Here is a 72,089-nt window from a genome sequence, read left to right as displayed (position 1 = left end):
TACAATAATTATACGAGTTTAAGAATACATAATTAATATTAGCAACTTAAGTTTTAAAAAGGTTTAGTTTTGCGATAAATTACTTAAAATAGAATATTTTAAATTTAACGAAATTACTCTGGTAATGCCTATATGGTGCGAAACAACATAAAAATAGTATGCGTTAAGCTGTGTTTTTCAAAAGCGTATGCAATTATTGAACTCTTTTCCATTCCATTTTGTCTGTTGTCATCTATGACTCAATCTTACCATGGATAGATTTTACTAAAATTTAGCATTTGGCCCAAAACTTCTCAGATTTCTGTATTTTGGTAGCAATCGTTTACATGACAAAATTAAGCGAATGAGACTATACAAACAACACGTTACAATAAATTAAGCTGTGTTTTTAGTTGCTGTGGCAACGATGACATCATTAGAATGTTATTAACACATCTTATGATGATTGCCTTTAATATCTCTTCCGTTCTTTTTTTTTTAATCTTAATCTTTCCTTAAGTGCTCCAGGCCTGATAAAGCTACATTAATTAGCTTCTAGTTTCTCTACATTAAGTTTTTTTTCCTCCTGAATTTCCAGCTTCTTTCTTAATTAAGAGGTCGCATAGCTTCTGAATAACTCACTTCATCTAAGTTGAGCAGTAAATAAAACGTATTTTGCAGGCGGTTGGCATATTCAAGTCGTAAACTATTATAATGCAAAACATTGGGAAGGAGTGACTAGCATATTTCGTCTTTGACAACGTATATTACTCTTCAATGCTACCTGCGAAACAAACAAATGAATCACTGTGCCATGGAGACATTAAGCAAAACGTCAAAGAAATGAAATATGTTATCGTTGAAGGAGATGTTAAGAATATACCTAAGTACACTTTGTAACAATTTTTGAGCAAGTGCATAAAACGTTGCAATAATTTTAAATTACATAACTGCAACTATGTTTGTGCATTATGAGAAGAATTTGTCTATAAAGACCTCGAGAAATGAGTGCTTGCTCATCCATCCCCATCTGCAGTGTTTCCTATTGCGATTATGGTAACGCCTTCATTACGATTAGTCGAAATAAAATTTCGAAGCATTTGTAAACGTACAATATTCTCTTCAGTATTTATAATTTGTGCTCAGTTCACCAGAATGCAAGAGAAAAATAAACCGGAAATGAAAAATTTCGAGAACAATAGAAATACCGAGACTGATAGAATAGTCAGTTATTTTTGGGGAGCGAAAATTTGTATTCGAGTCAGATGCTTAAAATATATTTTTTTAAATCTACTGTTCATTCGTAATACTAGAAATGCTTATAGCAACTATATTTGAGGAGGTATTACTGATATTTGGTTGGATAAAGCACCGAGTTCGATTCTCTTTTTTTGATAACACGAGAAAACAAAGATCTAGACCTGAATAGTGGCTAGAAAATGAAACTCTACGAGAAGAAAGTAAACAAACTTAATAGAAAAACAGAGAAATCTAAAAAATAGGAAATATAATACATAAGCCTTTTCTATTTTCACCCACGACTTACTCGCAGAAGCTTTAATACAAAAATTTTATTTTGTGTGGCAGATGTTGTGCGAATATTCAATAAAATTAACCATGCTTATCTCTTCAGAGACGAGATGCGATTACTTTTGACAAGGCTGTGTGTCTAAACCTCATCATAATAAACTGAACTTGTTCAATGCAAATTAAATGGCCAACCTAAGTATAAACAAAAGTCATGTTTCCGATAGCCAGAGATGATTACACTAAACTGTACTGTGGGAAGGACACGAATATCTGATAAGTTATTACGCTTACATTGGCCGAGTGACATGATGATTAATGTTAGATAATAAATGAAGGGACAAATTGCAATTAAGTCTCTTGTAAGTTCAGAGTTTAATATGTATGTAAATCAGACATACCATTTAATGTGGAATGTAATCTGTTCATGTTTTGAAATATTGACTATTCTGAATGCTATCGTAAAATATGTTGAGATTTACATTTATTAATTAAACAACAAAGTTCTTATCCACATGGAAACCCATGCAGAGATTTTAATGTAAATTACATACTTAATTGGCATTTTTGTAGGATTAATAGTACAATTGGCCCGGATGCCAAATAACAAATGATTTTTTTTTATTAACTGGTAATTTCCCAAATATTTTATGTTGTTATATATGATTAATGATTCTAAATATACAATTTTGACTCGCAGCTGAAGTCTCGTAATGTTATGTTTTTTTAAAGATGTTTCGCTCAAAAACAGTATCTTTGCGTAAGAAAAAAAACAAAACACAATAGTGACTTGGACAATAATCTGGTCTAACCATTTTAGTATTATATAACACTGAGAGGCATCCTGGGCATCAACGTACACGTGCTTCTGAATGTTCTTCCAAGCTGCACTTGTAGTCTGATGAGAAGGCAACATGCATCTGGTACAGTTTCGAAATAAATTATGAAAAATACACGATGGTTTTTCTTCTTTTTTTACTTATACTCTGATATGAATAAAAAAAAGCAATACAGGGTGTTCGGGATAAATTTGACATATTTATAATTAATTATATTTTTCCGTAAGTTACATGTATTAACACACACTTCTCTTCATTTAAAAGTTTGGACCATTCTTCATTCATATACAATATGTCAGAAAGGATGGATAGCTGGAACCCACCTGAATCATGGAAGAGAATAACTTGTATCATGATGATTCGTGCCCGCCATCAAAATAAGGATATTACGACTGCTGCCCAATGCTCCCTGAATACAGTAAAAACAATCAGGCATGAACTAGAGACTTGCAATGGTGACTACGAGGATGTAGCAAGAAGAAAGATCCCTAGCAGACGATCTGATTGCGTTCGTACAGCAGAATTCCTCGCAAATCTGCAGGAACAGGTGTTGAAGAACCCTGGCATTGGAATTCGGGCTTTGTTCGTGGAGTTGCTAACTGTAGTCAAGCCCTGGATAACAAGGGTAGCCAATGGTAGGCCGTATGTATGGCAGCAGGATTCGGCCCCTTGCCACACCTCTGGGAAAAGTCAAAAATGGTTGTCTGAAAATTTCTACGACTTCACCAGTCCAAATGTTTGGCCTCCAAACTCCCCAGACCTTAACCCCATGGATTATTTTGTATGGGGCGCAGTTGAAAAAGACACCAATCGCACTTCCAGTAATACAAAAGCCCAGTTAATGGATAAAATTAAAACAGTTTTTGCGGCCCTTCCCAGGGAGACTGTAGCATCAGCTTGTTCGAGGTTCCGAAGCAGAATTGAAGCTGTGATCGATGCTAATGGTGGTTATTTTGAGTAAATCTTGTTGATAGTATTGTAATTAACTCTGCCTGTAATCTTTTTTTGTCAATTCATTAAATTTAATAGATACAAAGAAGATTTTCTTTTTCCTTACGAAACTGTCAAATTTATCCCGTACACCCTGTATAATCGAAGATTATATATTATTTTTTAAATATGTAAAAAAATTTAATCGAAAATTATATATATTTTTTCTTTTTTCAAAATCAAACCTGGGAAAAAATTGTAGCAGAAACATTGTTTCAGTAGCGAAAGTCCAAAAAAGAAATAAATAATAAAACATTTTATCTCTTTAGGACCAAAGCTTACAAGTTCATTTTTGATATAGTTTAAGTTTTTAACCGAAGTTTACTTGATTGCCAAGAATGCCTTCAAGACTCATTATCATCATTTTTTATTGCAAAAGTCATTTCTATCATCTCCAACGAATATCTAACTATAAACGTATTGTCAATTTTCAGAGGAACTACACTAAATAATCTGTAGGAGTATATGCTGCAAGTAGTAGGGGTGGATCTTCTGACAAGATAAGGAATCGTGACGTGATTATTTGATGACGTCAGTGTGTGTGACGTCATGGGTCTGGAATTTCCCTGTGGGTATATGTGTCAATGGCTTCAGTTGTTGTGTTTTGGTTCGCGTATGGCATTATGGGTGATGATAGAGATAAGGATTCGTGTTATGATTGGTGGGACACTTTGAACCAGATGAAGATCAAGATAAGATAAGGGATCGTGACGTGCATTTTTGTTGTTATAGAGAATGGAATGTTAGGAATTTCCCTAGGGGTATATGTGTCAATGGCTTCAGTTCTTGTGTTTTGGTTCGCGTATGTTATTATGGGGTGATGTTTCAGATAAGGATTCGTGTTGAGATTGGTGGTGCACTTCTGACAAGATCAAGATAAGATAAGGAATTGGGACGTGAATGTTTGTTGTTATGAGATGTAGATAAGTGAACGTCATTTGTTAGTTGTATTGAATGAAAATGGAGATATATTAGTGGATAAGGAATCGTGTCATGATTAGTGGGACACTTTTGACAAGATCAAGATAAGATAAGGAATCGTGACGTGAATGTTTGTTGTTATTGAGTTTAGAATGTTTGGAATTTCGCTAGAGCCCTCATCTGTCGGGGACATCACATGGTGTGTTTGGTGATATTTAGAGATAAGAATCGTGACGTTATGTATTTGGAAATTTCTGGGGAACATATGTCTCTCTGTGATATCACATGGTGTTTTGGTTTGGCTATGGAATCGTGGGCGATGTTCTTGAGATAAGATATCTTGCAATTTTCCAGGGTGACACACATCTGTCATGTTCTGTTGTCTAAGGATGAATGTACTAATTTCCAATACATTATGGGGTTTTCTTTCTTTCCTGTTAAAGGTGGGAATTCTTACAGTACAGTACAGTTGTGATGGCGTTCGTGTTTAGATTTTCTGAATAATTTAATTATATATACTAATGTCACTCGAACATACAGTTTTTTTTTTCTTCTATAGATGATTGTACTAATTTTCCAATACATCTTGGGGTATTTCTTTCCTGTTAAAGGATGGGAATTCTTAGAGTAAGTCGTGATAGCAACAGCCTTTCGAGCTTTGCTGAATAATTAAATATATACTTATGTCACTCAAACACACACTTTTTTTCCTCCGAAGTTTTCATTATCCGTTGCAGCTGACAACATCTTTTTCGAATTAACGTTAGCTTGTTTACAATGTTTGAGTATTGGTGTTTTTTAGTTTATATGAAGAGAAAAAACCAAACGGTATTTTAAAAATAAACGGAGACGTAAAAGGTTACAATAAAACTTTTTTGTATGTAGTATAGAAATTCTAATGATAATTTAAATTTACTTACAGTTTCCCAGAATGGCTCTTCTAAATACGAATATTCCAAAATAGTTGAATTTTATATCCACAGCACAAACACAAAAACCACAAAGAATGAAATTTCTGTAAATACTGTAACCTGAACTAGTTAAGTACTTCGTCCTTTAGATTACAGACCATAGATGCTGTGGTTTCATCATGTGCAATATCCCCCAGTGAGCTGTTTTCTTCAAAGGGGTCTTTCATGAAGATGACCTGAGTCACATCCATAAATTGCGGTATTGTTTAAAAGGTAGCATTTCCTCAAGTTCGGATATTTCTCAAATACTTACATATGACTATGTTTAGTATTCACATGTTTGGATGACACACATCCTAAATTATTCATTCTTCGTTACCGTTGGCATTTATTGGTGTAGTAAATTAATGCTTACATTTAGTTTTAAAACCAATATTGACTATTAATTTTACCTGCGATTCCTTGTGCTCTTAACCTATTTCTGTAACTGAAATTTATTTATTTTTTCTTTAGCATTATTAAATTTAAGTAACGGATATTTGCGAGAAACAAGGTCTTTGAACTAGCCCTTGCGTTTTCTTTAGAAATTTCTTATGCCACAACAAATAAATAGTTATTTCTTATTATTTCAAATGAATATTAGATCTGTAATATATAACTTGTTAATTTCTATGTTACCTTTTATTTGACTGTAATATTATTAACAAATGGCTCTGGAAAATAGTCAAATTCTTACAGTATTGTAACTTTTCAGATGAAATCTTCTCCACTAAATTCTGTCTATTAATTTAATACTTGATTATTCCTTTTGCTTCCAAGATTTGAATATTTCAAATGAATGTTAACTCTGTAATATATATATATATATATATATATATATATATATATATATATATATATATATATATATATATATATACTTTGCTAATTTCTATGTTACCTTTTATTTGACTATAATATTATTTACAAATGGGTCTGTAAAATAAAATAGACCAATTCTTACAGTATTGTAAGAATTTGGTATCCAGGAAAGTAAAGTAAAATAATGGGTCAGCCACAAAAGTCATTGAAATTTTCTTTCTTCAGGAAAATAGCACGAGACAAAACTCTTCACCTAGCTCTAAAAGGATGGAAACCGATTATTATTTTAGAAGACACATACATTGTGATGTATTTATCCCGGACCACTTGGGAAAAATTACGCAGGAAGTGGTCTGATATCCTCGGCAACTTGCAAAGAAGAGTTGACTACGAAATGGACCTCGGTGAGTGTTATATTCTGAAATCCCAAGATTGGGAACTAATACTTGATGATATAGGAGCTGATGGAAGTAAAGTTTTTTGTATTAGTTGTGAAGAAGCTGAGAGATTTTCACCAAAAATGTACGACATTGATAATCATTTACTATTTTTGGAAACTGAATTACCATCTGTTCGTATAATGGGGAAAATTATCGCTAATCATTTAAATTCATCAATGGTAAAATTAGACTTTCAAGATTTTATCCAATTCGATAAAGATTCTTTATTTTGGGACATTTACGAACATTTTACAAAAACTGTTTGTGTATATTTGCTGACAAAAGAATACACATGGTGTCATTTCCAGACTGACACAATATCAAACGTATGGAAGTGTGGTTACCATGGTATCTGATTTAAAAATTCTTTTGCATGACCAGCTATTTTGATGTAATGTAACCAAGAAACAGTGAGTAACAAAAATTTTATTAATTGAACTCTTTGGAAAATGTTAAGAGTCTAAACTAAATATTGTGAAATATTTTTAGGTAATTACATGTTTCGAATTTTTCTCAGTGAATATACTTGTAAATAGTATTTCAGCAAAATAAAATGTGTATTTGTAAACTTAAATGAACAAGGATGTGTATTTTTGTTGTTGTGTTTTTCCACAGTGAATTTTTACTCACTTATTCTGATTAGATCTTGATGTTTAAATCCACAAATTTATATCTTAATGCAATTATGCTTAATTATTTTAAAAAATCACAACTGTGAAATTAATATCCATCTATTGATTATTTTAGAAATTGTCTAATGCTCCCTATTGACATTATTTGAGTTATCTGAAAACAAATCGTTCACATAATCGAAAATCCGAACTTTTAGAATTTGGTTATTTTACAGAGAGAGAGAAGCACCTAATTAACCCAACAAAACGTGACTTTAACTCTTCTTTAAAGTTTGGCATAGAAAAAAATGTTTGTACTCTCCAGATAACACATATACAAATTTTACCTTTCCCTACACAAAGTAAGATAAAAACACACCAACAGTATATCCAACAGCATGTGAAAACATGTCGTTGAGTCATCTGCACAAAAGGTTCATTTTTGAAGGAACGGTCAGGGTAGGGCATGGTAAGTGTAAACATTACTATAAGAAAATACCATAGAGTCGAGTGACTTTGGACTTAAGGTAATCATTCATCCACTGCAGCTGCTGGTTTGTGATTTGTGTTTAGTAATGTAAAAATAATGGGCGAGCCACAAATTCTTTGAAAGTTTCTTTGTGAAAAGTTCTAATTGTTTAGAAATTTGTAAACGAAAGCTACCATAAAGTATATGATCAGAGCTAATAATCGGTGAAATAATAATAAATAACTATTTATTTGTGGTGCCATATGAAGTAATCGAAGAAGATGAATGAAGGAAAACGATTATGAAAAATCGACAATGGGTGAAAAATACGAATTTTCAGTTATCATTGGGATATTTGACTGCCAATTTCTTTTGAATAAGAGTTCAAATTTATTTCCTAAAGAAATTTGTATTGCTGATGGAATTATTGTAAGATATGCATTGACAAAATCACCTTGTAGTTGGAAAGAATTACCTGAAAGAGTTAAAAAACAGAATTCTTGGTTAATAAAATATATCCATCAGCTGAAGTGGGAAATTGGTTCACTATCTTTGGACAAACTAAGAAATTGGATGATAGAATCAACATGCAAATGTCATATATTAATTGCCAAAGGAAGAGAAAAATCAAAAACATTAAAGAAGTTAATAGGGAGGCCTGTTCTTGATTTAAATGGAATTGGATGCCCAAAACGTGAAAACATAACGTGTACTTTTAAATGCTTTTGGAAACATAACGAAAGATTCTGTGCTTTTAATAATTCTCTGAAGTATACGTATTGGATTCAAAGAAATAAATACACAACCCTTAATTTTACTACAGTAATAAATTCCCAACGAACAACAAATGAAAAATTAACTTTCTGATGAGAGTCACATTGTCAGAAACCATATGATGGCAATTCCACAAGCACGGGAAGAAGCTGTATTTTTCAGTTTATTTATTTTCTGTATTGTTAGATTCAGTAAATACAATTTGTATATAATATTTCATTCAAATAAAATGTGTAAATTTAAATGAACAAATTGGGTGTCGATGTGTTATACAAATTTAAGAAAGACGATAACATTTTTTTTGACTCACTGAATTAAAAGTCTTATTTGTTCATGCAAGCCCTCAAATATTTCAAGAAACTGTCAACTCCTGGAAGCAATAGGAATAATCGGGAATTAAATTAATAGCCAGAATTTTAGTGTAGAAGTTTTCGCCTGAAAAGTTACAATACTGTAAGAATTTGGCTATTTTATTTTACAGATTCATTTGTTAATAACATTACAGTCAAATAAAAGGTAACATAGAAATTAGCAAAGTATATATATATATTACAGAGCTAACATTCATTTGAAATATTCAAATCTTGGAAGCAAAAGGAATAATCAAGTAGTAAATTAATAGACAGAATTTAGTGGAGAAGATTTCATCTGAAAAGTTACAATACTGTAAGAATTTGACTATTTTACAGAGCCATTTGTTAATAATATTACAGTCAAATAAAAGGTAACATAGAAATTAACAAGTTATATATTACAGATCTAATATTCATTTGAAATAATAAGAAATAACTATTTATTTGTTGTGGTGGCATAAGAAATTTCTAAAGAAAACGCAAGGGCTAGTTCAAAGACCTTGTTTCTCGCAAATATCCGTTACTTAAATTTAATAATGCTAAAGAAAAAATAAATAAATTTCAGTTACAGAAATAGGTTAAGAGCACAAGGAATCGCAGGTAAAATTAATAGTCAATATTGGTTTTAAAATTAAATGTAAGCATTAATTTACTACACCAATAAATGCCAACGGTAACGAAGAATGAATAATTTAGGATGTGTGTCATCCAAACATGTGAATACTAATCCCTTAGTCATATGTAAGTATTTGAGAAATATCCAAACTTGAGGAAATGCTACCTTTTAAACAATACCGCAGTTTACGGATGTGACTCAGGTCATCTTCATGAAAGACCCCTTTGAAGAAAACAGCTCGCTGGAGGATATTGCACATGATGAAACCACAGCATCTATGGTCTGTAATCTAAAGGACGAAGTACTTAACTAGTTCAGGTTACAGTATTTACAGAAATTTCATTCTTTGTGGTTTTTGTGTTGTGTTGTGGATATAAAATTGAACTATTTTGGAATATTCGTATTTAGAAGAGCCATTCTGGGAAACTAAGTAAATTTAAATTATCATTAGAATTTCTATAATACATACGAAAAAGTTATTGTAACCTTTTAAGTCTCCGTTTATTTTTAAAATACTGTTTGGTTTTTTCTCTTCATGTAAACTAAAAAACACCAATACCCAAACATTGTAAACAAGATAACGTTAATTCGAAAAAGATGTTGTCATCTGGCAATAATCATTTAGTAATGTCAGCTGCAACTGATAATGAAAACTTCGGAGAAAAAAAAATGTGTGTGTTTGAGTGACACCAGTATATATTTAATTATTCAGCAAAGCTCGAAAGGCTGTCGATATCACGACTTACTCTAAGAATTCCCACCCTTTAACAGGAAAGAAATACCCCAAGATGTATTGGAAAATTAGTACAATCATCTACAGAAGAAAAAAAAAACTGTATGTTTGAGTTACATTAGTATATATAATTAGTATATAATAATATATAAATTAGTATATATATATATATAATTAAATTATTCAGAAAATCTAAACACGAACGCCATCACAACTCCACTGTACTCTAAGAATTCCTACCTTGAACAGGAAAGAAAGTAATACCCCATAATGTATTAGAAATTAGTACATCCATCCTTAGACAACCAAACAAAACATGACGGATGTGTGTCACCCTGGGAAAATTCCAAGATATCTTATCTCAAGGACATCGCCCACAATTCCATAGCCAAACCAAAACACCATGTGATATCACAGAGAGACATATGTTCCCCAGAAATTTCCAAACACATTACTTCACGATTCTTATCTCTAAATATCACCAAACACACCATGTGATGTCCCCGACAGACCAGGGCCCCAGCGAAATTCTAACTCAATAACAACAAACATTCACGTCACAATTCCTTATCTTATCTTGATCTGGTCAGAAGTGTCCACCAATCACGACACGTTCCTTATCCACTAATATATCTCCCTTTTCCATTTAATACAATAACATCACTTATTTACAACTAACAAATGACGTTCACTTATCTACATCTCATAATAACAAACATTCACGTCCCAATTCCTTATCTTATCTTGATCTTCTCAGAAGTGCCACCCCTACTACTTGCCGCATTTCAGATGATGTGTGGTTAAGAGGATATTAAATAAAGATTTACAGGAAATGATTTTTTAAAAAAAAAAACATAACTGGACACTCCATTATTTTCTCTATACATTTCTTTTTCAATGGATAAAATAATAAATTTATTGAATTACACTGCAAATTAATATCGCGCATGTTATTACTAACTCCACCAAGGGATCCTTAGGGGTCTCGTGCAAGTCCCAAGCCGGGATAAAGGAGGAGGGTCGGTCAGATAGTGTCAATGCTCTGACCATAAAGAAAAAACACGATTGTTATCTGATGCTTATACAATCAACAGCTACAATATGCCGGCTCGGGCGTCGGCCGGATAAACAAGTCCCACGATACCAATCGAGCGATCGGGGTTGGATCGAAACGTGGGATACAGAAATGAAACTAACAGAACTGTTATCAGAAGGAACGTGGAATGTGCGGACACTCTGGATGTCAAGAAAATTAGAACTACTTGGTGAGGAAATGAAGAGATATCGGTGGGATATACTAGGATTGGTAGAGATGAGATGGAAATCATCTGGAGAGATCAATGCATGCGAAGTAATATGGTCAGGACATGAACCATGCACGAGTTGGGTTTCTTCTTAGCAAAAGAGCTCGGGAGGCACTGTTAAGCTACAAACCAGTCAATGAACGAATCATAGTAGCAAGATTTCAGGCAAAACCATTCAACATATCAACAGTCCAGATATATGCACCCACATCTGACAGCAAAGATGAGGATATTGACTTATTCTACAAAGATCTGACCGAGATAATAGAAACAATACCAAAGCAAGATGTACTAATTATTGAAGGAGATTGGAACAGATAATGATGGTTTGGAAAGAGTCATGGGAAAATATGGTTTCGGAGAAAGAAATGAAAAATTGTTAGAATTTGCTGTGGACAACAAGATTTCAGCAAAAGGAGTGTAGAAAATGGACGTGGCGATCAAATGATGGGAAAACCAAAAACATGATTGATAATAACAGTAAGCAATTTCGAACTTTGCAAGGAGCGGATATAGACTCGGACCATAGTTTAGTGATTGCAAACACCAAGTTGAAATTAAAAAAGAAATATAAACCCCGACATCAGAATAGAAGAGATACAGCACAAATAAGTGAAGCAGAAATAGGAAGAAGATACAGAACAGAAACTTTAAAGTGTGAAGAAAGAAAAAAACTCAAATGTAAGAGTGAAAAGGGTAATGAAGGCGATAGAAGATGCAGTTGAAGAATCAGTACCAGAAGAAGAGAAGATCCAGAAGAACTGATTGCGAAGGGAAGAACTAATCTGAAGGCCATGGATAACATCTGGAAAAGTAAAGTGATCAGCCTGCAAACAAAACTAAGAGTACTGGAAACATGAATCTTCAGCGGTGTACTGTACGGATCTGAAACGTGGGTAATAAAATAAAGAATCAAGAAAAAGAATTTTGGCATTTGAAAGAACTTTTTGCAGGAAGATTCTAAGAATATGATGGGGTACAGAAAATCACCAATGAAGAGCTCTATCAGAAGATACAACGAAAACAGAATCTAATGCAGAAGATTATAAAACGGAAGCTGCAATTATTTGGACACCCCTGTAGAATGAGTGAGGACTGGAAGATAAAGACACCTATATTTGGTATTTCGGACGGTTTAAACAGAAGAGGTAGACCATACAGAGAATGGATACACGATATAAAAGACTGGTGTGGAAATGGTGTACAGAAACTGCGACACTGTGCACTGGACAAAGAAAGGTGGAAGATGATAAGCACGCATCGGACATCAACGGACAGCGAGCCCATGGCTCGCGATAACGATGTTATTACTGAGCTAATAAAAGCGGAACCTATTGTTGCCATGGAAACATTGCAAACTCGTCTAAGGTAGAAAATGAAACTATTTCACAGAGTTTATTCTCGGTGTGGGAATATTTTCTCTCTCACACTTTTTCTTCTCTGACCAGTCCATAATAATAAAGTCAGTAATGTTTTTTGGCCAGTGTTAGGATCTCCTCTAGAATTTTTTTAATCGGATTTTCTTCCCGATAACAAAAATCGGACCGAGTATACATACACATTATTAAGAGACGACACTTTGGTCACACAACGTTCGTAGTTGTGGCCATAATTTTAACAAATCCGTTCCGCCTGTCTACATTTTATTTCGGTCATTACTTTCAATCTCTGACATTCGCATTCCGTGAAAAATCTACAGTTCTATTCAGTTGTCAATAGTTTAGAGTTTTTGACAATTAACAATTTACGTGTAAGAACTCACTCCAACTAAAGACGAAGGAACAGAAATGAATACCTCCCTCACTAACAAATGTCTTTCCATCAGAGGCCATCTCGAGAAAAGCGATTAAAGTTTAATTACAAAAAGAACATTTGGGAATATCATTAATCGTCTTCCTGTAAAGAAAAGTAACAGAAAAAATCCCCTGGTGTAGGATGATGCATTTAATTATAACTTTTCTTTTTAATCGCAAAGCCTACCGAATTGTATAAATTATTACTTTTTGTTCGACTTTGTCTATTTTTTCTTATTATTTCCCTGAGCATTTTCGAGTGACCCAAGTTGCTCCATTATTTAAGGTAATTATCCCTAGTTGCAGCTTTAAGGCCTGCCGTTATTTTATGTTAGATGTGTGTGTGCGAACGCGCGTGTTTAATGCAGTACTGCTGGTGAGCTAACCAATACTTTTTCTAGTAATGTTTCTTCTCTAACTGTTGTCAATTTTTATAAGTCGAGTTTCTTTAGATATCCTTTATTTTTGCGGGGCTACTTAAAAGACGAAGGAAGCGTTAGGTTTCTTGAAAGTATCATAGCAGACGTTGTGAAGCAAATTAGTCACGCAGTTCATTACAAATTCTTCTTTAAGAAACAAATACTATAGGTTTATAACTTTTCTTGTGTGGGAGATACAAACATAAAAAATTGTTTTTATGTTTGTATCTCCCACACAAGAAAGTTTAAAAAATTTGTTTTTACCCTCCCTCTCTTCAATTCTAAAAAGACACAGGTTCAAATAATCAAAGGTAAACTATTCTCATAATTTATTTTATATTTTTCATGATATTGTTACATGATGAAATTATATCTACAGTTTTATTATTTAACGTAAGAAGGCGTTTTAGCCTAACAATACTAAGTATTGTTGCTGCACCAATTGCAATATTACTTTATTTTTATTGTGCTGATGACAATATTATATTTCAGTTATGTACTTTCCTGAAACAAATACCTTTTAGTTATTAACTTTTGTATTATTTTCCTGCATATGTGAAATCCTAGTGTTCTTAACCACTTCTTCCTTCCTTCTATTGAACTGAACAAACAGATAAAAGTAATTCTGACGTATCATCCTCTTACCTTGAAAGAAAGCACTATTAATGACCGAACCCGTCAATCCTGTTTGTTTTAATATTGTTGGCCTGATTATAAATGCATACTTAGCAGTATGTTTTTTTGGTGATTAAAAAGAACCGATTTTATTTAATATGTGCACTGAACATTCTCAAGTTAATGTAGTCTTTAAACATTTCTTTTACAACAGGAAAAGATGCAGAGTGCTCCAAAATTATCGATGTGGGAATTGGTGGTCAACACAATCGATCCAACGTTAAAGAGAAAGTGGTTGTAAAACCACCAAAGGTAGAGATTTATTGCTCTTAAACACTTCCTGCATAAAATAACAGCTCCTCCAGGAACTTGGAGCATTCTGTTTTTGTGGCCCGAAGAGCTGGAAGAATGTGTTGGTTAAGTTGTAAATTTCCTTAGAAACTCTGCCTCCCGACACGACTTCTCTGCTCGCATTAATCTTCATACTTTCCTTTTTCTGGTGACCCATAAAAAAAGGAATTTAAGTGGTGTTTTTGCTAATGAATGTATTTAAGAGCACTTCCTTAGCGATCCAGTGTGCTCATTTGTGGCTACATTCAGATGAATCGTATTTGATTGTGGAGGAGTTTTTATGGTATTAGTTCGTATGTATATATCGAAGAAATTTTTCTTTTAACCGAGGTCTTTATCCATGTTCTTGATTATTATTGACAATTCTATCATTAAAAATTCATCATGCATTTCTGAATTTCACTGTTCTCAAAAAGTACAGAAAGAAATGCTGTATTCGGAAAAATTGTTTACGTGTAAAGGAACATAAAAAATACTGACAAAGAAAATTGTATAACTAATTATTTTTACGGCCATTTCGCCTGCTTCTATTTTATTGTCATTGGCTTTTTACTCAAGAATTCTTAAGGCAGTGTAGATGTGTTTCTAGAGACAATTATATGTAGCATAGTAGAAAAAAATCCGTGCATACATTTTCTTGGATATTGTTGCCTGCCTTCTTTCTGCGGTATAGAAAGGGGAGTGTGTGTAGGAGGGGGGGGGGGATTAGGCAATGTGGGAGAATTAAATTGAAAAAAAAAAACCCGGGTTTTTTGTATAATATATACATATATTATTATTAAGGGTGGGCAAGGATGAAAAGGGGAGGTTGAAAACAGCAATCGTTTTTTAGGGGAAGGGATTACGGGAAAAGGGGACCCCGCTTTTCATCCTTTCCCACCCTTAAAAATAATATATGTATATATTATACAAAAAACCCGGCGTTTTTTTTTTCAATTTAATTCTCCCACATTGCCTACCCCCCACTCCCCTTTCTATACCAAAACAGAAGAGTATGTACACCGCAGAAAGAAGACAGGCAACAACATCCAAGAAAAGGTATGTACGGATTTTTTCTACTATGCAACATATAATTATCTCTAGAAATACATCTATAATTCCCTAAGAATTCTTGAGTAAAAAGCCAATGATATTAAAACAGGGGCACTCCTAAACAGAAGCAGGCAAAATAGCCGTAAAAATAATAGTTTTTAAAGAGGAGTAACATGGGATTTTCCCCAGAAATAATACCTATTCTTGTATAACTAATTTTTCGATTTTACAGGTCTCTAGATAACACATTTCACGATTAATAATAAATCATTTAAATTTACTGATTGGGAGTTACTTTAAAATAAATAGGATACAGACTAGGTGATTAAAATGTAAAAAAAGTAATATATATATTAAAAGTACGAAAGAAAATGCTAAGCTATTTATGGCAGTGAAGCCTTTTGTAACGACTCGACTTAAAAGTTAAACTAAAATAATAATATTAAATGAATGACATTAATTTACATACCTGTGTAAAAGTACTGAAGGCAAAGATGATAAAAACCTGACAAAAGTCCTGATTAGAGCGAAGACGGCATGCATTTAAAAGTGGTGAGATCAAAATAGTTACAAATGAGTGCAGATAAACAAGACGTAAAAACAAATTAACAGCGGATAGTTGAATTACGAAAATTTTGGATTTGAAAGAACTGAGAATAAAAACTCTGTAATATACACAATACATCAATATCAAACATGAAGGGTGTTGGCCATTTCTTTGAAGCGTCATCAGATGAGAAAACCCGAAAACTAAGCTAGCCGCATGTTTGTAAAACCTGTTAGGAGGAGTTTGGTTGAGTCGGATGTATCCGAAAATGGGGCTGGTTTGAGAGTACAGAGAACTTACATCGCCATGAGGGTACAGTAGATCTTTTTCTTCCCTTTTTATGACACATTGAGTGGTTGTTATTGCTAGCGATGTACGACAATGTAATTTCGATTCATTTTCTTTGAAATTGATAATGATGACATGTTCGATTTCTGGATCATGTTTACACATATCTGTATGAAGGCAAGTATATTTCAGTAGTGAGATTTTTGTTATTTCTGGTGGAAAGTAAATAGTCAGGTATGGAAATATTATGATTTCAATAATCATAATAGCTCCTCTTCTAGAATCCCTATTAAATTTAACTTTTAAACCCTAGTCATTGCAAAGGACCTACTTCATCGCCATGATAATTTTTTTTCTCCTACTTGAAAAAACTACAGGAGCACCATCTAATGTGCATTCCTAAATTGCACAAACCCGCATATTACGCTACAAAATCATGTACTAGTCCTTATAAAGACTGGCTTAAAGGGGCAAAGGAAGAATGTTTTTCATCTTCCCCGTTATCTGTAGAGGACAGTGTAGGGATAAGGTGTTATTGAGCAATTAAAGCTCTGATCATGGCAGGAGGGTAACAGCAATAGCCGAGCCTCACTTAGAACTTCATTGCCATCCATTACCCTACAAGGGTATTGGATTGAATAAATCAATCACCGCATCTCATCTCACGGTCGATTGATTCATCACTCACCATCCTTTTAATTATAGTCCTTATAAGGACTGGCTTAAAGGGGCGAATCAAGAATGCTTTTCATCTTCCCCGTTATCTGTAGAGGACAGTGTAGGGATAAGGTGTTATTGAGCTATTAAAGCTCTGGTCATGGCAGGAGGGTAACAGCAATAGCCGAGCCTCAGTTAGAACTTCATTAGCTACAGCATTGCCATCCATTACCCTCCAAGGGTATTCATCCTTTTAATATTAATATAGTGAAATAAAATAATGGTGCATGTTGTATTTTTAGAATTTACAAAAATTATTTAAATTATTTGTAATTTTGAATACTGAGTTATAAATAAAATATAAGTTCCGTCATTATTTATGAGAGAAATAAAATAAAAATTAAAGGTGCAAACGTTGGTTGAAGACGAGTGAGATTCCATATGTACACTATCGAACATATTTTTCTAAATATGCAATGAAAACTTCAGGATATCAAACATAAATGGCAATCTCTAGTAGGTTGCTCATATACTACCACGTGATTTCACAACGAACAATTATATTATGGCATTTAAGAAAATGAAGCAGGAAAATAAATTGCACATAATTACAATTCCATAGAGACCACTTAATTTCTCATTATTCACATTATGTAATACTCCATATGGGCCAGTCGATTACTCATCCAAATTACACAGCAATCCACGTAGGACAATTAATCTCTCATCGTGACAAAAGTTTCTTCAGATGAGGACGCTGTTTCGTTATTTGGCGAAACGCCTACCTCCAGCATTATCTGTTACGTGATTTTGGTTCTAATTGTTACAGGTCTTTCTCGAAAACTTTCCGATGACGAAGGCGAAACTCTAATTGCTGTCGAACATCAAACCGGAAGAAATAAGGCGTGTTGGGTATTCAACCGTGCTAAATTGGAGGAATACGAGTTTAGAATGGTCCATATATGGCAGAATGCATGCCTTTATTTTCTATTATTATGGCAAGTTTATCAGTATGAATTTTTTCGTCTATTACCGGTAGATACTTCAACTCACTGAATTAAAATATTCTGCTAAACGTAAAGTAAAATTATCAAGTGAGTAAATCATAACCTTACTTCCGCGTACAATAACTAAGTATACATTTTTCTTTCTTGTCATAATAACGGATAATTTTCTACAGCGGGTTGCGTGAACTTTGGAATTTCTAGCATATTTTATCTCATCTAGGAGGTAATTTAATGGACCAAAGGGCAAGTGGTTCGACCTTCAGTATATGAACATACCAGCAGTAACGACAGCTAATTAATTTCTTCGTTATGTCTGGTAAGAGAAGACGCGAACCACCACGGTATTGTTCCTTGTTATCTGCAGCGTTTGTAGTTTTCGCAGGTAAAATATTTTGCACACGTAGCCACCACAACCGCGTTCATTAATCTTCGTAAAGCGATGGTAGTCTTAAAGAAAACTTCGGCCTATCGGTGGTTCATAATTACAAGCTTGGAAGTAAAGATTAAATATCGTAGTCGTGTGTGTATTTCGGATGTTGAATGATTATCTCACTATCCTCTCATACGTTTCTATGCAAAAAAAAAAAAGCAATAAGGAACGGAGAATTAGAATGGTGAGCTGATGATCTGTATTATGCTCCATAATCTACTTACTCTGGTTAAGTATTACTATAGGGATATGAAAAAATTCTTAGGAAATTTTTCGCGTCAAACTGCTGGAGGTGTAAAAAAAAAGAAAGAGAATAGATTCAAGTTAAAAACTTAAAATGCATTTTTACTGTTATGATTTATGCAGACTTAGTTATTTACCATCATACTCGTTTCCCATTTCACGTCCTCTCATTCCAATTCAGGAAAGTGTTAACGGCATTGAGACGATTCATGTGCATTCTATGAAAAAAAAAAAAAAAATCCAAGACTGTATCGTCTGAACAAAATCTTTCTTTTGATAAATGTTACCTGATCTGCATTCAGCTGTATGTCTAAAATCCCTTAAGAGTATGATCGAATTTATTTGTTGTAAAAATTCCCTTAATATAATGAATATTGAAAACAAAATCTTCAAAATCTACCCAAAGATATTGTGTGGAGAAAAACTGAAAGCGAATTATGAAACGCTCGATTCAATTGACGACTGCTCTAAGAGAAGCTGCGCATACGAAATAATTAAAACTGCCTTATAAAATATTGCTTGTGAATGGATGTCTTCCTGTCTCTATTCCATTATTTATTACTCAAAAAAGATTAAAATCATAAATCTGTATTATTAGCTTTTATTTAAATTATTACAGAAATTTAAATTATATCTAATTCTGTTATGTTGAATTTTTTCTTGACAATTATTCGTAAGACTATTACACTTTTTTATATAATCTTTGGTTATAACTGATGGTTCTAACATCAGTTATAACCTAGTCTGTAACCTTCATTTTAGCTTACTAGTTTGTATTCCCTGAGGATGCCAATAGAAAAATTGGCGAAACATGTAGGAGGATAAAATAAAGCTACTTGACAAAGATTATATATAAAAAAAGTGTGATAGTCTTATATTTAATTCTATCTTATTTTAAAGAAAATATTTTAAAAAAGCCTGATAACTGCTTTACGTGATACTATTTTGACAGGATTATTTTTAAAAAAGGAATTATGCTGATTACGACTTTTGAAGTTTCTTCCCTAAAAATCTGAACTAAGCTACACTGCAAAGATGATTAAACTTACCTCCATTCCTATAATGTATACGAACTGCATTTAACCATATTGGCGCTTATTTTTCTATACTCAAGGATCACTGCTAGCCCCGATCCTGTTCAACATCTATATGGCAGATATCCCTCAAAATCCTCTCACATCCACCATCGCCCTTTATGCAGATGACACGGCTCTACCAGCCAGACCTAGCCAACCACATCTCGTAACCAAAAAACTACAAGACACCATCCTGAATCTAGAAAAATGGTTTACAGCCTGGCGACTACAATTAAACCCCCAGAAAAGCACAACGATACTCTTCACAAGAAGACGAGCATCCCCCAAAGGAGACATCACCCTATTCAACTCTAAACTTCCCTGGAAAACTGAAGCAAAATACCTCGAAATACTTCTCGATAAACGATTATGCTTCAACAGCCACATCAAGAGCACATGCACCAAAGCTTCAAAGTTATCGCCCAGCTCCCTTGATCAACACACACACAGCAAACTAAGCTCAAGAAACAAAATTCTACTCTACAAGACAGTGATCCGTCCCACAATTATATACGCCTCCACAGCCTGGAGCCATACCTCCAAGACAAACATCCTCAAGCTACAAAGACTACAGAACAAGTGCCTGCGAATGATACTGGACGCCCCGTGGTTCATCAGGAATGCCGAGATCCACCGGGACATAAATATCCCCTACATCTCTCCACTACTATGCTCCCTAGCAGAAAAAGTCTTTATGAAGACATCTACGCATCCAAACCAACTAATACAACAAGCCGGAAACTATGACGGTAATGACCACTGGAAACATAAAAGACCGAAAGCCATCCTAACACCCAACGACAACACATAACCACTTCTGCCCACTCAGGGTGAGCTAAAATAGCTCACAAATCTCTCCCATCACTGCTCCCGAAACAGACAACATGGAATATAAAAAGTGTCAAGCTTCGCCCTCTGGGCCATATATGTCCTGCGTCCTAAAATTTAATTTCAGGGGGAATCGACAGTGAGATTCGGTGATTAAGATTAATACCCTTGGAGGGTAATGGTGTGGCCAATGAAGTTCTAATGAGGCTCGGCTATTGCTGTTACCCTCTTGCCATGATCAGCGTTTTAATAGCTCAATTACATCTTATCCCTACACTGTCCTCTACAGATAACGGGGAAGATGAAATGCATTCTTGCTTCGCCCCTTTAAGCCAGTCCTTATATATATTTTTCTGTACTGGAATGCCTTTTGAATCATGTTTGTAAAGCGGAGACTAAATCTCATTAGACCGGTTGGGGCGTGTGCATCAACCCTTACTATTCTTATCGATGGAGTCCCTAGAATAAAGATGTGACATTCGACTTGAAATGATCGAGAAAGCGTGTGTGGTTACCACCATTGTTGATTCCCTCTTGTTATGAAGCGTTTATCGGCCCCGGCAACGCCTGCCGCAAGAATTTCACACTCTTTAGATATCTTGAAATTCGCGTGCGTGAACATGTAATCAAGAAAAGACCATAGAACTGAAAAAGTAATTCTGCAGAAAAATTATCTTTCTTTATTCCTTTTCCCACCTTTGTTTTCTCTATTTTCCATATTTCTTCTATTAGTTTCATAATAATTAGTTAGGAAAACTGATATACACAAAATTCATTTACAAAATAATTGTAGCTTCGAACTAATAAGTATCCCTGTGGCACTCAATTCTATGAATTCTACGAGATAATTAACAAGTTCCGAGCTGACCCACGCAGATTAATTTGTAACCGTTAGTCTCTCCCTTAAAAACAAGTCTCCATTCACTTGAACTCCGTTATGGGGAGATCTGTTGTGCTTTACAGTCACTCGTGATCCTTGAACTATTCAGAAGGATCGGTGGATAATGCTCCACGCCGCCAGCCACAGATCTTTTTGGAATAGTTAGTTACCAGATGCATAAATTAAAGGTGGTATTGAAGTAAATTTATTGAATCAATTAAAACGACTGTTGCAGCGACTATGTTCGGGATTTTGAAACAAGAAAACAAAATGAACATACGAAAACAACATGAGAGAAGACATATTACTGATGTTCAGCAGCATATTGTTAAAGGGATCCTAAATCATATCGCATTAAAAAAATGAGAATATGAAATCCACAACATGGATTTCATTATTGCTACTGTTCAAAACCAATTCCCCTTTCTGTTGAATGAAAATTTCAGCAAAAACGCAACACACTTTTGTTGCAGGTAAATATCAAAAATGACAAACATCACAAACTTTTAATGGAAATGGATAACATTATAAACAATTAAATGTTTTTAATGTTTTTTTTTTCAGTTGAATAATAGGTTTCACCAACTGAAAAATAAAACGGCAAACAAAAATCATGTATTATAAACATGAAATTCGTTGCTACCCTAAATGATTTTTTAATCATTGTCATTGACTTTTCTTGTTTCGTTTATAAAAAAATTCCAACTTCTAATTTGGTGACTTAGTATTCCATCAAAATGATCACCTCTTTCATGAATTATCATTAAGTTAATTCACGAAGAAATAAGCTTAAAGAACCTCTTAAAGAGTCCAAACTAATAGATGTTAACACATACGTTAACGCTAATTATCCCTTTTAATCAAACAGTTTATGTCGATTCCACCTGTAAATAAATTATTTTAATACTAAATGTTATTTTTAACAAAAAGATAGGCAGCTACTCATAATCTTGAATTATTATAAGCACACAGCTAATTCGGCTAATTAACAGTGAGTTCAACACTCAAAAAGAGAGATAATGCTCTTATCTGGTAAGCCTTAATGCATTTTTACAAATTCTGATTTATGGAAATTCTTTATGTAATAAGTGCATCAAAGTCCCCACAGTGCATAGAAGGATCTCGAAGCACACTCAATGATATCGTAAATTACTTTAAGGCAGAAAGTTCCCAAATGTATACTAGTAGAGTTAATTCTTCGGTTTTTAAGACGTGCATCATTTTATTTATTTGTTCAACAATCCTATACCGAAAAAAATATTAAGTGACGCAGAATTTTAGATTTGGTGTGGAAATTGATTGAAAATTGTTTTGTTAAACAGTTCCCTTCTGGATAGGAATTGTTCAAACTTGGAAATTTTCTGAATGAAAAAACGTAAGTTAAAAATGGAAAAGAAAATAATTGGAAGAAGCCATCAAACCTCTTAGAACTGTGTGAGGAAAATTTCTTAAAAAGGTGCATATTCGAAATTTATATAAAATTATGCTTAAAAGGCAAGTTATTATATATAATACAAGTAAATTAACAACAACATTTCCGCAGGAACAGGAAAGTTTCATCCATTTATACTCAATTACGTATACCAAATATACGAACATTTGTACAAGCTATCTTGTAACAGTGTAAGATAGACCTCACGCTTAGCTTGAATGTTTCCATAGCAATGATAAGATCTGCTTGCATACCACGTGAGCGTTAGCATTTTTTTTTTAAATATCAATAAAATGACATTAAGAAAGCATAATAACATAGCGTGCTATTCAAGCCATTGATCTAGCAATAAAAATTAAAGATTTTTAACTGTCTAGAATCCTTGATGCAGTTATTGGTTTTTTAAATATATGTACTGCTTCATTATTAAAATGTTCTTATTTTCAAAAATAAAGTGACAAGGAAAGAAAAGTCACAGCTTGCAGTATGTTTTGTAAGACTATTTTTCCTAATTGTCACTCTCCATGTAGTGGTTTGCAGTTCCCCACTTTCAAACTGACTCATCCATCTTAAACTGATAAGTAAATATACTCAAGTTAGGGCGTCATGATCACAAACGACTCCTTACGAAAGTCTTTGTCTTAATAATAATAAAACATTTATGTTGAAATTGTGCGCCACAACAATAACAAACGAGAACAACCTCTTTAAAATTGTGTGCGCGTGCACGGCGAATGTAAATAATCGGATGGTCAAATTAGTCAAATAAAATGGTTAAAAATAAAAGAAGCAGCGCAATGTTTAGACTTCTCTATTTCAAAGTACACTGCTCCCAGAAGGATAAACCTTTCACTAATTTATACTTGAACGGTATTCTTGCAAATGGATTATAAAAAATTATTAACTGCAATAATCCGTTTCTCTTTGCTTCACTGGAACCGTCATAAGAATGTGGACACCTGAAAACGTTGTTTTGCATCGAGGGAAAACAAAGGAGGAAGTAATATACCCTTCTATAGCACAACATCAACCAAAGATAAGTTAAGCTAATACCATATATGTTATTGGATAATTTTGAGTTCGTCCTTTGGTGGATTGGTTTTAACAGAAGTAATTTAGGTAAAACTGTTTAAGTGATTAAACATTCGTTCTTCAGCTTCAAGCAAGAGTATAAAACCTGACTCTTTCATTTAAAATTACTATAGTATGCGATATTTATCTTTACGTTTCGTCAATGAATGTAACGAAAGCAAAATTACTTTCATTACATTCATTGTCGAGAATAATTAAACTCTTTTTTAAAAGATTTCAGGATTTTTCAAATGTGGAACTACAGTACACCCTGACCGCAATTCCCTTCCAAAAAGTGGGCAATCTCTCAATTGATGCATTCAAATTTGAAATAACACGTAAGCGAATGGCGTTATAGCACACCCAGAATGATTTCTGATGCGATCAGAAGACCTGCTGCATATTTTGTCCTCATGGATATTAGAATAGTATCATCACAAGGCGTGCCAATGTGAATAAGTACCTTCAGGGGTGAAAGCTTTCTGTACATTTACCATCGCCTCTTATGTTAAACTGACTAGATTATGAGATTTGGATAATTCCGTCAGCTGAAATATTTCAAAATAGCAGGTTGTCATAGAAACCCATCGAATTGTTCGAGAATGAACAAAACTTCAGTTTTATACACTCGTTATCCTAATGACTCCAACCATTGAATATCCCTTGTGTAATAACCGAGAGAATATTAAGTATTGTTCAAAACTACTGTTCTCTGTATCATTTAGATTAAACTGCATAATTCTGGTATATAATCTGAGTTAAATAAGAACGATTGCATTATTGCAGTTATTTTAAAGGAAAAATTAATCATTCATTCAGAATGCGATATTGGTAGTTGCCAATTTCATAAAAAACATATTTCTTCTTCAGTTTGTCAAGTTATGGTTTCGTTTTCAATTCCCAAGTGACACTCAAAATTTTTGGTTTGATAGATTCCTATCACTCTACTTCCGAACTAGCTTCTTCTAAAAATCAATAAAAATTGCTCAAACCTCTCATAAGTTGTATACTTCAATTTGTTTTAGTTCCAACCCATCAAGTGTGAAGCTGAGCTGATATTAAGCATTGCGAAAATGTCATCAGCACAAGGCTTGTAATAAAGTAAATATCGACCCCGAAATCTATCAATTCCGCTGTGTGAGCTTTGAAACACGACTATGTTTTAAAATAAAAAGTATAAGGATATCTCAGTAATGATAAAAGTAACCAATATATGATTTAGTGTGTACACGTTCAGTTTGCCGTTTCATCTGATGAATATTTTTACCCTCCCTTCTATATACCCATTCTTGACGGTTATGCTTTAGGTATCACTGAACCATAAGAATCCCATCGGACTAATGTCAAATTGACACTGTACGTAGTAAATCCAACATCAATTTTCAATTCTCAATATACCAATTTTCAAGAATGGTATTCACGTAACAACTACCATTGTTGTACAGCTCTTACTGAAGCATGTATTACTGACGTCATAATACCATAACAAGCAAACAAGGTAAATTATACACGATTAGCGAGCAGTAGTAACATTATCTACGCTTCTATTGGCCATAGTACGATGAGAAATCCCAATTATGATTTCATTATTGTAATTTGTCTTCAAACAATACATATGTTCGCTCTATTCTAATATTATGATAGAATGCATTCCCTTAAAATGCACAACATACTTAGCATTCTACCGTAAAATAGTGAAGTAGTTTACCAGTGCTGTCGTTAGGTTATTGCTCCAAAACTTGCCATACAGAAAAGCACCCTTCCCAAAACTATCGCGTTTTATAATTACCAGTATATATATCTTTTCGTGATTAAATTAATCATTACTTTATTAACAAGTGGATATTTCAGTGGTTATTTTAAGGTTTTAATTATAAAGGTTCCCCTTCTCGACATTTGTTAATTAAAAGCTTCGCGAAGTTTCAAGGAAACAACTAATTTGGTCTCATGTTCGCATGTAATGATATGGCACGGAAGTCTATTTTAAGAATTACTTTGTTGATTAAGTATCAATTAGGTTTAATGCAATAGCCTTTGAAAATATGGGAAAAATCTTAATTTAAAACCAAACCGAAAGTCTACACTTCGGTTAGCATTAAAGCCATGCATGCAAATTTCGAAGTTGAGGACATCGTATTATTACCCTCTCAATCTTTAAATTTTTTCGAAGTTCTACAATGAGATGCGCTTGTAATCTTCTGTTGAGCTCTCATAATAATCACAAGCGTGTCTCATAGTAGAACATCGACATAGGTTAACGTTATTTACAAAGTCTATTGTTTGATTTAACAAAATATCCTATTTATATATATTTTCTCTCCTTTGCTTCTCATATCTTGCCAAATATGATATATAATATTAATTATTACGTTACATATTCACTGTGTAATTTACAATTACATAGTGAATATGTAACGTAATAATTACATCTTCCAGACTTGTCTTGTGAACGCATACATTTGTGCTACATTTTTCCAAGAAATTTCCGCTAATGTCTTTGATAAATGATTCAAAGTTATGGGAGGAATTGATGGGCGTCGTTTACTTAGAAAGGTAACATCAGGTACCAACTAAACCTGTTCATTTTATATTAATGTTCGTTTAATTTATGTTACTCGCAAGTATTCATGATTATTGTGTCGTGTGAGCACCAATCTTCCAAAATAATCCTAACTACAGAGCTTTATATTTCAGCTGAAAGATGAAACAGAGGGAAATTAAGTGGAAGAAGCTATTAAGCACTATTTAATTCCCTTGTTTATTGTCCACGCGGTTAGCCGAGTGGCTTTGCGCTTCGCAACTATATACCTGGGAAAGTGTCCTAGGTTCGATTCCCGTCAACGACGTGAGGAGCTCAAGGATCCTCCTCATAGCCAACCGCGTGGACAGCAGGTTTTTTTTTTTCCGCCAGTTTATCTGGTGTTTTTCATCCCGCAAGCAGGCGAACCGGTCCGAGGACACACACACGGATTACAGTTAGGAATACTGACCCAGCCATAGGTCTGATTCGTCAGCCTGTTCCGGAGCCCGGAGAAAATTTGAGGGGACTAGATGGCACCTTAAAAAGGGGGAACGCTGTATCATCACACGGAATTTATTTATATTTATTACATCCTTTCTAATGTGTCTATTAATTATAAGGAATGAGATAACCAATGTCTATCTACTGATACCTTAAATGAACTTTCCAAACGAAACGCCCCTTATTATGCTAATTTGTCCATAAGAAACCTGAAAATACTAGCCACACATTGCATTATTTTAAGTATGCATAAACTGATAAAACGTGAAAATTATGCAAGTCCATGGAAAAGCAAACGTGCATAAGGAGAACAGAAAAAAACATTTCAAAATACTACGGCGTGACGCAAGTTTGTCTGTCACTCACAGAATTTTAGAGAAGTCATAGTGATACAGTGAGTTTTTTATTTTCGTTGGAACTTAACATCAATTCTGTGAAGGAGCTTAGTTATCAATATATAAGACAAGTTAATAACGAACAAAAGTGAAAAAGTAGTTTGTATAATAAAGAAAGAATAAATATCTAATTAACATCGAAAGTGTAGTTTAATTGCCGTGGAACAGTCACAATTGGGCGTTCATGAGAGGTAAGGCAAATTAGATAAAGTGAAATCAGGAATACCTCTATTAGTATAAAAATTATAGATTACTCAAAATTTAGCAGGGAATTATCAAACCTTTTTTTTAGGATTCTACATTTTTTTAATAGTTTGCTTTAACCACTCACTAATACATATTTGTTAGAATCGCTTCGTGAGGCAGCTTAATTAAAAAAAAATCATTTAAGAACGACACTAAATCACTCTGATGGAGTAGAAGATCTATGCTGGATTTATGGTTGGAATAAACTAGAATAATTTAGTATAAAATGTTAATACTAATCTTTTTGTGTGCACAGAGTTTGAGGATAAAGCGGAAAAACAACAGTTGATTTAGGCGGTCATCTCAGGAAGAAAAAAAAATCTCATGAACGCTTTTTATTTAAAATTTCAAAGTTGTATTACACAGAATATAATTTCAAATATTAAAAGGACAAACATAAAATCTCGAAATTCATAAAGTGTGAAAGAATATGATACGGGAGGATGTTATTTCATAAGATAATATTTTTACATCTAAACTCCAGTAGTCAAACGGCGAAGGGACGCGACTTGCAAAATTTGTGCTGGATAGTCAAAACAGCAGAGACAAACCAGAAACGATCATTGGTCGTCTAAACAATTTACATACTCTTTTAGAAACTAAAACCGGTTTATGATATTAAAAGTGGAAAACTAGCTGAATAATAGAGAAATAAAAAATATCTAATATTACTTTTTTATCTACCCTCTGATATAAAATGATAAGCATTTTTTGTAACGTTTTTTGAAACTCAGTGGCTACCCTGTATGTAGAGTCTTCAAAATTCAAGGAGAACTGGCCTACCAGTCCGGAACTCTGGGGGGGGGGGGGGACGCCAATCAGAATTCAGGGAGAACCGACCAACCAGTTCGGAACTCGGGGGGGGGGGAACCCCCTAGTTCATTAACAAAAAAAACGAGTGTTCGTTTATTTTAATGTTTCGAGAATGAATGATTCATTTGTTTAAAAGAGTTCAAGGCTACATGCGAAGTCAAAGTAAATGTAACATCCTCAAACAACAATATTTAAATTACTAAACGCTAAGGCATACAAACCTGTCATTTAACATAAAAGACAGATTTATCTTTACGACACACGAGCTTCTCTATGTAGATGTTTAAGCACAACTTCAGGCGGAAGGTCATCTTTAGTCCTCGTCGTGAGACCGCTGCCTTGTTTGTTACGTCTAAAGTGGCTTTACGGAAAGCTTTCGCAGATGTGCATGTAACCTATTAGAAATCAGTTATTCATTTAATGAGTCAGAATCTATAAAATATTATTTAAAAACTGTAAGCATACTTATCAACCCAGAATATATTTTTCTCATTTTCTTCATGCATTTCTAACCACAATACTTTGTTATTTATGAAAAAAGTCCTAAACGTGCGAGTTACCAAACTTAATAATGTAAATCGCTAACGACTTTTTTTATTTTGCCCTTTTCAATGTGAATAATGCAAATAAAATTTTGTATTTGCCCACAGTAAAATAATTTATAGGAAAACCATTTCCAGGTGAGATAAGATTTAATTATACGAAGTAAAAAGCTGGTGACTTTCTTACTTTTTCAATCATCAGAAGATAAATCGAATTAAAGCATCTTTGTGTGTGGCCTGCGCCAGAAATACGAAGTGTTGGTGAAAGGCACTGAAATAAGGACCTTGGAAGCAGACCGCTTAATTAGAAAAGAATGATTCAATTAATGTGGGGTTTATGGACAAGATTCACAAAAGCAGCGAACTGTTCATTTTCTAAATCAATCCAAAGAAAAAGTTAATGCAAAACTGATGGATGAATTCATTATAATAATTCCCTCGTTATCTGAACAGACAGAAGCTATTATGTGTAGCTTTATTGATTTTTTTCTATTTTATTAAAAAGAGGAAATGCAACATATTACACGATGGTAGAATATGAAATGAAGTCAAATTTGGACTTCATTCAGACAAGAAGATGAACTCTTGTATATTTCATACAGCTTTAGATTTGTTAGGAATCACTATAAGTTAAGCGAGTCATATGCACGTTCTTACGTAAAAAAATACCTTCAACAGTGCTTAACGAGAGGCGCGTGGTCTTATGTCGCAAATAGAGTAAATTGAACATAAAATACAGTTCGAAACATGTTGGAACAACGGATTAAAAAATATATCTACAGACGTATTGAAAAAAAAGTAACTTTAAATAATTACAATACAGTAGCCAATAGGTATTAATATTAAGATAACTTGTGATAAACGAATCCATTATTAAACAAGAGTTCGAAGATGTACCTCGACCCACCTAAACAAAGTGATTGGTAAATACAATTGGTACATTGTTGCAATTGTAACAGGCAAACAGAAAAACTTCGTTTCATTGTTGAGAGTATCACTTGTTTGTATAGGTTGTCAATATGAAATGAATATGTGATAGAACTTGCACGGCATTGGTAGAATGACAATGTGAAGGGTACAGTGATAATACTGGTAAAAAGTGCTAATAATGCCGAATATTATACCAAAGAGCATATTAATATTAATAAATTTGAAAATACTAATAAAAAAATTGTTATAGTCTTGCAAATACCGTCTGTTTGTTTTAAAGCAAAATTTGAATTTAGTGAACCAAAGATCTCAGAATGATAATTTATTCGAAGGATTTTTGTAATGTTCTTTATTCTGTATAGGGCGGTACCATGAATGAGAATTGGTGATTTTATAAGTGAAGAAAATGAATGGAAAAAAAAAAAAAAACGAAGAGCCATATACAAAACTGGCCTCGTGCCCAGGTAATAGAAAAAGTAAATATTAAATGTAACAAATAAACCATTGAACTTGCATTAATTAAGGACACTTTTTTTAGTATTTTTTTAAAGAGACTTTTTCATATGAAAAGATTTAATGCAGTTAAAAAGAAGTTTATATTTCAAGAAATATAATATGTAGATGAGGTAATAAATAAAACCTTAAATGACGTTGGATTAATTTGGATATTTTGCATAGCTGAATTATTAAGGGAACATCTTGTTTCTAAAACGTATACGCTATTCGAATATAACGGTCCAAACAATACACAAAACTGTCTTATATATGCTATAAAAATAAATAAGGTTAGTCATAAGCATTAAAACGCTAGTGTCAAATAAAAAATTTTATTCTAAAATTGTCACGTGACTTTGCTAAGAAGCAATCTTTATAATTATTCATCCGTTGTTATCAAGTGGTTCAAATTCGGGTTTAACAAAAGATTTCTTCGGTGTCATTCCTCATGATACAAAACTGAGTGATTTGAGATATTTATTAAGAAACTCAATTGTGTATTATCAGGACTAATTCTTGTATAATAAAATTTAAAAATTGATGTCCTTGTTGACTGAAATGAAAGGGAAAAGACTGCAGAATAAAAAAAAAATCTCCAATTATACTTTAGACCGGCTAGCTATATTTCAACCGAATATAAATCAAGTACCATTAAATGAATATTAAGTACGCCATTAATCAAATTACAACTTTTCTCTTTTCAATTTGTAAACAATGCTATAAATAACTTCCCCGCACTAAACTTAAACCCAATTCATCTTATTAATTTATAAAACCATTTAAAGTAATTTAATTTTGGTCTCAATTTTTGTATTGTGCTTTATGTATGTTTTAAGAAAGCGAGATGTATTATTTGAAAGCTACTCGGGCCACTACACGCATTGATGGGTTATAAAAATAACTATTCAATTTACTACGTGCATTGGCGAAGTATCATCTCCCGGATGATGCTTTTAATTTCATCTCTTAAGCTGGGAACATAAATAACCAGCAATACTTGCACTAAATACAATTCCCTTAATATTTAATAAATATCCCGTTACGGTAAAATTTCTGAATTGTCTACCGTTCTCACAGCGGCAGAATCAATGTATATGGTCTCTTGGAGGAAATTAAGATTCAATCTCTAGAGAGGCTTGTGGCCCATAAACGTGGTTTACTGTCTTAAGAATTAAGTTCGCGTAGGTCTTAACTTTTATAGTGCAGATATATGAAGAATATGTGATGATTTGGGGAAATGGTTTAGAACAAGCAGAGGTACTAGAGAGGGAAGCCCGATATTACCAAGCATTTTCATTGCACATTTAGAAAGAGCAATGCACAAATTGAAGGAAGATGCAAAAGGAATATCTGTACACGGAATGAGAATTAACAATCTCTGAGATTTGCAGATGACATTGTTATTATTGAAGAAGACGAAAGAGAACTACAAAAAACACTGAAACTTTTAAATGAGGAAGGGAGAAGAATTGGTCTTGTTATGAACTTGGAAAAAATAAAGACAATGGTATTTGGGGAGAAGAACGCGAAACAAAAGATACAAGTGCATGGAATTGATATAGAAAATGTAGAACGAATCATATATTTGGTAAGTGAAATGACGTATGATTTGGACTAAAAAAGAAATAAAGATCAGGATTGCAAAGGGAAGAACAAATTTGAAGGCCATGGATAACATCTGGAAAAGTAAAGTGATCAGCCTGTAAACAAAACTAAAAGTACTGGAAATATGCATCTTTAGCGGTGTACTGTATGGATCTGAAACATTGGTAATAAATAAGGAATCAAGAAAAAGAATTTTGGCATTTGAAAAAAGCTGTTACAGGAAGATTCTAAGAATAGAATGGGTACAGAAAATCACCATCGGAAGATGCAATCAAAGAAGAATCTAATGCAAAATATTATAAAAGGAATGTTATGGAAATATTCTGACTGCAGCGCGGTCCCAGGTGATTGTTGTTTAGCTGGTTGATTCACAACACACTTTAGCTGAGTTTTCATTCTTGTCATATTACTTGCATAAAACTAATTAAAAAGCTGTTATCGCATGAATAACCGACGTGGGGTTAGTCACTCTACGAGTTTAGTTTGCAACACAGCATGCATTTCGATTTCACAATGCAGCTAACGGCCACATTGATTCCACCTGATGGGAATATTTATACATCGCCACTAAGAAATTCTTGACTTGTATTCACTTGTATATAGACAAGCAATTTTCAAATTTAATTTGGGAAGGTAAGAAAACTATTTTCACAAAGAATTGTGACACTGCAGAAAGACATTGCACTGGAGAAAGAAAGGTGGAAGAAGATAGTGAAAGGGGGTATCGGACACCAACGGGTAGTGAGCCCATGGTTCGTGATGATGATATATAGGAGGTATTTATAACGTCGAGTTCCAGTCATACGAACACAGTGTTCGTAGAAATTTTAAATCAATCATCTTCATTTAACAAGAATGTTCTATGAGACGAAGTTCATCTTCTATATTAAGTACTTCATCCTAAAGAGGTCAACTGAGACCAGTTGAGTAGCTGATTTCGAAAAGATGACAAAGTCTTACAAATTGAACGATGTTATAGATAAGATACTCCATTTTTACACGAGTAACAGATGATGAGAACGGTGTTACGTTCTTTCTAGGAAATGCACTTCATCTCATAGAAATGAAAACACTGTAATTTTCAATAACTACTTCATCTCTTAGAAATAACGTATTTTGTTACTCTCAAAAATACTTAACCCAATCTTAGAAATGAAGCGTTTCGTGTCCTCAAAATAAGTGTTTTGTTTTTTAGAAGAATTTCATCTCTTAGAAACAAAGTATTATAACTGAATTATAAGTGAATCCAGTTCCTGCATTGTTTATCAAAAGAATTTTAAGAATTTTTGAAGTCGTCAAATACTTTTATGAAATAAATCCAAATCCCGCAGAAAGAAAAATCTTCTGGTCAATGTAATTGCTGGATATTTCAATAAAATTATTATTTTCACATCGGATTTAGAAACGAGAAATGTTAGAATTCCTCTTTCCGATTTTAGCAACTCATGTCTCAAGAACGCTTAGGAAATAAATTTCTCATTTGCCTCTTTAAAGTTGCTAACGTCAAAAATCACCTTTTCAACACAACACGTATTTATCAGAATAAATCGTCGTCTAATAGCCACCCCGAGAATACATCGAACTGCATTACATGTCTGGAAACTTATATACATTCAGAAATATCCGCTTAGCAATCAAGGAAAATTAGTTTTAACAAGACTAATTTAGGTAATGTGACTGAGCAAGAGATCACTCAGTAAACTTCTAATTTGTAAGTAATTAAATTACAGTTATAAAATACAGAATATATATAAATGAGAACGTTATTTCTTTATAGCTACAATTTTTAAATAAATATATATATTTTTTATTTTTGTTAAAAATTATTCTGACACCTTTTTAGAAATCAAATTGTTTCGTCTGGATGGCAATGAAGTTTTAACTGAGGCTCGGCTATTGCTGTTACCCTCCTACCATGATCAGAGCTTATAGCTCTATTATTATATTGTAAGATTTTTTCCCAGTAACTGATGGTTCCGTGATTATATAAAAAAAAGGCATTTTCGCTTCATAACATACCCTAGGAAGGTTGTTATAAAAATTTTTTTTTTATAAAATTCTACAGGATATTTCTGTTTCTACACTCCTCGTTTTTCTCGAAGGAAAGTCTGTAAATGATGGCCTTAAGTTTAACAGGGTGGGGATTCGTTAATTTGTTGTCTATATTAAATCATGCAGTACAATGTTGGATCAGTGATGAGCAACCTGCCTTATTTGTTCTGCCAGCCATTTAACATGAATAACTAAACATTCAAGTAATATCATTAATAAATAATAACGAATATTAAATGAGATAAATGCTATTTACTTGAGCAGTCTGTCTATAGAACTACCGAAAAGGTAGGAAAGATCACGACACGTAAAAGGAAGGAGGGGATAGTCCCGAAACTCTTCTCAGTTATATTTACTTGCGTGCAGTCTTCAACGGGTCGTTAACGATTTTTTTTAACTAATGGCAGTAATGGAAACCAGAGGTTCATTGTGACGTCTCTGATGACTCAGGGATCGATTTGTAATGGGAGTGTAGAATCTTCATGCGTTCACTGATGATGCACAAAGTACATGCATGCCGCACAAGGTTCGCTAGTTATCTGCGGTGTACTTGAGAGGAAGAAGCAAGGTAGCGTGTCTTGGGGGGTAGGGGACATATTCTTGGGACTTCCTTCGTTCTCGATACCTCGTTGGTTAATTACGATCTCCCGCTAATCTTCGTCTGACAATTTGTTCGCCGGTTTGTGATCTTAATTTAAATATTTTGAATTGTTTAGCGCCTCTCAAGTGGAATCCACTTTTTCCTTCTTTCGCATTGACTTGACTTGATATTTTTTCTTGCGTTTTTAATTCCTTGTCTTAATGAGGTTCAGTGCAACCAGCTCAAACGATTTTTGAATGTTTTGGCATGTGTAAAATACATCATTAACATCCCATAGATGAGAGATGAGATTCTGTGAGTGTTCGTGGGTAAGGAGACGATACATCCACTATATAAGGCATTTATCATGATGTCACAGATTGAGTTATCTAGATATCGTTATTTTCTTAGACATTTTGAAGGAGTTTGAAAACTCATACGGGAGGCAATACTAACCATTATTCACACAATGCCTACCACACTTCTTGAACTCATTCACCAATGCCACAACCGCCTCTAGCAATCTATTCAACCACCCCTCCAAGCAAACATTTTCATTTTACAATCTAGTCATTTTACACTCTCATTAATTTCCCAAGTTTTCTCAGTTTCTGCCATGTATTGAAAAAAAGTCTTTCATAACAATCCTATAAAACCCTTGTAAAAATTAACATGTTTCAATCATATCACCTCTTTTCTGCCTATTGACTAGCTACTGCAACCTACAGACTTTCAATTTGTCCTCATAGAGCGCATTTCATAGATCTTAGAGCAACCGACCTGTCGGATATCCTTTTCAACTTGAAAGCGAGTTAAGAAAGTCTATTACAGAAGTGGAATTTTTTCAGCCAGAAATTATGATTTTTCAAAATTAAGAGAGAACTAGCACAATTAACAGACAGTTATCTGATAATAATTGAAGAATTATGGCAACCCAGGGTGATGTGATTTTTAGCAGAGTACCGAAAAGAAAGCTGCTGTTTGTGAGTAACTCATGCGCAACTAACATTTGAATTAGAATAACAATATCAATTATAAATGATCAGAAACTGTTATCATTCATGATATTTGCATATTAGATTCTCCGACGAGGTAATAGTTGAATTTGTAAGGCTCACTTTCATAATAAAATCAACCTTGAAAACATGTGCTATAATTTTCAACTGCTTAACATATCAAATTATAAGACAGAAGCAAGTTGTTACATTCGTAATCTCTCAAGTAGTAATGTCCCTTCGTCTATGGCGAATAACCTCTCCAATCTCAAAACAGCCTGTAGGTTCCGGGACTGACTAGCACAAATATTTGGTAAAGATAAAGATTTAATTAGATGGTAGTTGATTTCTTGTATGACACCACCTATCCTATGAAAAACCATTAGTTATTTCATAGGTCTAAGGAGCAAGGGAGGCTGTGAGTCTAGTGTATTATCTGTAAACAGCAGTAAATATCGTGTGTGATTCTCGCAGATTAGTCTGTTTTGTGGCATGAAAAACCCGAATTTTCTATAGGGAAAACCTATTTCCGCATGCTGACAAGATGTGACTTCAGGTGAATGATATGAAGGTAAAATTGAACTTCCATTTCAAATGGGTGCGACTGATATCAAAATACAATTTCAGTACATAGCATCTACTCCCGGACATAAAATAAAATGCCAAAAACTGGTACAGTAAATGCTAATAATACTTCAGTTATAAAACTGTACGAAGAGAGAAAATTTCAACCGACACCAGACTAATAAAAAGCACGGTTATCGACTTTCAACCAGCAGACTGTGGTTTGATTTTCACCTTGGATGTGGATGTTCGTGATTGTCTTCATGCGAGACGAATCTTATTGTCCAGTGTGAGACCACCGCCCTATGAAGAGGCGCAGAGTGGCTTGAAAAAGGTTTTTTGTTTGGTCTCTGAACAAGGTTTTGCAAATAATGTTAAAAAGAAAAGATATAAACTTAATAAAAAAAAAAAATTCTTAGTCAACTATTGTGAGTGACAAGTAAAAATTTGCAAAGCCGTTCAAAAATAAGATTTCTAGGGATCATCTCCTCGAATGGGTATGCGATGGAATGGAGAAAATAATATATTTAAATTATCCCTCCTAAATGTTTTGATTCGCAATGGTAGATAGGTTCGATCTTTCAGTACATCAGAGAAGAAAACAGATGCATCTTCCGTGGGCGAAGAAAAGAATTAAAATCAACTTTATTATGAGAAAGAGAGCAAAAGCGACATTACAAAAGTTATTAAGTACTTCAGCGTATTTGGGTCATGCTAATAAAGGAATTAATCAGTGAAAATACGCGACATAAACGTAAAGCAGTAGTGAAATCATTACATTAAGAGCTTGAATATACTTTGTTTTCGATTTGGGGGAAATTCAGTCAAAGTAACAGAATGTATTTAATCAATTCGATATTACGAATTATTGACGATGACTTAATTATACCTTCAATTAATAATTCCTGCACGTACCAGAACAACTCCTTAATAGCCTGATCCCATGATCCCAGTGTGCCACAACCGTTTTACTCAAGCTTATTTAAGTGAATGCAAGTCTTCCAAGTATTTATAAGTAAAACTGGACGTAGCAACAGTAAAGAAGTCAATTGTAATATCTCCCTATGCATGTTAATAGCTGTAAAACAGATTATCTGGATTTAATTTTTTCTAAAATTCTTAAGATATAAAGTATGGGAAGTAAGGTTTTATATGATCCCAATATTGTACAGCATTTTATATAGAGAAACTTAATGTAATGATGCCATTAATGTATTAACAAACGTTTTAAGGTTCTGTCAAAATTGGTAAAAGGTCGTTTTTAATAAATTCTGGTTAAAATGTTTTGTTTTTAGCAAAGATTTTGTTGATAAGATCAGACTTTTAATTAAAGATTTTAGTTCACAAAGATGTATGCTCTTAAAAATAAAGTTCTATTGAAAAGGTTTTCTTGAAATATTATCCGAATGAAATATTTATTCTCTATCTATTCCATCGGAAGTAGAGCTGAATGATTATTATGAGAAAATAAGGAACTCATAGTCAGGTTTAATCATGCAAAATACTTCAGCTAAGAAAAAACAAAAGAAAAGCTCACTATACTATGCATCTATTCTAAAATTACGATAAATAGTTCTGAAAGAAGTTTTGTTGTATCAATAACTTTAAGAGCTATAACAGAGCTTTTTTCTACTAGTTTCTACTCCCTCGATTAATACGCTCTTTAAAACAGGAGCATTAATCGAATATAACAACCTATGGGGAAAAGTGTAATTTGTTCTTCAAATTTCTTTCTTGACCCTTAATTGTTTTTTTCTAGGTCTCAGTACCTAGTTAAAGAAAACCATGAAACTGAAAGACAATGAAACATATTCAGAATGAGGCAATCGGGCCATACAACTGACGGTATGGTCCGATTGCCTCTTCTACACTTCTGCAAATTTTACTGCTCCTCTCTTCATCAGGGTCAGCCTCTAAGCACTGTTGCTTAAAAACTTCGACTGTACGAAAAATATTTTCAAATTGTGTCTGTGAAATCTCTTTGGGCTTGTCAGTGATTAAATTTTCTTCATATTCTTCAGGATCTTCCCGCTGTGCATCTAAATTTAGCAGGTCGGAATCACTCAGTTTCTCAGAATGAGGTTTAAATTTAATTAAGTTAGATTCATTTGAAAAGTCTATAATCATTTGTACAATGTAGAAGAATGTACTTCCAAACTGCTCACATATTGCTAGCAGTAATATCATTCTACTTTACAACCAGGTCGAGATTTCTCTGATTTGGCCAGAAAAGTCTTGGAAAAGCATCGCTTCCAAAAGAAAGCGGGAATTAAATTTGTTGGTCACAATAGCCCTCTTCTTCCACAATTTTCTTCAAAATCTCTGGATAATTTGCGCCCCCTTATCTGCACTTGCAGCTTCGCCTGTGATTAGAACATTATGTAGGTTTTCGCTTTTTGAAACGCTCAAACCACCCAGCACTAGCGTGGAATTCTTCTGCGTTTCCATCTTTGATAGCCCTTTCAAGAGAATCAATGCTTTTGATTTAGTGGCTAGCGGGATCCGTTTTCAGTTACAATCTTCGATCCATGTAGAAATAAGTCTCTCTAATTCAGGGGTGTCCAACCTTTTAGCTTCCCTGGGCCACATTGGAAGAAGACGAGTTGTTTTTTGACCACACATAAAATACACTAACGATAGCTGATGAACAAAACACGTAGAATGTATAGTTAACATATTTAAGTAATTTAAACTTCATTAATTCATGACTTTTTTATTATAAAAATAAAAGACAAGACAGCAACATGAAATTAGTGAGATGTTTGACATTGTTTTTGAGACACTAATGCTTCGATATTTGGTTCGATGGAAGTAGCTGGAATTCTCAGCAAGTTCTCAAGATGCTCATCAGATATTTTGGTTCTAGTTTTATTCTTCGTGTGCTTTATCCTTGAAAATAACTGCTCACAAATAGCGATGACATGAATAAGGCATGATTGTGAAGCAAGGGATATTTTTCTCTGGGAAGATATAGCTTATAGAAGTCCAGTAAAGAGACATGATTAAATTTTTCTTTAAGTTGAATGTCAGATTGTAGCTCTATGCATTCCATTTGAAAATTCGAAAATGAACTGTCGACTGAAAATGGACTCGCAAATATATCAAAAGATTGATGATTTTTCCGGAAATATTGAAACCTATTCTCAAATTCCTGTATCAAATCGAAAAGCAAGCCTGCATATTTTTCGTTGTTCACAGGACGGTGTTTAGCCAACTTGTCGAAATGCATAAAATTGTTTGCCTTAATTTGAGATTGCCATACTTTAAATTTCATTTCGAACGCTGTTATAGTTTGAAATATTGTATTGATCAGTTGGTTTTCACCGTGAAGACGCATGTTTAACTCATTTAAATGAGCGGTCAAGTCTACTAAAAATGCCAAATCTGTGAGCCAATTTTCATCGTCAAGTTCTAGCACAAATTTTGTTTTTGATTCCATAAACGACTTGATTTCATTTCGCAAATCATAAACTCTTTTCAACATTTTACCTCGACTTAACCATCTTACTTCCGAAAAGTAAATCGTGTCCCCATAGTCAGCATCCATAAATTTAAGGAATGCCTGAAATTGGCGATGATTCAATTCTTTGGCCCTTATGAAATTTACAGCCTTGATGACAATCTGCATGACGTTATCCATCTTTAAAGCTTTTGCGCATAAATTTTCTTGGTGTACTATGCAGTGATATTTCATCATACTTAAACATTTTGGAGGCAATTGCATCGTCTTCTATTAATTTTACAAGTCCATCTCTTTTACCTATCATCGCCGGGGCACCATCAGTAGCTATACTAGATATGTTCGCAATGGACAAAGAAAATCGCTTTAACGTATTTTTCACTGCTTCGTATAAATCTGTTGATTTAGTTGTGTCTTTTAATGGCACTAAAGAAGCTATTTCTTCGGTGATATTATATTCGTCATCAATACCTCTAATAAAAATTGCCAATTGAGCTGTATTAGTAGCATCAGTACTTTTGTCTATCGCCAAAGCATAAAATTTAAAATTAGCAGCTCTACTCTCCAAATCTTTTTCGACAGATTTTCCTATTTCATCAATTCGCCTGCCTATAGTCTGGTGAGACAAACTAAATTTAGAAAAATCCCCTTTTTTTATCAGGGCAAATTATATCTGCCACGCTTTCCATACATTGCTTAATAAACTCACCATCGGCATACGGGTTTGATTTTTTTTTTTTTTTGCTATCAGGTTTGCAACCACATAACTAGCTTTTACAATAGAATCCGCTTCAATTGTTATTTTTTTAAAAAACTTTGTTGAGATGATACTTTTTTCAGTTCCGCTATTTTGTCTTTACGACACATTCCTTGATACGCACTAAATTTCGCAGTATGTTTTTGCGTGTAATGCCTTTTCAAATTGTAGTCTTTGAAAACTGGCACAAATTCCCTACAAATTAAGCAGATTGCCTTAGTATTTGCCTCGACATAAAAAGTAGTCGACTGTCCACTTTTCGTTGAACAATCTTCCTTCTATAATTTTTCTTTTTTTTTTTTTGGTTCGGTTTTCTTTTGAGACGCTGGTGGAAGCCATGCTGGAATTAACAAAAATAGATGGAAAATTAGAAAGCTAGGTTTAATAATCACCAAACCGCCACAAACACACGTAACGTCTGCACCTTTCTTCGGTGCCAACTCGACTGTTTACAATTGCACATTGAAAGCCGTACCAACGTACCCATGGCGCACATAGAGAGACATCTATTGCGTGGTAAAAGTAGGAAGCAAGAGCGCTAGCGCCATTTATTATGTCGAGAAGTAACTACTCGCATGGGCGGTAATTTTGAATAAATACAATTATTTGAGAATGATTTTATGAATCTCTCATTGCGAAAGAACGTGTTAAATTCAAAAGTTCATTGCTTATAAATTAATAGCATGTTAAAATTGTATTTGTAGTATTATTAATGGTATTTTTTAGTCACAATCTCATAAAGTTTGTAAGTTTACGATTTTTTGTTGGGCCGCGGGTTGGACAAGCCGGCTCTAATTCAACCATTATAATACTTTGATCTCGAGTGCATACATGATGAACTTGAAGCTGTCTTACCTTTCTCTTTGTATTCATCAGCTTTGCTTAAAATTACTCTTATAGTTGATTCACCCAATTTTGTGTACTTTTCCTGTCTTTGCTCTGGGCTCGCCTTGTTCATTTTCTTTATTATTCCATGACTTTCTTCCAATGAGATTACTTTTCGAATCATTTTCACACTTTCATTTTTTTGCTCACTAATTCTTTTACTCATGATGAAAGGTTGGGAAAATACTTTAAAATAAAAAAAGTAAGGAAAACAATTGCAAAGGAGGCACGAGATATGATCATCAAATTGCGTCTGCTATGTAATTAGCAGACGACATAAATTTGAAACATAGTGTACATGGAAATAGTGTAGTATGCCATTAAAAATACCTTTGTAAAATATTTTAAATCGTTAACTAAATTATTTCATCCTGCTGAGTGATTCTATAAAATATCCATAAAAATGTATAGATAGAAAATGTTTAAAATCTGTAACATTTATTTTCAAGATGTATACAGACGCGCGCAATCGAATTTGGGTATAGAAAAAAAAAATGACGCACTAATCGAAAACGCATTAATCGAGTGATTGCTGTAATTAGATGTCTGGTTAACGTTTCTCATTCAGAGAAAGAATGTATTGGTTCACAGAATCTTCCCTTGTCGTTCAAAACTAACAAAGAAAGACACATCAAAAAATATGACTGACCAATAAGTGATTGACGCTTTTTGAGTCGCCTTCACCACTAAATATGAACCCTGTTTTCTCTTACGCCAGCTGCTCATTATTCATCTATGATAAATCAAATCCTATTATCGACTTTCGCGAATAAAAGTTTAAAGTTTTTCCATATTATCTCCAGGTATCAAACTCCTTAAGGTAGTCATTGGTTTTCCTTTTATTTAGAGGCTTTTACTTCTTGATGTAAACGTGACAAACTTTGAGAAACTCCAAGATAAATTATCCTCTCTCAGTTTATTATCCCGCTTGCGAAATTTTCTCTGAGCTTTATTATTTGCTTTAAAAAAATACATGTCGCTGGATCTGTAATGTATAATGTATGGATGAGAAAATTAGTATTGTCATTCATTGAAATTAAGGTAACAGTTTGTGACATTTTGTGCAATGAGCAATTATTGTAAAATATACACGGTATTTTATATTGCATGGACAAACTGAAAGATTTGATCTTCTGGACTTTGCGATTCTCACCAGAAAAGAGGCAGCCATACCAGCTGGTTACTAAAAACAACACAAGAAGTCTAAATGTCTCAAAATATTGAGCCCAGGACTCCCCACCCACCTCGTGAAAAGTGTTAGTACTGCCATGGGTAAGGTGCTTCTTGATGAGAAAGGATTTGATTGAAGACTGCTGTTATATCCGGGTTATAAAAATTAAGTAATCACCTGTTACAAATCAGGAATACAAGTACGATACGAACATGACAGACATATCCTGAACAGGCTATAGCAAAAAAATATGGAATACTGATTCGTGAATTAAGGTTTATTATGAGCCAAATTGCTTAATACTAAACATCAACTTAGATGCAAATATAAGGAAACTCATTCGCTGACAAATTTATAACTTCTTCGAAGTCAAATACAGCAATATTTATTCCTAGTACAAATAAGTCTGAGTTCAACTTAATTTATTATTAAAAATGTTTGTATCAGTATTTTTGTTTTTAAAAAGTAAAGTAAAAACTGAAAATCAGTTTTAACTCTTTTTTTTTTTTTTACATTTATGCGATGGATGGCATATAAGCAGATAAAAAAACTATTATCAACCAATGGATTTTGTGATGAAGAAAATACAAAAAACGTAAAAGCAAAAACTGACAGGAAAAAAAAACCATGCAATCTGAATGTTTGAAATAATCACTATGAGCAGACGAATCAAGATCAGTTAAACATGGAGTACAAAAAATGACCCAATAATGGGGAAAGATTTCAATTCTCCCAATGATGTCAATTATAAATGTAAAAATGAGAATTCTTGGCACAGGAATGAAGTTTAAATAACAATAATAATAAACATACTAAATAATAGCAGTATATTCATATGCTGCACGTCCGCAAATAACGAACTTCTTTTTTGTCATGCAAATAACGCGTGATGGAGAATATTAGCATTTGGTGACGTCATAACGCAAATGGCAAGAAGTATAAATTAGTATGAATATCAAAAATGATCACACGTCAATGGATAGATAACGCTGTAGAAAAAAAAATTATATGAAGGCTCTGAACAGCGTAAAAATAATAGATTACGTTTTTAACTGCTAGTAGATACAATAATTCTGTGAAAAAGATCATTTTCAATAGTAATTCTAAATGGTTACGGGGAATTTATAAAATACTTAAAGGTTATTTCTGTTATTTAAAGGAGGTAACGGAAATGAAATCTACAGTCTCAAAGAGCATTGAAATACTAATAAATGTAACTATCTTTCTTAAATAATTGAAATGACACTTTATAATACACATGCCCTGGCCACCAACCCGACACAAGAGCTGTTTTAACGTTAATGTAACTAACGTTTCCCATCATCTATTTACCTGGCGGATCTTAATCCAATACCGATTTGGTAGGGAGTGCGCAGGCGCGGACGTCACTGTAATGCTACTCCAACTCCCTGATCCAATTATAGATCCCGTACAAAACATGACATCTGCTGAATGAAAATTAGTAACTACGACAAATCCCTTATTTCTCCTGATACGTCCAAGCTGACACTTGATGCTCGAGCATATCAATGGTTACGGATGAACATCCTATTTACTATGACAGCTGGCGACGGAAAATTCCGTTAAGATTCAGTCTGCTCTATTTACTGGGCGAAGATGGTGTTCTTAATCTCGTATGTCAGAGTCTTCGAGATCGCTGCAAGACTTTCTATGCTATTAGACCGTCACCCCTAAAGAAATTTTCGGAGAAATCATAACGTATTTATGTTTTCGGAAAGCATTTCATATATAACAGGTTAAAAAATAAAGCAGTAAAATTACATTGCTCTAAAATGAAGTTATCCCGATTTACAACACCATAACCAGCAGAATAGACGACCATCTATTCTGCTGGTTCGCTAATTTTAGTAAAAAATTTATAAACACATAAACAAGTGTCATGTTTTGGACAACAGCGAATTCATGTTTCCTAATACAATTATCAGATGCGATCCTTACCAAACGGTATCGCATGTCCTCAAAAAACTTACTATGTATTTAAAAAACCAAAGAAGGATTGAAATATTATAAAAGAGAGAAGAACAGAGAAAGGATGGCTATTTGAGATTATATGATTTGGTCCTCTAATCACTATATTTTGTTTATTTGTTGTATGTCGGCGAATACGAAAACTATCACATACATATCAGACCGACGAATTCATCTTAAGAAAAGCCCTTATAAAACTTGTGAGACCCACTACTGGATTCGAATGCTGTTTTCTATTCAAAGGGAAAGTATCATTCTTCATCGTGGAGTATACGAGCGCTCTCCCTGATGATAGGAGATAGCAATGTTTTAAACCTTCCTAAGTAATTATTATAGTGTTCGGATATACTTCACATAAGTTCAGTCATTACTAGAATTGATTATGTTATTGGCGCCTCAAGATGATTATCTTGAGTGTCCAAAACTTGAAAACAAATATCAGACAGTATGTTTGATGAACATAAATTCTAATTCACAGGTGCAGCAAAATCCTTTTTCACTGGTTTGAACACGGTTTACCAATCAATCAACAGCTGATGTGTTGTCATCTTTCTTTTCAGTCAGTATCTACAATTTTTGTTAGGATGAGTTACTGTGTTATGATTATCGCTGACACGCCTCTTTTCATCCAAAGTGTTTGCCGAGATGTTTCTTCCTGGGTGTTATTTTTATGGGTATCAATTCCTAAATTTTAGACGTTCTCAACATCTTTATTATATGTAATACATTATCGAATCAATAACAAAATGAACCTTTATATCATGTTCTACTTTATGTTATCATCACAATTTAGGTTTTCAGATGATTTTATTTAAAAATGTGCATGTCGAAAAGATAAAATAACGTTTTCCCTTATTAACAAAGTCGTATTCTTTCTTAGTCACGGACAGGGGCACACTCAAGATTTAATCTTGAATGACTGAGCATCAGCAGTGATCGCCAATACATGATACCCGCGACCCCCTCTGATCCGGCTCGGGCAAACGAATTAGCGCACGAGCACTACTTCGTTCGCTTGCGTTCATAGCGGCCATGATTCCCGAGCACTATAAGGTGTTCCCGCCTTATGTGACCGCTAATTCATAAGTAGCATAGAAATAGAAGACACGACATAAAATAAATTTAAAAAATAAAAAAAAAAGAATTTTTATTAGGAAAAGATTTTTGGAAATTTTTCTAGTGTTTTTTCATTTTTCTTTTGGGGGCCATGGTCCCCTTCCTGGGTGCGCCAATGGTCACGGACATCTCTGTCGTTCAACGGGAAAAAGAAAGTATGCACCTGCTGTTCCTCTGGAAAGTCGAAATGTACTGCTCAGACATAATATACTGGTACCCTTTAGTACCCCCTCAGGTGTATTATTAAAAACAAAACGTTTTTAAGTATAATACATCATTCCACTAGCCATGCATGAACAGAAAGAATAGCATTCCCACGTTAATTTTATGAACCGCTAAAAACGGACACTCAAACCTGTGACCCGCCAGTGTAAATCATTCTACAACAAGACCCTGATCTAGGAAGGCCATATGCAGTGCAGTAAATCCGATGCAAGACAGTTTTGATGGCATTCAAATTCCCTTCCGACACAGCTCACATAATATATGGTTAAGCTTAATACCTACCAACCATTCATTTGGAAGTAAACGTCTTCCAATGACATAACAAACATGCTCACGAGTATAATAAACAGGCTAACCGAGATCCCACCACAAACTCTGCACCGAATCTTCGATTCATTCAAGTGCTCGATAGTAACATGATTATCCTGTTCCGTCACACATCAGAGGATTACTGCGATATTGACGATGGATGGAAACGCGAGTAATTTGCCGACTAAAATTCAATTAAAGGCATCTCATAAGAAGATGGACAATTTCCTCAACGCAAATCGAAAACTATTTTCCCGACCAAGCACGAACCACGATTTTCTTTCCATTAACAACTTAAGGAACATTCCACTCGTGCTATTCTTTCCCTCCCCACTATTCATCGCCAAACGTTCTTCTACTTAATCTTAATTAGACACGTCTTTGTTATTAAACACAAAAGTAATAAACTTCGGTGTCCTCCATTTTACCTCCCTAAACTTTCCAACGCACTCGTTACTGATTTTGGATTTCATTTGTTAAAAGGCTGCTAATAACATTCCTCATTAAAGAGTGTCGAACAATTAAGACATTTGCCACGTTGCTAGGTGCTTGATAAATCCCAGGAATGCTTCCATCAATTTCGGCGTTTCCAGGCAACATTAACTCTCGAACCCAGAACTGCGGATTATTTGTAGTTTTCAACTTTTGTTTTCTCCTTCCTCTTTGAGCAGCGATCGTTCTAACGCTGCTGCTCTGCTAATGACCTGTTGGAGAGAGAAACGAAGATTGTTTTCTTATATCAAAAGATGTGCATAATAATTTGTCATGTACGTAATGCTATGAGATTCTGAAGACGCTGATACTCGCTTTCATCGATATGAATTTTTCATGTTCAACTATGATACCCTACTTTGAAGTGTGACCAGTTTTTGGTTTTACTCTTAAAAATTCTACACCGAACTCTCAGAAGGCACATGAACTTGAAAGGTTTCAAATCCTTATCCTCCAACACAGTCATCGATTTTTAAATCCAAAAACTATATAACACAATGGAATACACTGATAAAAAACTCACTGGTGAAAATGAGCATGATTAATATTTTTAGTGATTGTTAAGTGATATTAAAATTATTTTATTTTTAAGTCTAAAATGATTGCTGATTGCATAGCAAAAATCGAAATGAAAAAATCTTAATTGTTAAAAGAAAGTCTTGTTTCAATTTGTTCAATTGGCAAAACTAACAATTAACATTTTTGCAACAATGCTGCACATTGTTGGAAACTTTGTTGTTTACTGCACAAACCTTTTATGTCTTAATTATCAATTTCAAACACATATCGATTATACCTTCTGCTCAGATTTTCTTTCTTCAGATTAACTGAATGTTAAAGTAAGGTAATCGGTAATAACTAAAGAATAATATTTTTCTGAAGAAAATATTTTTCCTGTTACGATCCGAAATATATTCTGTATTTCTTTTAATCTCTCTTCATTGATTTACACGGTTTCTATACTCTTGCCGTCTATTAATCAAATATCGACGAGGAAAAAAGGAAGAAGAGATATTTTGGCACACTACACGCGCAGAATTTCTAGTATATGTCAAAAATTTTAATGATCAGGGATAACAAAAAAATGTTTCGCATATTTATATATCGATAATTTCTCGCTCAGCATCAGATATCTATTACGAAAGGACAATCTGTCAAGCTTTATTATCATCCTCTTCTATAGAACACCGAAGGTTTAGTACTAAATTTAAATAATTATTACACTGAAGTAAAATATAGGCATTTCTGCCGTATTTACTCCTCTGCTATCCGACTAGCCGACATATTTTGAAGATAAGCTTTCATTGCCGAGAAGGAAAGCAAATTAAAACAAAATCACTAAACGTTTCAATATAAAATCGATCTAATAATTTCTTGCTAGACGTTTACTAAAGGTTGTGCTACACTTACTAAACGCAATCAACGATTTCGGTTTTAATATTTTACTATTTATCTGAATTGTATTGTATTGCACTTACAAGTATACTTTATACTTATAATCAAGACATTTAATATGATATCCCTATATAAAAATGCGTTCAAAACGTGAGATTTATTCATGAACTTCATTATGCAAACAACTTTTTCAGTCTATTAAACTAAAATTGGGTTACACACTTCCTAAAAAATGAAACTGGGAAGAGGGGAGAAGAAGCGATGGGCTTGTGTGTCTGGATCCTGCCTTCAAAACGAGTGAACTAGACTTTCGTACACATAATGTTAATTTATTTCAAATTCTTGCTTCTTTTTTCTAATATTTCGCCAATCTTCACATTGTATTTCCATTGGCAACCTGCGAAACAAAACGAAATACACGTGTTGATGGATTTGCATATAAAGAAAGAATTCTTCATACAAAAACTTGGGGTTATGATAATTTTGCGCAGGAATTTTCCCTTAATTATATTATATATAATTAAATAAAGGAATTCCGTAGATTATTCGCTATAAACGCAATGCAAGGAAGGTGCACACAAAATGCCAGACAAGAGCACCTCAAGATTTTTTATTATTATTATTTTCCAACTAATCAATTTTACTAACGGAATACTTCTCGTGAGAATGTGAAATATCAGCATTCAAATACGACGGAGTTATTCTTATAGGACATATTAAACACTTACATTACTCTTAGTTTAAACACTAAATTTCCTTACGACCTAGTAATAACACTCATATACTTCAGATCTTGATGACTTGAAGTATAACAAAGCTGTGTCGTGAATTAATTTTACAAACAACGATCAATATATTTTAGATTGTATAAAATCTAAAAAATACTAAAAAAAACTTACTGAAACCTCATAAAATCTAAAGAATCTCACACTTAAAGAATAAGCAACAGTATGCGCGAGAACTAAATATATTAAACAAATTCCATATTCGATTGATGTTGAAGTTTCATTGTTACGATCTATTCAAAAGTGAAATGCAACAATTATTTTTCTTTCAACAATATTACTGTTATTATTATTACGCGACACCTCCAGTAAATTCAAGGACTGATAGCGGGAAGGCACAGAACTACATTTCTTGGGCACGAAGATTTCACTACTACTGGCCGTGAATTCACTTGTTTAAAAAATAATAACCAAGTAAAGGAGTATGTAAATCAAATGGATGAATTTTGACATGAAAATAGAAAACCTTGACGTAACTTCCGTTTTGGGGGGATAGAAGATGGAATGTCAAGACTGATACAGTATAAAAAAGGTGCTTACTTCCCCTATTCCTTCGGAAAGGGGGCATTTATTTCCAACGAATAGAACATAAGGCTATGGTCAAGTCATATCAATCCCGGTTATGTTCCGGAGCGAAGGAATAAAATTGCTTCTCCGTAACTGCTCACATTTTATTTGCTGTTTTACGAAGGCATTTCACAGAGAAGTCGAAATAAAATGTACTTAGAATCACACGTTTCTTGCCGATTTTATCAGTTTTAGCGGAAGAGAAGTTTTAGAATTCTATCGAAAAATATAATACTTAGACTTCCGGTTTTAGTAGAACATAAATACAAAGATATATAGAGAGTAAAACACAGTAAATATTTCCTTTTCGTTTCCTGTTGCCTTTCTCTTCTGAAGATTTTTAACCTTGAGTGGAAATATCAAATTCTTCTATTTCAATGTTGAAAACATGAAACTAGTCGACATTACTCGTGAGCATAAAAAAAAAGTTCCATCTTCCTAATCTTTTACTGTCCGATGCAAAAAGCGTCAAACACAACTAGATATTTTAATCATGTAAACAATATTTATCAATGCTTTGTTCGAAACCTTCCTACAATTACGCTCAACATAGAATAGATTTTCGATTCGCGCATGACAATCACCTGACTTTATGCATCTGCAGAGTCCTTGTTGAGATGAAAGAAGCTATTTATATTGTTGCAGAGATATCATTAGTGTAATTGTCCATTCCAGACGAAGCAGATATTGCAGACGGAAAAGATCTGTAATCAGGACTGGCGAAACAAGACAAACACATATTATTAACGAGGGGGGGGGGTAAATGCTAACGTTTAGAGATGACGAAAAATTGAAGGAATGCGAGGTTTCATAGAATACAAACGGGAACCTGTAGATATCATGATATAAAACATTTCTTTAAAACTTAAGTCAGTATCTTTTTTTTTTCTAACACAATGTATCAAATGTGTTAATTATCGCATTCAGGAAGTGAACACTAAGCTTAATTAATTTCAGGAGTGCAGAGCGCGGTATTGCAAGGCCATATGTAGCAACGAACTCGAAAATTGCAATCTTTATGTATACAGCTGCTATTAATATCAAAACGGGAATCAACATTCTGTCAACTACGAAGCCAAAAACGTATTTCTGAATCCCAATAGCTTATTCTTTCTCGCGTGTGTCCACTCTTTCATGATGAGCACATTCGTGTTTCTTTAATGCATCGACCGTAAGTCAGCTGAGTTAGCTGAGAAACGACAGTTGGTATATTAATTAATATATGAGCCCTTGTTTAAAACTGCAGCTGATGGGGAATTTTTTTCGTTTAGTGAAATACTTCCAGAAATGGTCATCTTTCAGGGTCGTTGTTAATGACTTAACGATAATAATTTCCATTTTAGCACTCATTACAATGAAGGATAATGAATTACCGCTGGTTGATGTGTTTGTTCCCTTTGAGTTGAATAATAATTAACCGTTTAATGCTACTACCAATATACCGTATTTTTCCGAGTCGCCGAATGGAAGTTCCAATTCCACTGATGTATGAAGCCAATATTCCAGAGATTAATTAATCGGTACGTTTTTGCTCACTAATACTGACATAAGCAGAGATAGCTTTAAGATTTTGATTTAAAAACGTCACATGATGCTAACTTTATTAATAGAACACGTAAATCCTAATAAACTACCTAATACATCATCACGCGAATAGTAGATTGAGAGCAGCTATAGAATTTATGGAAAAATACGAGTCTGTGATATCTCATCTGCCAGTGTGATTGATACCATTATTTGGCCATTGTTGGGTGGGCCAATGACGTCATACTTGATCGACAACAGTGCAAAGAAGAATAACTATGCAATTATCAGAATGATAACCTATAACTCCAATTATGTATGGGGCGATGTTCTGATTTTCAACAGTTCATCATTGCTTTCCCTATTTGCAGTGCTTTCTGGTAATATTCGAAGTACTTCCATTGTCTTTAATCATCGCTTTATTTTCCTTTGTTGGCAATTAAGCATACGCCGCTGTCTACTAAAGCGTTTTACGTTTGGAAATTTTCTTTAAAAAAAAAAATTAAGGAAGAAAGGGTAACGCTCACCATCATTGCACTCTGTTCCTTGATTTTTCTAGGACGCGAAACTCGCAGATTCGCGTAACCGTACATCAAAATGTACTTTGACTGACTCATCAATGTTTTCCCACGAGAATTAAGAATAATGAAAAGAAAGGTGTCGTTCAACTGTCTCTTGCGGCATGCTGTTTGTTACGATTCTGAAATCGTGGCTTGACCAAAGAGCGATGTGATTGATCAAACAATCAGCCAGTTTATTTGAGGTTTAAGGTGGCGCATGGTGCAGGAAAAAAAAAATAACTACAACGATATATGTTGAACTTCAGTATTTTTTTAATATCACACCGTAGTACTAATTTTTTAGTAATGTGTTTAATTTAAAAAGGCTTAAACGCGCTCATAATTTTATCTACAAACGATACTTTAATTGCATTTCAAGAAGGTACTAATTTCTGTTGGTGGAATTGGCCGTTTACCGTGACGAAGTGTTTTTCTAACAGGGTATAGTTAGCGGTAAAAACAAAAGTAGGAAAATAAAAACAAAATAGGATTAAAATAAGCACAGATCTGAATGATCTCGGCTAACAAAACAGAATACTGAAAAAGTCTATTTTTTAAATTAGATATTTAGCTTTTGATGTGTCGTTTGGTTACTGTTATTACCAAACAACGCAAACTTTATTATAGAGGCGAAAGGGAAATCAGAAAATATAGTAATGGACAGTTAATTTTACTCTCATCTATGTTATTAATCTAGACCAATGGGTAATCCATCTATTTTTCTCATCAGGCACCCAAAGTGGCCATAATTAGAATAAACTTAAAATTAATGCTAGTCGTAGCGTGAGTAGTAGATAGGCCCAACTCTAAAAAATTATTTCAAACATATTAAATTCATCGTGACCGTCTTTTAACTTTCGGAAAAGCAACGTTTTAACCTACTACTTTACGGAGTGTGATTGGGGTAAAATATCGCAATTTTACCGAAGAGTAAAGAAATAAGTTTTGTTCAAAAATAAGGCTCAGGGAAGTGTAACATTATACACGACATTTCGATGCAGCGAAAACTAAGTGAGTTTAATAAACCTTAAAATAATTCAAACAGTTTTTTTTTTTAAAGGAAAAGGTAGTTTAACTGAAATTTCAAAATATTTTTTACAAAAAGGAACCTTGTTTCCTAAACCTTTTAATAAAATCTTAGCATTTCTATTATTTATGAAAAAAACGTGACTTAAGATTTATGAGTAAAATTTTAATCCTACATTTTTCTTGGAGAGAACTAACATTTTTAAGTTTGTGGACAAAAACGATTCGTTAACCCATACCTACCACGTTAATTAGAAGTCACTGTTATGTTTCTCCAACTGAAAGGTATTGCATAAATTGTCATGGGTAAGTGGGAATGTTCTCTATAGGAAAATGATACATCTAAAAAGCCAATATTCTAAAGTGTAGTCTGTATGGATATGGATTAAGAGTGTGATAAAGTGCTTTAAATGAGCACTCTGCATTGCTTCGAATAATATTCTCAACAGAAAAACCACAGCGGAATAGCAAAAGCAATGGAAAATCTTTTCAATGGGAGCATATACAAAAAAAATTAACATTTAGTACTGAATCAAGTTTTATCATATGATAATTTAAAAGCCATACTCTTTGCACTGTTCGATCAAATAACTTTTAAAACGTTGGTGTAAATTTTAACCCCAACTCTTTCTTAAAAGCTACTTATAAAATGGGTCAGAGCAGTTCCCACATCTCCCATGTTCCAAGGGAGTGCTACAAAGTTCTTATTTCCCAGCTAATCGTTCGTTATCCAGCCATTATTCTTTCTCGTATTCTGATCTTTTTCTAGCGTCTATGAGAGTGTGTAAAGGAAGTACTGAAGTGTCAAGTTGAGTCTTCGCTTCACACTTGCTAGTCAGAAGAGAAATATTAGCTGCAGTTTAAATGGAACTAACTAACTAAATTGGATGTGACGGCTGTCTACTTTAACTGAGTTATTGTGTCAAAAGGACGCGACACTCGCATTTCACCTTTCTCTTATATTAAAGAAATTGTGCAAAAGTAGTAATTCAGACTGCCCTGATTATCAAGTTCCATCAGTGCGTTAAAAATACAATGAATCTGGTGGGTGATAGAGAAACACGACAGTTGATGTACAAAGGGGAGAGTAAAATGCAATTTCTCATTCGAGAATTACGATTGCAAGCAGTACATATTTTGAAACATTGTCCGATCCACTTTTTCATATCCAAGTCGATAGAGAGCATCCTTAATTTACTTACACTTTATGAAATGGGACACCCTTAAATGTATAAAATCATTTCTGGGATTCGTTTTATAAATAAAAGCGAATTAAACACAAAGTCAAATAATTCAAATTAACACTAATGTAAATAAAAAAAGGTTCGAATCATATCCGCAATATTAACATTTCAAATATTTAAATGCTGCGACCTCTTATAGAAGATCATTCGACTCTGTGTACATCTTGAGTTTATACACACTAAATAGCATGCACAGGACAAGGGGCACAGAAAATAATCTTGTAATAAAACCTTTACTCTGAAAAGATTGTATTTATTTAATGCTGTTTTCTATCCCATGATAGAAAATGGCTTGGATATTGTAGCAGAACATTAAAATATTCTTACTACTGTTTGTGATCTTGATAGTCAACTGCTATAAAAAGTGAATAATGAGGTAGTTTTCGTTTAATTATTCAAAATCAATTATGATCCATTTAAAACATGCTTTAATATATTGCTCTACAAATCTGTTTTTTTATAACTCTTAAATTTCTTCGTTATTTATAGGATAGTCCATAAATGTATAAAAAATGTATTAAATATGTTAAATGCAACTAACCTGTCAATAAAATATTCGCTATTTACGAATCGAAGGAATGTACAGTACAGGTAATTTTATTAAATGCACTTTCCCGGATAGTGCGATTCTGACAACACTATAAATATTGGCACTCTCCTTTTATCTGTGAACTAGAAAGAACAGAAAAGAACATTTTATTGACTACTTTAATAACAGTGAAACTATGTATGGTTTTATGTGCTGTTTTCATTTTATGTTACTTAATGTTGTATAGTGATAAAATAATAATATTAACTCATAAGATCTCATTTCAGGGAGTCATATATATGAATTACTGCCTTTATTTTCAAAGAAATTATTTTTATGTTAAGGCTTAAATTTTGATGCATTTCTTATGTTAAGGACAAATTCAAGTTTAGTCCCCTTGTTCCGAAGAAGGGAGATACATCCTTCGACTGGAGTGTGTGTGTACGTATCAGTGAGTAGAGAACGTTGAATTTGTACTTTGATGACTTTATATTCGCTCGTGCTAGGAGGCTCTATATCTAGGCTTTAGGCTTCAGTGTATCATATGCGCTTGATTGCAGTGGATTTTAAATACTGAAAAAAATCTTATAACTTCAGTATAAGAATGAAGTCACAGACCCGAGGCGAAAATATAAACCAATGTAGATATAATTATCATCCAACCCACTAACAATATTATTCCAGTCATCTTAGGAATAACAGCTTCTCATGCCATATGTTTTCAAAGATGTCCTCTCCTTATCCTTATGTTCTCACGTTAATCACACCAGGAAAGATTTCTTTTCCACTCACGCTCATTGTTTGATCCACTTCACCTCTCTTAACTTTGGCTAGCTTGTAGTCCGTTGAAGTTAACTTCATGGCAATCAATGAAGCAGTTCTCTTTCAGGTCGTTCGTTAATCCTTCCTAAATGAGCTTAACCTACAGACAATATAGAGAGCACTTCAGCACTTAACTTCGAGGTAATAACACTAAGTGCACATACAACCATTACAATTATACGAGATCGCTTGCGGACAAAGATTTACTTTAATAGAAAAACTGCTATATCACTAGATAAAGTGGCAATTATAATTTAAAATAAGAATATAAAATATTAGCACTAAACAACAGTGCCCGCTAAATTAATAAATTTAGTTACTTTTCAGATGTCTGTTGTGTGGGACGGGAGAGAGAAGAAAATCGGAATGCGATCCTGAACACCAATCAGAAATGTTTCACTTTTAATGAATTACGACAAAAAATTTAACAAGCATCCAGGAATGTTATGATGTAAGACGATCGCTAATTCCAGTTTCGTCATCCCTGTCAATTTGAGCATGCGTACATGCAGCAGCAGAGTCATGGTCGATAAAAAAAAAGCATCTGCTTTGTAAACAACAGCGGTGGGGTATTCAAAATAATTAACGTCATTGGGATAGAAACTCAGCCAAAGCAAACTAAAATTTTCTTCAGAATACGACCTCTGAAAAACTATAAAATTATTATTAACATGGAGTATATTATGGATCCAATCAAATTTTACTACCAAATATTTTAAGAAACTTAGTTTCAAAATTAAGGTTTTGCAACTGAAAACGTATCACTAGTGCTGCTTCATATTGTATTAACTGCCTAAGATAGTTACAAAAACTGTAGCCATCGACTCCATTGTTTGTTATAGAATTGGGAGGGGGGGGGTTGGTTGAACAAATTTCCCAGTTTAATCCAAGTCACATTCAAACCGATTTCCCGGATAAAATGATAAAATTACATACAAGACGACGTAAATTCACTCCTAAATAGTTATATCGATGCTGCATAACAGTATGGAAAAACAATATAATAGAAGTGGGGTAGAGCTGAACCGTTCTTTACTCAAAAAAATGTAAATCCCAGTGAATATTTCTCCATTTCTTTGTAGGTCTTTTTCCAGAAATGCTTCTCTCCTTACATTGCATTTCATCCGATGAAACTCTTTATTAAAAAAAAAATAAAAAAAATAAAAAAAAACTGACCATAAGTTATTCGAGTTTCCTCGGTGTTAAATTATTAAAAAGGCATACTTAAAGAATTAAGTAAGCTCCTCTGAAGCTAGACAGAATATTAATCATAAACCATGCAGAACTTTTTTTTTTCTTTTCTTACATGCAAAGTGATGCCAATAATTCAAAACCGTATACGTGAGGTCAGTGGATTCATTAACAAAACACTGAAAAATAAAAAAAATAAAAAATCTCTTCCAAAGTCATACTTCAGTTGTGCAATACCAAGGCGCGTGGGATTCTGCATATCGCCGATTTCTTTCAAATTTGTTTTGCAGCTTCGATAGCGCGTGCAAACGAAAAACGTATCTTTATGGATATTTTTCATTCTCACGTTAAAAACATAGTAAGAAATAAATATGTTGTTAGTTATGAGTTGAGTTTTCTACACAGCTTAGGCTAGAAGTGAGGTTAAAAATAAGTTTCGTACAAGATTCAGTTTCTAATTTATTATGTTAGTGAGCTTCCTTCCCATTTCACTTGTTAGAGTAGATATTCCACGTAATACACTGACATCATAAGCAGCAGATATTTTCGCTTAAAATGCGTAAACACTGTACAAATACGGCACCCATTTCTACTCATAACACCCGGGTAATGTTACTACGCCAGTCTAGTTAACTTCTAATACTTGTGATCTTTTTATGATAACCTAGAAATTGGAGTAATTAATATTTAACTGAATATGGCGTAACAACAAAGTAGCACGGTGTTTGTTTTCTTACACCAATAAAAAGCAACTCGTTACAAAAATAGACTGCTCCTACTAACATTTCTTACTGTTGCGTCAAGAATGCCAATGCTTAAGAACATTATCTTAATTTCTTTTCGGTAAACTCTTTTGGTATATATGAGTAGTTCGAGCATTGTTGCGTAGCACCATTGTTATGTGTGACAGATATCGGATTTGTTGGAGAAGCAATGTGTGTGTATAGAAAACTCAGAGTTTGGAATAATCAAATGAGATACACACAAAGAGAGAAGGGGAAATTTCGCAGAAAGATGATCGCAATAAGACAATTCAACTGAACATAACTGCCTAGCCTTTCTTTCCTCTCGTACCTTATTTTATGCTTGTTGCGGAAACTTTGGCCATCGGAGTAAGATTAAGGATTTCGTAGAGAGTTGAAAACATGAAAAACACCGCATGAAAAGGGGATCGAAAAACTTGTGGTTTCCTTATTTAATATTTTCTTCTAATAAAGTATATTTTATTCTTTAAGTATAAGATATAATCAACTCAAAATGTTTTCTTCAAAACGGTGATTGAATCAGACAGTATAAGATTGAAGAAGGGGAAAATAGATAGAAGAGTGAATGGAAAATGGGCTGAATTTTTAAATAATATTAAAAATAAAATGAAATAGAATAATGATTTAGAGTAAAGAAATAGGATTTATATTATTACATGTTTGGTTCTTTTATAAATGTAGATGCAGGTAACAATGATTTTCTTTAAATTTTCCTTTGTTTCCGTCTTGCTTCATCCACCCATAAGCTGAAACTGCTACCAACATCCTACTTAGAAACGATATCATTCAACCACAATTCGTCTGTGATAAGGGATAAAAATTATGCTTTTTTATCGTTTTCGGCTTAACTGAAATTCAAAACATTCTTATAAACATACAAACTCGTCCTTCTAATGGCACATTTCAGAAAATTAGCTAATATTTGATTACAAAAGAGTCAAACTAGCAAACACGAAACTATCATCCATAATGAAATCTGCTCCTATCTGGTTACGAGGACAGTTGTCAACCCCCCCCCCCCCTGCCGGTTTATTAAATCATTCTTTCTCATTATAACGACCGTGATATTATGAAGTAATATTGTTAAATTGTGAATTAAACTACGTTGTGTAATTTATTTTTTTTCATTCACATTTAACGTTGCTTATTATGTATTAATCATGATTTGTATAAAAATTATTTATTATTCCTTAATTTAGGATTACTATTTAAATGTTTATTCTAAACTTAACCTACTATTAATTTATTAAGCAATAATATGTGCAGAATTTATAATAACTAAAATATATAACATGTAACGAAAAGTATTATTATAATTAATTCTATACGTAATAAAAAAAAAACTGATTAAGTAGCTCAAATATTCTGTTTATTCTTATTTGTGAAAATTTAACGTTATGTAATCACTCATGTAGTAGTAGAGCATTGTATTACATTAGCGAAATGTTTGCGTTCATTTGTTGTCATGGAGACGCATGAAATAAACAAGCACGAGTCGAAGAGAGCGTGACCTTCGGACTGAAAGGAGAAGAAAAAGAATAGAAGATTTTTAATTAGAGAGAAGGGAGCAAGTTTTTGCGGAGCGGAAAGGAAGGTAGGATACAAGCAAAGGAAGTGGAAGAAAATTATAAGTTCTCTAGGGCAGAAATTCATGAGAATAGTGTTTAGAAGTGAGCCAAAACATAGTGAACCATATACTTAGTTGCAAGTGAAGTCAGCTGTGTTGTAAAGGAAAAATAATGCCGTAACCGGATAAATAAAGAACTGGACATTCAATGAAAAATTCTGATTAGTTCCAGTTAGTCTAGGATTACGTCTTAATTCTATGTTGCCCTGAGAAGAATTATATTGAAATTAACAAGTTGGAGAAAAGTAAACAAGGAGAATTATCAATGCCTTATTGATGTGCTTTTTTTTTAGAGTAGTGAAGCGTGATTAACAGTAGTTCAGTTAAATCGTTGGAGAATTTTTATTAATGTGTTCTGCTAACGTAAATAAGTTAATTCATAAGTGTGCTCACAATTAATTGATGTATTGAAGATTGTATCTGGTAAGAGTAGTCATACTTGTTTGTTTGTTTTAACATTAACATGTCTTCGAAGTTCAAAGTCCGGAATAAGATTGCTTGAAATATTGTCTACCTTGATTAGTGCTTCCTGTGAATATTAAACATTAAGTACAGCTGATAGATATGTGGAGACTGATTAAATAAGAAGATTCGTTTTATTAACTTGAGTTAAGAAAGCTTGTGATTTTTAAACTGTGAATTGTATGTGAAAGTTTAGAACATTGAATTGGCATGAGTGACTTAGCAAGATGTATTAAGTTGATTGTATTGTTTCATTTTAAAGCAGAATTCTTGTATTTGTTACATATATATATCATATATTAAATGTTTTATTTTGTTAATCTAAATATTGTTTGCCTGAATGCCTTTTTATTGCACCGTTCATAAATATTCGAATCTTGCAGGAACCCCGAGTGAAATAGTAAATAATTCGGCCTAAATAAATGAGGAGACTGCAAACTTAATTAAAAATTGATCCTACTATTTTATATAGACTAATCTAAGAATAGGGTGGCGCAGTATAATTATAAATTTCCCTACTTTTGGATCGGTGATCAATTTGCAATTAGTTGTTTTATTGATAAAAGTGACTTGAACCAAGATGGCGGATTTAGAACATAACATGAAAATAGAACGTCATCAACAATATCACCGACTTAGTCGAAAAACTTTTCCGAAATGCTGAAGAAGTATCTTTCTTAAGACGTGTCGCATCTTTTGTGAGGGTGCCAAAACGATATTTGCAAGAAAGGTATTTGCAGTCGCGTGTTTAAGGATCCCATTCGGTGCTGTCATTCCGCTTAATGAATTGCTGGCGAGCAAAATGCTTTCCCGCGATGAGAGGTGTCGCGTATGGAATGTTTGTGACACATTCTTTCTTGTAATTAGACATGTAAGATGCCGGGATTGAAAAGTCATACTCCTCGAAATAAATTACGTTTCTGTCAGACACAAAAAAAAAAAAAACGTTTCACACGTAAAACATTGGTTGTCATTTGAATAAGAATTGTCTTATTATATTTCTTCGCGAATAATGTGTTATATAAAAAGGTTTATGGAAGTTTTGCGATAAAAAGGAAACAGTTCGAATGCCTTATTCTAGTCACCGATCATTTTATTTCATTTTGAATTTAGCTAAACTTCTCTTAAGCTGATTCTTTATCGACAACACTCTTTGATTGGAAAGACGAGGTTTCGAACTTCCATCTGGCATATGAAGAACCTATATAACTACTTTCCTGCTGAAGGTGCATTGGCTGCGCTCATAAGGAGAAGGGGAAAACTTTGAATTTTCATCTTAAACAGACCAGCAGGTCTTCACAAAACTACATTTTGGTAGAGCAGAATAACAAATGGCAGCAGTAAAAATGCTTGTAAATTTCTAACCAAGAGACTCTGCGAGATTGAGTCTCACTCAAGGCATGGATGATTTCGATTGTTACGAGACTACGGGCCCCACCTATTATAGGTCTAACGTGGATCTAAAAGGGTTCATGTTTGGTCATTGCAATCATTGGTTTGCGAAGCCACGATGTTAATAGAAATTTAGGCTAAACAGCCTTTCGATGGTAGGATTCATCTTAAAAATAATACGTTCTTGTTTCTTCTTCAAATGAGGTACATTGGAGGTGAGCAATATAATCTTGCTAATATCGATGCAACTAAAACGTAATCTTGTACATTCGTCATATTTCTACAATGCTTGTGTTGCGATTTTCAACACTACCATATATCGTAGTAAAAATCTTTAAAAATCTCCTAAAATGTTTGAAAAAGACAGACAACAATGATTCTTTTCCGGGGAATTTCAATTCCTCACGGCCTCGACATTCTCACACACACTCAACTTCTGTTGAATACGTTTTTTATGAATACTTTCGATGGTGTCATGGTTCATCGGAATTTATGCGTGAATCCTCTGCTATCCTACAAACGATGAAAATATGAAAGGAAAGTAGAATTTATACATTTAGTCCGAGTTCAAACACAAATCTTCCATTTGAGAAAGTCGACTACAGTTGTTTATTTTTTTTTCTTTCTTCCCAACCTTCAGCTCATCGCTGGTTTGGTAATCATCCTTGAATGGGATTATCAGAGGGAAGCGACTTTAGTTAAACAATAAAATCCGACCATCCTTTTCTCATCCTGCCAGTACCCAATTAAGTCTGACAATATTTTGCCCCATTTCCTTGGGAAATTAATACTTTCGTTTAATTCAGATGTACATTCTGAAATAAACAGAACTTTCTTCGAAAGTTACGTAGCAACACCCGCATGACAACTAAAGCTAAAATAGAGGCAAAAGTGGGAAAGAGGTTTTTTTTTGTGCGAACAAAAAAAGGCATTTGTGGTCGCCGGTGCAATTCTTGATAAGAAAGTGGATAACACGGGGTTTTCAAATAGCGTGTTTGTGTGGTCTTGTGTCCTTTAACACATGGGAATTTTTCCCCCTCTCTATCTTCTTGCTCGTAATGCGTTTTATTGGGTCTTTTCTCAACTATTTTTTTTGTCTGTGATCTCATTGAAATAGCAGCAGAAAAGATAGGAAATAGGATTTGTTACTTAAATCTATTCCCCCAGCCCCAATCGAAAGTCAGACATGTTTCTATTTATTCTCTGGATTGCAACAAACAAATCAGTTTCTTCAAACACATTTTTCTATCAGCGAAGTCTCATAACAGTGCAGGAAAGCTATCAGTGCCTCTCAAAGAAACAACTTGTCTACACAGCAGACTTGCTCTGAAAAACCAACAAAAAAAAAAAAAAAATTTCCATAAATCAGTAAATAGTTGGAAACTCGCAGTAGGCATAGCTTATAATGATAAAAATGGATTCTTCAGAGATTCGCTGAGTGAAAAAAATAACGGGGATAAAACTGCTATTCATTAACGCCACAGATCCATTCGGTGTTTGGAAATCTACCAAGAAACCACATATTTTAGAACCTTTAACTCTCTCCAGCATAAAGGCCTCAAAAATGAGGACACGTAAAAATGATGTCCTCAGATGGGGACATCATTTTTCACATATGTAGGGCACAAATTTAGCAAAATTAATGAATTCGTGGTAATACTGTAAGATTAAATGGTACTATATCATCATCATTATAATTTTTATAAATGAATATAAAAATGCATCATGAGAGGGTTAAATTACTGAAAAGTCAATAATATCTGTATTATTGACTTAATGGGTATTCCATTCAAATAAACTTTCGTTATCTATACAATTTTCTAACTTATTATAACAATCATTTTCAGCGAAATTACAAAAACAAAATAAAGGTAAATATAATGGAACTCTAGAGATGAAATTTCGAAATATTGCAAAGAGCATCAGTTGGCACTACAATGTGAATAGCAAACGATAGAATTTCAAATTTTGTTACCAAATGTAATAAACGATATAAATAATGTAATCTCTAACAATGCCACAACTACGTCATTTTATCGTCATTATATTTGTGACGCAAAAAAGACATTCTGATGAGACTTGAGGAATTTCGCGTTTTTCGAACGAGATATATCAGAGCAAAGAATATGGCGAATTGTTGAACTATTAATGAAATGTTAAATATTTGATTCGGTTTAGTTAATGAAACACTTCTGTCTAACGATGTGGTTTTAAGAAAATGTAATCTTGGTTATTTAAAGCGAATGATCCATGTAGATGAAACAACGGTTTTCTTTTGTTAAATATTATTAGTGTTTATTGAGAGACAAAGATTAGGTCTTTAAAATGTTGATTTTACAGTTTGCAACATAGAAAACGTGATGACTGCTTATGCTTTATATTAATCTGCTCATTATATTGTGAGATGCTTCCAGTACAAATAACAACGAGCAAATCATTTGTTGATGTGCTCTGTTGTCGAATGAGCAACCAAATATTGGCCGGTAGTCAAGAATTTAAGATGTTAAGAATAGACGACTACACAAAGACATTCGCAACCTCTCAGCAGACGATTTAATGTGTCGCAGAAAACGAGTTTAGTTGGCTGAAACTTCTTTGCTCTCGACTTCTATTTGTCAGTTGTCAAACAGGCTGACAAGCACATAAGACCACAAACACTCATTTTGTACAGAGTAAATATTTGTGCTAAGACACACGCTTCTTTAAGAATCTTGTATTTGAGTATTTCTAAACTAATATTAATGAGATGTCGCGAAGAATATTGCAGTCAGGAGTGTATTGAAACTACATCGCAATTTTGGAATCCTTCGGTTTAATCTTCCTCTCTAATCTAATAGTAACTAAAATAAAATAAATTATAATTTCTAAACATCGTAAAAATTTATTAATGTCTTAAAAATAATCCTGAAGATAATCTGTGGCCTTTGTAAATTCAAGACCTTTGATGCTGTTGATAAAGTTCGGTTATCCAATTATTTTTATGCCAATAATAAAAATGCTGCAAACAGATGACAGCTGTCACGCTTAAAGGAATTTACGATTTAATAATTTAAGGAGCAGTGCTATCAAATAATGATGATTGGCATTGGGAAAAAGGGAAGTGAGAAATATTGCAGGTGCAAATCTAGGGAACGGTAACAAATTGTCAACACAACTAGGAAAGAAATTTTCATATTATTAGAAATTGGCCAATGGTTATAGCATGTAAATAGAATGGAAGGGAAAAGATTGCCAGGAGATCCAACCAAGACTTGAAACCGCAAAATGCCACCAGGCCTATTACTAACGGACAATAACGAAATATTTAGCAAAGCAACTTCGGTTTTATGAAGGTGAACTACGTTTTCATAAACCAGCAACATATATTACGTGTATTAATTGTTCATTAAATGATTTACATAGCTTATTTATAATTAAAATCTAATTTATATTAGTTCTTTGTTAAGAAAGAATCGATTTTACAGTAATAAACGTAGCTATTATTGCAAAATTCCGACAAATTTAAACATCCCCCCCCCCACCTTTCCAGCTGTGTTTGATTCATAATCATTTCTGATATGCTTGTTTCAAATATGTTTTTAATTTTTTTCCTATCACGTATAGTTTTTGAGAAACAAGTCTGTGTATTTTTATGATATAAACTCTATTAACAATATCATGCATGCAAAATGAATGTCAAGTAGACTGACTTTTAACGCTTTCCGTTTATAAGATGAACTCAGTGTTTCCCCGCTTCAAATCCTAACACAGCCCGATTCTACTTACCCTTATACCTGCTTGACTTCCATCCTCATAATCTGCTGATGAAACCTCTCACTTATCATGACATCACAATGTCAGGTTATGGTTTGAGCACAGAAGAAATGATTTCTTTGTAATCGAAAGATTTGTGGTTGGCCACAAACTGCAACTCAACATGCGTCCATTAGCTTCGTTTTGATTCAAAGCTTGTTCAAATTTGGGATCGTTCGTTAACGATCTAATTTCTCGCCTATCTAATGAAAATGCCTACTTTACTTCTACATTGATTATTCGTGGCTCAAATAGTTTTTTTTCTGTCTCTACCAATGGTGCGTATTTAACATTATTTTATCCAGGTGAGAAAACTTTTTGTGTATGCAAAAGCCACTGTTTAACAACATCATCAGTATTTCACTGAAATGACCGATGTAATTGCTTTGACTGTGTCCGGAAATTGCGACCTTAATTCCTTCAGCTAGGAGACTCCATCCTCACAGCCATGATGCAAACAATTCTGCTTGATTCTTTTACAATCTTGTAATACCTTTTACAAGATCATTCAATTCCTATTCGGTGGTTGAATGTGAATCGTCATTTTTGACTACGAAATCATGTTCGTGGCTGATATTTTCTCTGTTTCTCCAACACTCTCAACGTCTGCAGGTGTTGGATATTTCGTTACCGGCAAATCAACAGAATGATGTACTGATCGTAAAGCTAATGTGCAATATTTGAATAAACTTTTTTTTTTTGATGAAATTTCAGAAAATTTGTAGGGAAGAAACAAAAGTCGTTAAAATGATTGGTCAGCTTTCTCCAAATCATTAAAACAGCAAATGACAGGCAGGGTTTGGTTCCTTTCAACGAAGCCTGCACATCAACCACACAACATACACGATACACATGCGGAGCCGAGATTTTATCTGATTACTTACCTTACACCGAAATAACGTTCATTGATTTCCTTAATTAACTTTGTAAATGGTTTCGGGTTCTTCGGGATTAAGTCCCCGCACACATAGCTAAACAAATTAGGCATTTTTCTGTCACACAAAGAATACGACACAAGCTGTAACCAAGACAGTACCGTATGTACTGTGTAGGCGAATGTGGAACGATGTAATGTTGCATCATCTGATGCAATAATTACATGCATTCTGCGCCACACTTTTTAATTTAGCAAGGCCGATGCAATAATAGAAGAGTGTGACTGCACTACAGTAGGCCCTATATATGATATAGGGCCCATTGTTTATCCATAATGGTGCAAATATTTCAAAGCATATTTGAAATCAGTACTGATTCGACTGATTCAGAAGTACCTTTTCTTTCAAAGTAAACAATGTATATCGGACAGTGAATTACGATGATTTTTGTCGATTATATCAAATATGATGTGTGTTTAATACAAGCTAAGATTATTTTCTTTTCAAAATATGGTGTGCAAGTATCCCTGTATTACAGAAAATATAGTAACGATATAATAGCGCATAGCTTCAATAATTTTTATTCAATGACTAATATAATTTCAATCGCCTTCTTTAGCTCTTCAAAAATAAATAAATACCCGAAGGAAAAATTCTCTCATTTGTAATTCCTGATATCTATTCTTGATTCTACTTGCGCAATATATCTTTTGTGTGTGTTTGTGACCGTGAGAGTATCTGTTACACCATTTCAATAAAATTTGATTGCTGTTTTCTGACAGATGCAGACACAAAACATTGTGTCTGAATCTGCAACCAAAACATCGATTGTACTGTGTAATAACATGTTTGACAATGATTTTTTTTCATCAAAATGCATACTGTTCATTTGTATTCCAGTAAGCAATGTTACCAGTCCCCGTATTCCACTGGATTTCTAAATGCATCCGAGATTGCAATAGCTTTATGATAAAGAAGAGGTTCGAAAATTAAAGGGAAAAAACGCATTATGCTGGCGTTCTGATGAAAAACGGAAAAAGAGGAATAGAGAGAGAGAGAGAAAGAAGCCTTTCATGCGAGATATATTAAAGAATGGCATAGTTAAATTTTTTAAATACGTTTTAGCATAATATTAAAGAAACTGTTAAAATAATAACATAACGACCGTGTAGTTAAGTTTTCTATTTAAATATATCCACTAAAATACATGTACTTCCGTGTTATTTTCACATATTAAAAATGCTAAAAATATAGAACTCGAATGTTTTCTGGAGCCATCCATCGATCTTCAGTTATTGTACTAAAGTGATCATTTCCTTTAACGAGATTTATAGAAAATATAGGATTTTATTATTTATTATGATGGAATAAACCCTCATAAGAAATCATAAAGCCAAGGAGGAGATAACTCTGGATTATTACGTTTCATGGGAAGTATTAAGTGAATATTTAGAATTCTAAATATTCATACTTTCGGAATATTCCGCTGTACTATTAAAATCATAGACATCTTTAGCTTATTACTAAGTATCAAGATCAAAACGTACACATCCTTGTTGTTTCACTCCTTTGAAAATCGATAAATCTAATTTTAATTTTCAGACGAGTGCATCGAATTTAAATTCAACTCAAATCTGAATTCAATTTCGTTTTTATTGCCTAAGGAGAGATTAATATTATCAAATATTCTTCACGCTATCCAAACATTCATCAGACTGCATTTAATGTTCGACTTACCAAGAACTCAAATGTGTATTTAGCTCTTGAATTTGAATGTGTTTTGCTGGTGAGTGAAGAGTTAATAGCAGTCCCGAACGAAATAGCAAAGCGATACCAGATCTCATTAGTTTCCCATTTCGTTGGGGTACAATTCCAAGACCGAAAAACGTCCTCTTCAAGTAAGTCAACTTACTAACATGTATTATTCCTCACTTCTCTGCAGATCTCTAGTGGACTTCTCTCTCCCTTTTGCTCTTTATTGAACTTTTCAAGAGGAGGTGGGGAAGGGTTCCGGAAGAACATCGAATATCTGTTTTGCAAATAAAAGGCGAAGTAATGAAACCTTCCTCAGAACGAGTAAGAAATATACGGAAATTGCTTTAATATATATTAAAGAATATTTGACTGCTACAATGCGAAGACTCATCTAATTTTTAAAGATGATTTTATTATACTTAAAAAATATAGTGACTCTTGTACAGGTGAAGAATTAATCACGCGATATCTTTTAGATTTCTGGAGTACTTGAGAATTGAAAACATTTTGTCTACTGGTTTGGTGATGTATGCATTAGCCGAAATAATGTTTTAATTTTTATCTCATTAGATTGATCTGGAAACAGTAATTCATTAAATAAATTTTGTCTATGAAGATATGAAAGAGATTATCACTACGAATTAAATGAAGTTTTCTTTCATTTTATAAATTATTAATTTTAAAATATTTAATTAATTAAATAAAATATTAATTAAACATAATGAGATAGGAACTAACATCCGACCAACTAGTTTTATATGCTTCGTGGGGCTTTATAGTTTCTGTCACAAGTCAAGCAGAACAGAATTTGAAGTAATTTTCTTACACAAAAAATTTCTGATAAATTTCTTATGTGATTTCCCAATAATATTTACGTTATATTCCTATTTACAAAATTCTGACAAGAAACCAGCTTGACAGGAAAAATATTACTATTTCTCTTTCAAGATCTTTATCAGCTTGATCCAAGTTTCTTCGCATAACTAAAAGAAATATCAACATCACTCCACTTGGCAACACTCTCTGGATATATGAGAGTTATCCTGGAGGCAGTTGGTTTTGAATAACAGTTTATTGATAGCGATTTGTTTAGAACGCAATTTTTACTCAAATCTTTTTTGAACCTATTTCCCCTTTCAATGGCACTGGCATGTAGTATACAGTATATTATTACTTAGTCCATTACTATCTTAGGACTCCACTAATGTTTATCTTTTGTATTATGCGACGAAAAACGTTCTAATGTGACTGGTGGATTAAAACTAAAGAACTCCCGAAACACAATATCCAAATTGAAGCTCGGATAGAAGGTCTAACAGTAAAGATCCATATTCGTTCCGTTGGAGTATTTTTACTCAACTCCTAACGAACAGATTTCTCCAATTCTCTCCAGTTAAAAACTCACTGTTTTTATTCTTTCCTTCTATTACAGTATTCTTTTTTTTTTGTTTGGATTATAATAAAAACTATACTTCCCATTGGAAATTATAACTAATATTTACCTATTTGCAGAACTCAAGAAGTAAACACAGAACATGTTGGGTATATTTATTTTGATTCGGGTGAGTAATGAATTATAGAGAGACTAATCTTGGAGCTAAGGATGACTGAATTAAGACTCGCTATACGTACGGTTGAATGAATTATGCATATTATTTGGCCCAAAATTGAAACATTCATTTAAGTAATTCGACGAGTCTTAATATGAATTGTGTATGCCAACTTGTGTTGATCATCAGGAGGCGAAGTTATTATGCTCCGACTCCTGGTGCAAGAACAAAAAGAATACCAACTTCACTGCACATTTCGTAAAATGCACCGATAAATAGATTCAACTATGATTTCAATGTTTACTAATGAAAAGAAAGTAAGCAAATAAGTAAGGAAGGAATATTCGCACTGGATTGCTAGACTCGGAGGTCATGATTTAAAACTCTTTGCAGTTTAGCGAAGAAACAATATTCATCTGAACTATTGAGACTCCCATTACCGTATTAAGCTAAGCATATGACGCACTTCCTGATAAACTGTTCTGCAATGCTGTTCACTTCCGGAAGACGTTTACCGAAGTACCGCTGGCGTCAGAACAACATCTCTTCCCCCTGCCGTCTGTGCTCAGTAAACCGTAAAGATTGATAGCAGACAGCAGTGTCTGGATCATGGCATGTATTTTCCGTTTCAAATCTCGCACGTTTGACACTACACAAGTTCCTCCTTCAAAGACGACCTCTCAATAATATCCAGTGTCGGCTCTTTAGCCACGTGCTCCATCAATCTCTCGCTCTCCTTCCTTCTTCGTATCAATCGCAATCTCTCTACATTTCTTTTTATTTACAACTGCTTCTATTTATACGCTTTTGTTTTACTTACGTTCTTTCTCATTTTCCTTTTATTCTGCACTTGTTTCGTTACAGTGACAACATAGAAAACGAATCAATTCCAAAACTTATTGAAATCCTGCATATTTTCATCTGTGATTGAAAATATCGGCCATGCGCCGGCTGGCCTCTGTAAAACTTAGTGTTGGTTTATTGTTGTGTTGGTCAGCGGTTCAAAATCAGTTTAGCCCGGTGCCTCTGATATGGATTGGGCATATGCGCATTTAGCTGGCTCGATGAATGAGCTAGGCGTAGTTATCCCTCCTCCTCCTTTCCCGTAGTAGCCCGCCTAAAATGTTCTAAATCTATTACTCAGAGCAAGATTTATAAAAATCTTGCAAATAGATCTCGTAGACATATGGTATTAATATAGTATGTTTATTTACAACGGTAATGAGTGAGAGTAAAAACAATAGAATATAAAATTAGAATATATGCATGCCAGTTCGACAAATACTCACAAGATGAATGTGGCTGAAGCATTCTATGGCACAATTCACCGTAATATTTGAAACAGTTATAATTTCTAATTTTTTTTCACTTAACAGATGATGTTCAAGTACCTCTTTCACATCAAAGAAAATTTTCACTTTCAGGGTGTTTTGATGCAATACAGACACTTCAGTTTCCTATCAAAGCATTCTTCCTAACAATTCATAAACATAACAGGGATAATGCTAATCATCAGCAGCAAAGACCTTGTCTTTTCTAGGTTAATTAACGAGCTAACCTTAGGCAAGTGAAGGGGAATAACTTTACAGTACCTTCAGGGGCTCAAACGACAATCAGGAGAAATTGAGGGCTTATTCTAGAATTAAATAATCTTAATTTAACTGATATTGTGAGGGAATAAAAAGCAATACTTGTTTGAAAAAAAAAACGAATATTTGAATTTCAGTTTTGTTTGAAGGCAAACTTTCATCTCAGTAAAAGATTCATCAATAACTTACAGCACTTCGTACGTACTCACAGAAAAAGATGAAGTTGTGAATCTTTTAATATTCACAATATTTTGGATTGTGTAAAAGATTCCGAAACACTAACCACATTCATATGTAAAGTCTTCAATTTCCGTTTGTCTTTGAAAAATTGGGAATTAGAGAAATAGTGAATATTCGACTGCCAAGAAGCAAGCAGAGAACAAGAATGAGTCGCAGCTATCCAAGCACAGAGTTTAATATATGACCTGGAGCTTTAGTCGCGTGGTCACGTTTTTGTAATAGTGATAACGTGATCTTTTCACATTCAGCAGTCCCACATGTATTATCCTAAGGCATTTGAACTGCAGTAATCTAAACTTAATTTCCGGGACGTCTTAAACCCATAAGAGTCGCAGTTCTGTAACCTACAAAAGAAAGTCCTATTTCTGATTTTAAGTTCGTTTGCAGTTGATAATGGCATGGATAATAGTCACTTGCCGCACTAAACGGTGGATGAAATAAATGATATAATTTCTACCTCTATGGAACGTCCATCATCGGAATGTTCTTTCATAATTTAAAGAAGTAGCCATCAGAATGATCAAATAATTACACTCCGAACTAGAATAAGTTATGTACGTGCCGTCCTGGTGCTCTGGTCAGAGGAGTAACGCTAATCTTACACCTCACAGTCATGCAACTATACATGTATTCTGATGTATTACCATTGGAACTTACTGATACTTATGTAATACATCCGTTTGCAAAGTAGCGAAGTTGAAATGTGTTATATATTTTAATTTCATGGTGTCAAATTTTTTAAAGCTCTTCCGATATATGAGTTACTTTTTCTCTGCTTTTAAGAGAGGAATGTCACGCAAACTTATTGCTTACATACGATTCTGAAATCTTGTGTTACTTTCTTTAACATGGCTTGACTTTCACGGAGATCACTATACATGAAATCACTAGATCCCTTTTGCCAGCTTAATCCTGATACTTTAAATGTGTTCATTCTCTAGATGTCTCATCTACTTTTGGTGTTTCAAAGAGATCTCACACTGGTTCTCACTCGACATAACTCATAAAACAGAAATCTTTGAATTTTCCAATTTCAAAACATTTCGGTAGGCATGACTTCTTCATAAGGAAAAAGACAATCGGTATTTGAAAAGAATGATTTCAAATACTGATTGAAACAACGACGAAAAAAACAATGAAGAATGAAAGAAGATTTATATTTTGCCTTTGTAAATCAGAGATGTTGATTTCCATCTTTTAAAGAGAATATTCATATCTCGATTTAGTATTCTTTTCATCTCATTCACTGACGTTCGTACTTTTGTAAATTAAATTAATAATAATTTAATATCATCATTAAATTATTGTATTACATCAACACGAAAAAATAATTCCCCTGTAAATCACGCTTCTCTTAGATCAAGTATACTTCAAGTGAATTACTTCTCGATTTTTCATTAATTGAAACAAATAATGCAAACAATAAAACTGTGTCATAGTAATTCTCTAATGCTTACTCTTAAAAACACAATTGCATTTTTGATAAATGGGTTGCGATAAAGACCACTGAACGAAACTATAAGTAAAACACATCAGTATTATTTCTTCAAATAAATCGAGGTGAAATTATTTTGCCATAAAAGTACTCGCCATACCCCAAATTAGTTTAATTTTATTCATAATCTTTTGATGCCTTTCTCAGTTGAAGTATTTCATTTATGGAAACATGACCATTCGCTTTCCTTTCAGGATGAAGAAATAATAAAGACAGTTGATAAAACCGATCCAACATTTTTCCTGAAGTGATAGATCCATTGTAG

The 72,089-nt window shown here is 33.6% G+C and overlaps 1 protein-coding gene across 1 annotated transcript; it reads right to left on the bottom strand.

Moving 5' to 3' along the window:
* Positions 1-39,868: 39,868 nt before the first annotated feature.
* On the bottom strand, positions 39,869-65,425 carry LOC150096581 (EPM2A-interacting protein 1-like). The gene is made up of 2 exons (XM_090408644.1): positions 65,205-65,425; positions 39,869-40,325 (listed from the first exon to the last, which is right to left on the bottom strand). Exons 1-2 carry the CDS (start codon positions 65,423-65,425, stop codon positions 39,869-39,871), a joined length of 678 nt encoding a protein of 225 aa, XP_090264770.1.
* Between the last annotated feature and the right edge of the window lie 6,664 nt (positions 65,426-72,089).

This window comes from Typopeltis vanoorti, chromosome 18 (assembly GCF_054136105.1).
Source record: "Typopeltis vanoorti isolate ZY-2024b chromosome 18, IOZ_Tvanoo_1.0, whole genome shotgun sequence".
In the NCBI taxonomy this organism is placed as follows: domain Eukaryota; kingdom Metazoa; phylum Arthropoda; class Arachnida; order Uropygi; family Thelyphonidae; genus Typopeltis; species Typopeltis vanoorti.
The sequence above is the reverse complement of the archived record's forward strand: the minus strand, read 5'-3'. Positions and strand labels throughout refer to the sequence as shown.

Coding starts and splice junctions, on each gene's coding strand:
- LOC150096581 (XM_090408644.1), bottom strand. CDS start 65,425: ATGCATGTAATTATTGCATCAGATGATGCAACATTACATCGTTCCACA. Junction 40,326..65,204: donor GAACGTTATTTCGGTGTAAG/GTAAGTAATCAG, acceptor TTCTAAATTTAG/TTTGTCTCACCAGACTATAG.